This window comes from Podarcis pityusensis (genome assembly GCF_964106645.2).
Source record: "Podarcis pityusensis genome assembly, chromosome: 2".
Taxonomy (NCBI): Eukaryota; Metazoa; Chordata; class Lepidosauria; order Squamata; family Lacertidae; genus Podarcis; species Podarcis pityusensis.
This window is the reverse complement of record NC_138029.1, coordinates 105,562,203-105,634,291: the sequence shown is the minus strand read 5'-3', so window position 1 is coordinate 105,634,291 and position 72,089 is coordinate 105,562,203. Positions and strand designations below refer to the sequence as shown.

The 72,089-nt window shown below is 46.5% G+C and overlaps 1 protein-coding gene across 1 annotated transcript; it reads right to left on the bottom strand.

The window, feature by feature from the left end:
* Positions 1 to 18,087: 18,087 nt before the first annotated feature.
* On the bottom strand, positions 18,088 to 61,602 carry FAM3D (FAM3 metabolism regulating signaling molecule D). Its single transcript, XM_080995914.1, has 11 exons — positions 61,588 to 61,602; positions 60,366 to 60,476; positions 36,262 to 36,332; positions 33,942 to 34,052; positions 32,607 to 32,627; positions 32,068 to 32,191; positions 31,016 to 31,074; positions 25,031 to 25,081; positions 23,561 to 23,645; positions 22,765 to 22,891; positions 18,088 to 20,167 (listed from the first exon to the last, which is right to left on the bottom strand). Exons 3-11 carry the CDS (start codon positions 36,272 to 36,274, stop codon positions 20,078 to 20,080), a joined length of 681 nt encoding a protein of 226 aa, XP_080852040.1. The 5' UTR covers positions 36,275 to 36,332; positions 60,366 to 60,476; positions 61,588 to 61,602; the 3' UTR covers positions 18,088 to 20,077.
* Positions 61,603 to 72,089: the final 10,487 nt, after the last annotated feature.

The following is a 72,089-nucleotide window of genomic DNA, read 5'->3' as shown; positions in this document are numbered from 1 at the left end:
TTCCATCCTAAGCCTCTACCAGGAGCGCTCTCCTCTCACGGAGGCTTGGGAGGCAAGCTGCACGCCCGCCAGCCATATGGTTGATGGGGCACAGCTGGCGGGCGTGCAGGGAAAGGGGAGGGCGTCGGCAAAGCTGCGCAGCTCCCCCACTTGCTGGGGCATCCCTGAGAGGCCAGCGCCCTGGCGCAACGCGCCAGTAAGCCCAATAGGAAAGACGGCTCTGCTCCTTAGCCCTTTCTTCTTCTGAAGACATCCCACAATGCAGCAGAGGTTTAAGAGCAGAGTTTCCCTTCTCCTAGATGGGCTATCTTCCCAGGGTGATGAGCCCCATCTGCCCCTCACTTCCATCTAAAAACACGTGCAGAAACTGCCTTCTAGGACCCACTCTTGGTCTCGTCTGCTCAGTCCACCTGAAACTGTCTTCGTAAGGAAGGGAAGCCCACTTGTTGTTGTTTAGTCGTTTAGTCGTGTCCGACTCTCCGTGACTCCATGGACCAGAGCATGGCAGGCACTCCTGTCCTCCACTGCCTCCCGCAGTTTGGTCAAACTCATGCTGGTAGCTTCCAGAACACTGTCCAACCATCTCGTCCTCTGTCGTCCCCTTCTCCTTGCACCCTCCATCTTTTCTGGTCTTTTCCAGGGAGTCTTCTCTTCTCATGAGGTGGCCAAAGTATTGGAGCCTCAGCTTCAGGATCTGTCCTTCCAGTTAGCACTCAGGGCTGATTTCCTTAAGAATGGATAGGTTTGATCTTCTTGCAGTCCATGGGACTCTCAAGAGTCTCCTCCAGCACCATAATTCAAAAGCATCAATTCTTCGGCGATCAGCCTTCTTTAAGGTCCAGCTCTCACTTCCATACATTACTACTGGGAAAACATCACTAGGTAAAGGTAAAGGTAAAGGGACCGCTGACCATTAGGTCCAGTCGTGACCGACTCTGGGGTTGTGGCGCTCATCTCGCTTTATTGGCCAAGGGAGCCGGCATACAGCTTCCAGGTCATGTGGCCAGCATGACTAAGCCGCTTCTGGCGAACCAGAGCAGTGCACGGAAATGCCGTTTACCTACCCACCGGAGCAGTACCTATTTATCTACTTGCACTTTTTGGTGTGCTTTCGAACTCCTAGGTTGGCAGGAGGAGGGATCGAGCAATGGGAGCTCACCCCATCATGGGGATTTGAACCGCCGACCTTCTGATTGGCAAGTCCTAAGCTCTGTGGTTTAACCCACAGCGCCACCTGCGTCCCTACTAGTGCACTATTATTGTGTTACAGTATCCACCCATGACCCTTGCCCCTACAAAGCTACCACTCCGGAGCGGTCCTAAGTCCATGCCAGCATACATTAACAGTGCCACACAGAACTTCCAAGTGATACACCATGTGTGCCTCTCTTCTCCTATAACTTTCTAGAGGAAAACACAAAATGGAGCTCTCACTTTGGCTGGCAGCAAGTAGTGGACCAGGCCCCTTTGCAGCCTAAAAACTCTGGGCGCATGCCCACATTGCCCAGCTCCTGGTTCGGCCTCTAACTGTTGCTATGCCACAGCAATAATATCTCCACCGTGCCAAATGCTCCTCAGAAACCAAGCAGGTCTGCACAAGTTGAAAATCAGTTCTGAGCCCACCTTCCTGCCCCACTGGCGGAGCCCTTTCCCCATTGTTTGCCTTTGCTTTCCACATGAGAAATGTATAAAAGTAAGTTAAGAGAATGGCATGTGAATGGCTCAGCCTTTCAAGCGACGGCACCTCTGTCCCTTTCTCTTTAAAGTAGATGCCGTCCCAGGCCCTGGAACTCTGGCACAAACACATGGCCTGAGTAGCTGGCATTACATGCTAATCCCCTGGAAACATTGAGGGTTCTCCTTCGCCTGCTCCTCTGAATGAAAAGAGGCCTTTCCCTTTCATGCTCTAAAGCTGCCCTCTGTTTGGCAGGCCACAAACACTGATCTCTTGTCTGCTTTTCCTACCCCTACTTTTACCCATTACAAATTGAGGAACATGCATTCTTGTAGTTGGGTTGAAAAATGTTCAACTAGGGTTGCCATATTTCAAAAAGGACTCCCCGAAAGTGGTTGAGCAAAAACAAAAACATTTCCGTCTTTTGGAAATTCCTCTCAGAATCATTTTGGGTGATAAATTCCCCCCTCCCACAATTAAATATGATGTTCAAAGATGATAAAGGGGAATAGCAGATCCTCCAAGTGAAGTGTCTCTATTTTCCAGTGAAAGTCCCAGATTTACAGAAGCTGTCCTGGTTTCTGATTTGATCCCAGAATGTCCCCCTTTTCCTAAGGACATCCCTATTTTCATCAGCGAAATATTAGTGGATATGGTAAAGCTAAAGGTAAAGGACCCCTGACAGTTAAGTCCAGTCGCGAATGACTCTGGGGTTGCGGCGCTCATCTCGCTTTACAGTGGTACCTCAGATTACATACGCTTCAGGTAACCCAGAAATAGTACCTCGGGTTAGGAACTTTGCTTCAGGATGAGAACAGAAATCATGCTCTGGCAGCGCAGCAGCAGCAGGAGGCCCCATTAGCTAAAGTGGTGCTTCAGGTTAAGTGGTGCTTCAGTTTCAGGTTAAGAACGGACCTCCGGAATGAATTAAGTACTTAACCTGAGGTACCACTGTACTGGCTAAGGGAGCCGACATTTGTTCACAGACTGTTTTTCCGGGTCATTTGGCCAGCATGACTAAGCCGCTCCTGGCGAAACCAGAGCAGCGCACGGAAACGCCGTTTACCTTCCTGCTGGAGTGGTACCTATTTATCTACTTACACTTTGATGTGCTTTCGAACTGCTAGGTTGGCAGGAGCAGGAATCGAACAACAGGAGCTTACCCCGTCACAGGGAATCGAACCGCCGACCTTCTGATCGGCAAGCCCTAGGCTCAGTGGTTTACACCACAGCGCCACCCGCGTCCCTAGTGGATATGGTAGGATGTCCCTATTTTCATTCGATAAACGTTGAAAAGTATCGAGTTATGAGACCCCCAAGCCATATGAAGGCTGTATAGGGAAGTTTTAAAATGTTTAAGGTTTAATCATGTTTTTATATATGTTTTATACATATATATTTTATATATGTATGTATATCTATATGTATATGTATATGTTTTATACATCCCTATTTTCATCAGAGAAATGTTGGAGGGTATGGGATAGGGTGCTATATGACTGAGAATAAGCAGGAGAAATGAAGCACAAATTCCTACCACCTCTGACCATTGGGCTAAACCAGCTGGGGATGATGGGAGTTGTAGTCCGACAACATCTAGGGACCCAAGGGTGAAGAACACTGACTTCAAGAAAGTAACACTGGAGTGAGTGTGGTGAAAGAAGTTAGGGCTGGATGTACTGTCAGGGCTTACTCCCAAGTAGGTGTGCATAGGATTGCATTCTAAGATGCATGAGAGAGTTTAGTGTGCTGTGTTATCTTAAATGTCTAATGCAGCATACAATTTTCTGTTATTGATCCCCAGATCCATACCCTGCTCCACAAACTCCACAAACAGTTCTCTGTGGAAGGGGAGAATGACTACAAAACAGTTTCAGTATGTATGAGGGTGAAACTTGTGGATACTGCTAAATGCACCGCAGTCTCTGAGCAGTGATATGTTTCTGGGGTTCCAGCATCTACCATGGAACTGATTTTATTATAAAGTCACCGGAGACTGAAGTTACTGCACAGTTACAGAAAAGAAGCATCATCTGCTTATTAACAATGATTCCTTGACAACATGCTGATATGTCTAGATTAAGTTGGTAAAATTGATTCAGAAAACAAAATATTAGTTAAATAACAATATTAAAGATGAGAGTTACAAATGGCAATATAAATAAGAACATAATAAACATAAGAAATGACGAATACTGGTGGAGGGAAGTCACGTAAGTGTAACATTTATGTTAGTATTTTTGTATTGTCGGTATTTGAATGGTTGCAGTTGTAATGTTGTGTGTGTATTGTATATAATAATATATTTTTAAAAAACAAAAACCAAACAATGCTTCCTTGATCTCCTGCCCAGTGGCTACATGAACTGCAGAGCATGACGACAGCCTTAGATTTTTATGTATAGGGGAAGAAATGTTGCACACACCCAGCAAGAATATCTCCCTCCCCCTTCCCTTCAGCAGCAGTGTTCAACACCTTGCAAGCCTCTTCTTCAGGGGTTGAAGGCCTACACATTCCATTTCACTTGTGCAAGAGTGAACATCTGCCCCCCTTAAGGCAAACAAACCAAAAAGGAGTCAGCAGCAGTGCAAATATCACCCGAGTCTCTTCTCCATAGTCTTCCCTCTATCCCAGTCAGCTTATATATCAATTGTAATTGAAAAAAGAATTTGCAGGGGCTTCGCACAAGGGCTAAGGCACTTGATGCACTGAGAGAACATGAAGGTCCTTGACAGGTAAACAGTATTAAGAAAGAAAGAAGACACCAGACAATGGGATTAGGTCAGATCGGGATGGCAGGCCGTCCTAATAGGCTTTTGTTTAAAATAACTCTCTCCTTCAAAGTGAAAAAAAAAGGAGGGAAGCTGAATAAAGATAAGGGACTAGTAGGAGATTTTTAACACACAGAAATCAAAGGCATTCTCAATCCATGTGGAGCTGCACCCAGAATACCTCACTATTCAGGGAAGGTAAAGGTAAAGGGACCCCTGACCATTAGGTCCAGTCATGGCCGACTCTGGGGTTGTGGTGCTCATCTCGCTTTATTGGCCGAGGGAGCCGGCATACAGCTTCCGGGTCATGTGGCCAGCATGACTAAGCCACTTCTGGCGAACCAGAGCAGCGCATGGAAACGCTGTTTACCTTCCCGCCGGAGCGGTACCTATTTATCTACTTGCACTTTGACGTGCTTTCGAACTGCTAGGTGGGCAGGAGCAGGGACCAAGCAACGGGAGCTCACCCCGTTGCGGGGATTCGAACCGCCGACCTTCTGATTGGCAAGTCCTAGGCTCTGTGGTTTAACCCACAGTGCCACCCGGAAGTGGTAAGCAAATAGCAATACAGTACTCATTGGCGGACGAAGGTTGGGGCAGGGGGAGTGGTCCGCCTTGGGTGCCATGCCTTGGTGGGTTTTTTGACAAAATCCCCCCGGGCAGATCGGCGTAGCGGCATTTGTACCCCTGGCGCTGACTGCTGGGGATGCACCCCCCCAGCGGGCGGCGTTCGCACCCACCCGGCGGGTGGTGCTCGCATCACCGACGTCCAGCGCCACACACTGGGCGTATTTGTGCAATCAGCGGGCGGTGCTGGCACCCCCGGGATGATCAGTGCACCCCAATGGGTGGATTGCCCTGCCTCTGTGGGTGGATTGCCCTGCCCCCAGGTGCGCGTCATATTTGCCGCTCCGGGTGCCCCAGCAGCTTCCTCCACCACTGAGAGTACTTAAAAAGAGAGAGGAAATATCAATGTCCTGACATTGGCTTGACCAGGGCTAAGTTGCTTGTTGCTCCACTGTAATGTCTCCATTAGCAGCTATTTCATCAGGCTGGGCAGAGAGAGTAGTGAGACTGGAAAAAACCTCTCTTCCTGTGCTTGTGCAGTACCAATGGCCAATTGGCTCTTCCTCTGCTGAAGTGCCTCCATCAGTGGCTAGGGAACCTGGATTTCCCTTATTTCCCTCCTTCCTTCCCATCACTTTTCCTCTTTTATCTTGCGTAACAGACACTATTCCTTCTTTCTTTTTAAAAATCAATTTGTCATAAAGATACATACAAACTAACGGATAGCCATGTAAACATTAGCAGAGCCATACACAGAGCATATTAAGTATAGCTAATGTAGGCATTAATGTAGGGATGCGGGTGGCGCTGTGGGTAAAACCTCAGCGCCTAGGACTTGCCGATCGCATGGTCGGCGGTTCGAATCCCCGTGGCGGGGTGCGCTCCCGTTGCTCGGTCCCAGCGCCTGCCAACCTAGCAGTTCAAAAGCACCCCCGGGTGCAAGTAGATAAATAGGGACCGCTTTATAGCGGGAAGGTAAACGGTGTTCCGTGTGCTGCTCTGGTGCTGGTTCACCAGAGCAGCTTCGTCATGCTGACCACGTGACCCGGAAGTGTCTGCGGACAGCGCTAGCTCCCGGCCTCTAGAGTGAGATGAGCGCACAACCCTAGAGTCTGTCAAGACTGGCCCGTACGGGCAAGGGTACCTTTACCTTTAATGTAGGCACTATTTTAAACTACGAGTGCATTAGCAGAAAAAGTAGCAATAATAAAATAATAAATGCAAATAATAATTGTAAGTCAGGGATGAGAGACCTGTGGCCTTCCAGCTGTGGTTGACTCCAACTCCCATCAGCCCCGTCAGCCAATGTTCAGGGATGATGGGAGTTGTAGTTCAACAGTGTCTGGCAAGCGCAATGAAAGTAAATACACATTTCTATTCAAGGCAGTTGAATTCAGAATTCCCCCCCCACCCACCCTCCTGAAACTAATTCCAATTTGATTAAACTTAACCAAAAAGAATCCCATGAGACTAAAATTAATGGGAAACCATTTGTGAGTATGTTATTTAGGTGTTGTTGTTTGTGTTTAAATGTGTTGCTGTTGTTGTTTGGATGAAAGTATTCATGGGAATACCCCCTGGGACCATCTTTTCATTTTAGATCTGGTCCTAACCAATGTTGATGACCTGGTTAGTGGGGTAGAAGTGGAAGGATCATTAGGCGCGAGTGATCATGCTCTTCTGAAGTTTACTATACAGCGGAAAGGAGCAGCCAAGCATACTAGGACTCAATTTCTTGACTTTAAGAAAGCCGACTTCATAAAACTTAGGGAAGTGCTGGGTGAGATCCCATGGACAATAATACTAAAAGGAAAGGGAGTTCATGATGGCTGGGAGTTTGTTAAGAGGGAGATAGTAAAAGCACAACTTCAGGCAATACCAATGAGACGGAAACATGGAAGGTGCCTAAAGAAGCCAGGGTGGCTATCTAAAGAACTTTTAACTGAGTTAAGATTAAAAAAGGATGTGTACAAAAAATGGAAAAGGGGGGAAACCACCAAAGAGGAATTCAAACAAATAGCCAGCACGTGTAGACACAAAGTCAGAAAAGCTAAAGCACAGAATGAACTCAGGCTTGCTAGAGAGGTTAAAAGCAACAAAAAAGGCTTTTATGGGTATGTTTGTAGCAAAAGGAAGAACAAAGAAACAGTGGGGTCACTCAGAGGAGAGGATGGTGAAATGCAAACAGGGGACACAGAAAGGGCTGAACTCCTCAATGCCTTCTTTGCCTCAGTCTTCTCCGATAAAGAAAACAATGCCCGACCTGAAGAATTTGGAGCAAATGATTCAGCAGAGGAAACACAGCCCAGAATAACTAAGGAGATAGTACAAGAATACTTGGCTAGTTTAGATGTATTCAAGTCTCCAGGGCCAGATGAACTGCATCCAAGAGTATTAAAAGAACTGGCAGATGTGATCTCAGAACCACTGGCAGTCATCTTTGAGAATTCCTGGAGAACAGGCGAAGTCCCGGCGGACTGGAGGAGGGCAAATGTTGTCCCTATTTTCAAAAAGGGGAAAAGAGAGGACCCAAATAATTACCACCCAGTCAGTCTGACATCAATACCAGGGAAGATTCTGGAGCAGATCATTAAGCAAACAGTCTGTGAGCACCTAGAGAGGAATGCTGTGATCACCAATAGTCAGCATGGATTTCTGAAAAATAAGTCATGTCAGACTAACCTGAGGCCTCACAAGGACTGCTGCGCTCTGCTGCCCAGGAGGACTCTCCTGTGTGAGTGTCTGAGGGCCCTGCTCCTTCCTGCCACTCACCATCTGGCCTGGGGCGGGGCCTGAGGCCTCATAAGGACTGCTGCGTTCTGCTGCCCAGGAGGACTCTCCTGTGTGAGTGTCTGAGGGCCCTGCTCCTTCCTGCCACTCACCATCTGGCCCGGGGCGGGGCCTGAAGGACTCACAGGGACTGCTGCGTTCTGCTGCCCAGGAGGACTCTCCTGTGTGAGTGTCTGAGGGCCCTGCTCCTTCCTGCCACTCACCATCTGGCCTGGGGCGGGGCCTGAGGCCTCACAAGGACTGCTGCGCTCTGCTGCCCAGGAGGACTCTCCTGTGTGGGTGTCTGAGGGCCCTGCTCCTTCCTGCCACTCACCACCTGGCCCAGGGCGGGGCCTGACAGGCCTCACAGGGACGGTTGTTGTCACTGCTGCTGCGACCCAGAGGGATCCGGAGGGGCGCAGAGTTTGTTTTAAAATGTTCCTTTTCCTTTCATTTTTTTGTATATGCGGGGACGGGGATGGGGGTGGGATGGATGTTTAGTTGGGAATTTGTTTGATTTTAATGGATTTGTAATTTTTATAGTTTTTCATTTGTATTGTTTTTTGTTTTCTGGGGTTTTTTATTGTTTTAAGGTCTTATTTTGTTCTTAAGGGGAAGGGTCAGGGCTGCCGGGGAGTGGGTCCCAGCCAACAAAATGGCTGGGGTATGTTCCACGGAGGGGGATGCGCTGGGACAACCGATCTCAGTGATCACGGGTAGGAGGAGGAGTTACGCTAAGACCAGACCATGTCATTACAGAGGAGGCAGGTTTAGTCGTTGTCTGAGGACTATCCCTGCCTCCGGGTCTGGTCCTGTCCGGACGGATACTAGAATCAGCAAGGGATACCCACATAGCCTGAAGGTGCTGCTGTGCAATGCCAGGTCAATGATTCATAAGACCACTGCCATCCATGACGTGATCATGGATGGAGGATTTGACCTGGCTTGTGTAACAGAGACTTGGTTGGATGAAGCAGGTGGGCCTGTTCTTGCCGCTGCTTGTCCACCAGGTTTCTCTTACGCACAGCAACCCAGGCCCTGTGGGCGGGGAGGGGGGGTTGCAGTGATTTTTAGGAAGTCATTAGTTTGCACCAGGCATCCTATTGGGAAGACCCAGTTCTCTGAGTGCATGTTCTGAAAGTTGGGCAATAGGGGCAGTACAGGATTCCTTTTGGTGTACCGACCTCCCCGCTGCACCAAGGATTCCCTGCCCGAGCTGCTTCAGGTCGTGGCGGATGTTCTCCTGGAGACACCTAGTTTGGTTGTCCTAGGGGATTTTAACATCCATGCCGACACGACCTTACAAGGGGCCGCTCGGGACTTCGTGGAAAGCATGGCCTCCATGGGGCTGTCCCTGAATAAGTTTGGCCCAACCCATAGCCACGGACATGCCTTGGACCTGGTGTTTACCTCCATGGATGTTGGTGTTCTGACACTAAGTAAAAGCGAAACAAAAGAAGTGCCATGGTCAGACCACTTCCTGGTGCAACTTGACTTCTCCGCGACCCTTCCCCTCTGCAGGGAGGTGGGACCGATTCGGATGGTCCGCCCCCGCCACTTAATGGATCCAAATGGTTTCCAGAGAGCGGTAGGGGATGCTTTATCCCATGTTGATGGCCTTTCAGCTGATTCCCTGGTGGCCCGCTGGAATGTGGAGTTAACCAGGGCTATTGACTGTTTGGCTCCGAAGCGCCCTCTCCGATTGCATGGAGCCCGGATGGCCCCGTGGTTTTCCACGAATCTGAGGGCAATGAAACAATCGTTGAGACGGCTAGAGCGCCGGTGGCGGATGACCCATTCTGAAGCTGACCGGACACAGGTTAGAGCTCAGTGTCGAGCCTACCAAGTGGCGGTAGCGACGGCGAAGAAGGCTTTCTTCGCCGCCTCTATTGCATCTGCAGAAAACAGCAGCAGGAGACTTTTTCAGGTGGTCCGCAATTTAGCGGAACCACCTGCTACATCGGGGCCCAATACGGGCCACATGATCTCCTGCAATGATTTTGCAAAGTTTTTTGCAGATAAAGTCGCTCAGATTCGGGAAGAGGTAGACGCCACCGTGGGAGCAGGGCCGGGGCGGGGGAGTGCTAGAGTCCTGTCTAGTCAAATTGTGTGGGATCAATTCCAATCTGTTACCTCCGAGGATGTGGACAGGCTGCTTGGACGAGTGAAACCAACCACCTGTCTCCTTGATCCTTGCCCATCCTGGCTTATAAAAGCTAGCCGGGAAGGGCTGGGCGATGGGCTTCGTGGGGTGGTGAATGCTTCCCTCCGTGAGGGAGCCTTCCCAGACCCGCTGAAAGAGGCGGTTATTAAACCGCTTCTTAAAAAACCATCTTTAGATGCGGCCACGATGGCCAACTATCGCCCAGTCTCAAATCTTCCATTCTTGGGCAAGGTGATTGAGCGAGTGGTTGCTGAACAACTCCAGGCACGCCTGGAAGAAGCGGACCATTTGGATCCCTTCCAATCGGGATTCAGGCCTCATCACGGGACTGAAACTGCCTTGGTCGCACTGGTTGATGATCTCCGGCGGGCTAGGGACAAAGGTGAGAGCTGTTTCCTAGTTCTGCTGGATCTCTCAGCGGCGTTTGATACCATCGACCATAACATCCTTCTGGACCGTCTTGAGGGGCTGGGAGCTGGGGGCACTGTCATACAGTGGTTCCGCTCCTTCCTCCTGGGCCGTGTTCAGAAAGTGGTGGTGGGGGATGAGTGTTCAGACCCTTGGGCTCTCACTTGTGGGGTGCCTCAGGGTTCTGTCCTCTCCCCCATGCTTTTTAATATCTATATGAAGCCGCTGGGAGAGATCATCAGGGGGTTTGGACTGGGTGTTCATCAGTATGCAGATGACACCCAGCTCTACCTCTCCTTTAAATCAGAACCAGTGAAGGCGGTGAAGGTCCTGTGTGAGTGTCTGGAGGCGGTTGGAGGATGGATGGCGGCAAACAGATTGAGGTTGAATCCTGACAAGACAGAAGTACTGTTTCTGGGGGACAGGAGGCGGGCAGGTGTGGGGGATTCCCTGGTCCTGAATGGGGTAACCGTGCCCCTGAAGGACCAGGTGCGCAGCCTGGGAGTCATTTTGGACTCACAGCTGTCCATGGAGGCACAGGTTAAATCCGTGTCCAGGGCAGCTGTGTACCAGCTCCATCTGGTACGTAGGTTGAGACCCTATCTGCCCGCGGACTGCCTCGCCAGAGTGGTGCATGCTCTGGTTATCTCCCGCTTGGACTACTGCAATGCGCTCTACGTGGGGCTACCTTTGAAGGTGACCCGGAAACTACAACTAATCCAGAATGCAGCAGCCAGACTGGTGACTGGGAACAGCCGCCGAGACCATATAACACCGGTCTTGAAAGACCTACATTGGCTCCCAGTACGTTTCCGAGCACAATTCAAAGTGTTGGTGCTGACCTTTAAAGCCCTAAACGGCCTCGGTCCAGTATACCTGAAGGAGCGTCTCCACCTCCATCGTTCTACCCGGACACTGAGGTCCAGCACTGAGGGCCTTCTGGCGGTTCCCTCACTGCGAGAAGCCAAGTTACAGGGAACCAGGCAGAGGGCCTTCTCGGTAGTGGCGCCCTCCCTGTGGAACGCCCTCCCACCAGATGTCAAAGAGAACAACAACTACCAGACTTTTAGAAGACATCTGAAGGCAGCCCTGTTTAGGGAAGCTTTTAATGTTTGATGTATCATAGTATTTTAATATTCTTTTGGAAGCCGCCCAGAGTGGCTGGGGAAACCCAGCCAGATGGGCGGGGTATAAATAATAAATTATTATTATTATTATTATTACTGATCTCGTTTTTTGACAGAATTACAAGCCTGGTAGATGAAGGGAACGCAGTGGATGTAGCCTACCTTGATTTCAGCAAGGCATTTGACAAGGTGCCCCATGATATTCTTGTAAAGAAGTTGGTAAAATGCGGTCTTGACTATGCTACCACTCAGTGGATTTGTAACTGGCTGACTGACCGAACCCAAAGGGTGCTCATCAATGGTTCCTCTTCATCCTGGAGAAGAGTGACTAGTGGGGTGCCACAGGGTTCTGTCTTGGGCCCGGTCTTATTCAACATCTTTATCAACGACTTGGATGATGGACTCAAGGGCATTCTGATCAAATTTGCAGATGACACCAAACTGGGAGGGGTGGCTAACACCCCAGAGGACAGGATCACACTTCAAAACGACTTTGACAGATTAGAGAACTGGGCCAAAACAAACAAGATGAATTTTAACAGGGAGAAATGTAAAGTATTGCACTTGGGCAAAAAAAATGAGAGGCACAAATACAAGATGGGGGACACCTGGCTTGAGAGCAGTACATGTGAAAAGGATCTAGGAGTCTTGGTTGACCACAAACTTGACATGAGCCAACAGTGTGAGGCGGCAGCTAAAAAAGCCAATGCAGTTCTGGGCCTCATCAATAGGAGTATAGCATCTAGATCAAGGGAAGTAATAGTGCCACTGTATTCTGCTCTGGTCAGACCTGACCTGGAGTACTGTGTCCAGTTCTGGGCACCACAGTTCAAGAAGGACACTGACAAACTGGAACGTGTCCAGAGGAGGGCAACCAAAATGGTCAAAGGCCTGGAAGCGATGCCTTATGAGGAACGGCTAAGGGAGCTGGGCATGTTTAGCCTGGAGAAGAGGAGGTTAAGGGGTGATATGATAGCCATGTTCCAATATATAAAAGGATGTCACATAGAGGAGGGAGAAAGGTTGTTTTCTGCTGCTCCAGAGAAGCGGACACGGAGCAATGGATCCAAACTACAAGAAAGAAGATTCCACCTAAACATTAGGAAGAACTTCCTGACAGTAAGAGCGGTTTGACAGTGGAATTTGCTGCCAAGGAGTGTGGTGGAGTCTCCTTCTTTGGAGGTCTTTAAGCAGAGGCTTGACAACCATATGTCAGGAGTGCTCTGATGGTGTTTCCTGCTTGGCCGGGGGGTTGGACTCGATGGCCCTTGTGGTCTCTTCCAACTCTATGATTCTATGATTCTATGATTTTCAATATGACCCCAATACTTGCAGCATTCCAGATTGGCCAGTGGAGTCCTGCTATCTTCGTTGGCTTTGTGAATCATAGAATCATAACCCCCTACAATGCAGGAACTTTTGCCCAATGTGGGGTTTGAACCCATGGCCGTGAGATTAAGAGTCTCATGCTCTACTGACTGAACTATCACAGCTACTCCCCACCCCCCTGAAAGATGGATCTGATTAATTGCAAGGGGTTGCCCATGTATTTTGGAACAGGTTATGGATGCAGAATATAAATTATTGGTGGATTCATACTTGATCATCCACACATCATTTTCTGTGATGCTTCCCCAATGTTGTACCACTATTGCCATCTGGAGGGCACACTGTAGCGTAGCAATCATGGGACAATAAATAAACTGGAACATAAACTGTGGTATGCAAAGTTACAGAACTTCAGAAGGAAGTTATAGAACATGCACCAACTGAAAGCAAAGCAGTATATCTTCCCCAAATCTTTTGATGGCACAAGCAGCATTGAAAGCAGGATCACGTACAACTGCCCCGATCCCATCATGAGCACAAATAATCATGGATGTACAATAAAAAGGATGTCCGGAGGGGTCCTAGGTGGGACCAGATTCCACAGAGTGGCTGCTTCTTAAAGCCACGCTACATGTTACACTTATGGTCTGGATAGCTCAATTGGTTAGAGCATGGCACTGACAATGCCAAGGTTTCAGGTTCGATCCCCATGTGGGACAGCTGTGTATTCCTGCATTGCAGGGGGTTGGACTAGATGACCGCTGGGTCCCCTTCCCACTCTATGATTCTATTATTTGTGCCTTTTCTTTAAGTACATGTGTGGAGGTGGGTGGTGCTATCAGGACAGGACTGCAGCACCCAGGGAGGGGAGCCTTATCCTGCCCCCCTCCAACCATGATCCAAACAAAATCCCCCCTCCAGGACCAGGCGTCTTGGGGGAAGGAATGCTCTCTTTGGTACAAATGGGAGCTTTCACCCTAAGCTTCATAGTTGTGCTGTGTGGGGCAGGTGCAGGGAGGGATATTCATCTGGGTCACTCTTGCGGAGGAGAGGGAAGGGACAAACCTCTCCTCTTCGTGAACCTGATGACAGCCACCTCCTTTGCACCTGCAATTATTATTATTATTATTATTATTATTATTATTATTCCCTTTCTTCTGTGCAATCAAAGTAACATCCAGTTTGGCACGTAAGCTACCCCAATACATCCATCTCAGCTGGTCAATTCCAGTAATGGCTAGCTAGGCAGAGCCTTCTCATCCAAAGCAGAAACACATAGTGAAAAAGCATTACCTTTTTCCCATGAGCAGCTCCCATGATTTTAAGGAGTTCAGTGCCGTTCCCTGCAGTGGTTTCGATTTAACTCTCCTGGCTTTGGCAATGCGTGTCAGAGAAAAGGCACAACACCGGCCCCCTTTAGAGAAACGGATCTTTCTTATTCTGCCCCGCTGTGCCTGCCACTATGTGCGGACAGACGCCTTCTGCACCCTGCGCTGGAGAAAGGGCTGGTGGCGCGCAGCTCCTTGCACTCCCATTCTACTCTCCGAGTAAGAGGGGCAGAGGAGCATCAGGGACAGCAGGCTCTTCAAGGTGATGAGCAGAAAAGTTTTCCCTTGATGCCTTCCCCTGGCATGTCAAGAATTCATTCCCCCCTTCCCTCTCCCCCTTATATACCTAACGACTGCCAGGGGCTACACACAAAGGCCGCTTTCATGCTGTCAGTGCCCAGCTTCTAAGCAGAGTCCCTTCTTGTGGTGGTGGTGGGGAAAGCCTGTAGAAGATTAGAGTAATCAGACTTGACACAGCAAGATGTCACAGAACGCAGAGCCAAGCTGAGAAGGAATTCAACCTGCGCAGCACAGCTGGGCCTCAGCAGTCTGAGATCCTTCCTTGCCTAGAGGTTTTGTGTCACCTGGTCTTCTTCTCTTCCTCTATCCGTATCCCCACGGCCTTCTTACCTCAATGAAGCTTTGGTGAGAGAGCTTTGGGAAAGGAGCACACGGAGACCCGCTTCTGGAGGAACAAGGTGGCGGGTTCCTGCTGGGATCAAGCCTTCTGCGCCACTGAGATCAGGAACAGCCAGCCGGTCCCTGAACTCTCTTCCCACCCCGCACCCCCCAAATTCTTGCTGCTGCCCACAGAGAAGAAGCTTAAACCATGACGTTGCATAATGTGAAGGCAGCAAGCCATAACCAGGGAGCAAATCAGCCCTGAGCGGACAGGCACACCCCTCTACTTAAATGTGGTTCTGTGCTGTTTCAATGGGACAGTCCTATGTATTGTCTTCGGTACAGCTAACACAGTGGTTTGACTTGACCCCAGAAGGCGCACTCCATTGTCCCTCAAGACAGATAGAGGCCAACAGCGCCTATCATCCCCAGCTGCTGTGGCTAATGGTCAGAAAGTATGGGAGGCACCTCCTTGGCTACCCCTAATCTATTTTTTGAATGCTAGTTTTAAAAACATGTATATCTGAACTTCATGGTACAGAAGGAGCAGCAAAGGTGGATTAATTGCAGTTTTGCAGAAACAACGATGCCAAAATCAGGGAGCCAAGAACAGCACCGAAAGAAACATTATTGGTTACATACAATGAAAGCCTGTCAGAATAAAATAGTCTTTAGCAACCAAGGGAATAGGCTGGTGGTAATTCATGGGGCAAAGGGATTTCATAATTCAGGTGCAGCCACTGGGAAGTGCTTTTCTCTTCTCCCAATCAAAACAAGAGGCAAAGCGGGTAAATTATTTGAATTATTTCAAAAATAGTTAAAGAGGTGGATTGTGAGTTAAGATAATTAAAGGCAATAGGAATTTAAGAAATGCAGAAGAAATGATAAAAATGGTGGATCATCAGAGGTGCTGATGGAAGTCCAAAAAGATTGTATAAGATGTGAAGTTCTGTGGAATGTATAATAATTGATACGTTGAAATTAATTATATATATATATATATGAGGCAGTGGGCTGCGTGTTATGGAAGGAGGCAGTGAAACTAAAACCTCTAGCACAACCACACCATAGAGGATCCAAAGAAACTTGGAGACTGTAGTTTACTCCTCACAGGGCTTCAATTCCTCAAACCCTTTTGAATGAGCTTCTGTTCTTTAACCTATGCTGTCTTGGGCAAGAAGGCTAGTGACTTTTTTTTAAAGAGAAATTTCTATTCACCAACGACAAGGCCTAACATTTTTTTCTGCTCCTATTCCTTTATAAAGGGAAGATTTCCACCTGCTGGTTAGAAGATAAAACTGTGTCGTCGTTGAACGATTGCCACCATAGCGTAGTAGAATTCTTTTTATCTTCGGTGCAGAGGATAGGAATATTTGTCACAGAGCATTCAATCGAGTTCCAAGTTGCTTTAGTTATTTCCACAGAAGCAGTCTATGGCCGTGAGGTAGAAGTAGGTGTACAGCCAGAGCTTTGTTTGATGCTGCTGTCTCAAGGAAAACTCGCAGAAACGAACACCTGCAATAGCTCAAACCTTTGCCAAAATATATTTAAGGCACACCCACGTCAACAAACCCAAGGAACAGGTCTACCTTGTCAGCAAAAGGAACTGGAGTGGGGTATATGCGTGAGGATTGCACAATGGGGCTTCCCCCCTTCTTTTCCTCCCGTATGCCCATGTGCCCCCAAAACAGTCCTGAGGTTTCCGTCAATATCCCAGAGCAAATGTAGAAGGCTGCCAGTGGGGGGTTGGGGGAGGGAAATTCCTGTTGCACAAGAAGACCTCATTTTGTGCTCATAGCAACTTAGTGTAATCCCACCCCTGGTTTCAAACGTATTCCCGCTGTCTTTGCTGGATCCAATTTTCAAAGGTCTTTGGGGGCAAGATGCTCCCATTTCTCCCCTGCCTCCCGTTGGAGTGCCAGCACCTCTTCCTCTTCCTTATTTTTTGCTTTATTTATTTCATAAAATGTATTTACCACTTGATATATTTTTTTAGGTCTTCAAAGTGGTTGCTATGATGGCCACTGCCTATTTGCTCGACTCAGCATCACTTCCAGAGGCAGAAGCCAAAGGATGCACAGGCTATTCTTCCTTGTCCTTGCCTATGCAGAGGGGTAGTCCGAGTAAACAGGCAACAAGGATGAGTAGGAGAAGGACCAGGAGGCTTCAGGGATTGGAAGTGGCCCCCTTGCAGCGGTGTGGGCCTGTCAGGCGCAGGTCAGCAATAAAACAATAAATCACCTGAGGCTCATCAACCCCCTTGCTGAGATGGCACCATGGCCGGCCCAAGACATTTGGATACCTGAGGTGAACCACAAAATGGCAGCCCCCCCCACACCAGGGAAGAAGGGGAGAGAGGAGCCCAGCAGCAGCTGTAAAGGTGGCATTGTGGGGAGCTGCTGAGGAGGAGGCAGATCCGGCCTTCAAACAGCGCCTCAAAACCATCACAGCATATTTTGTTGGAAGCTACCCAGAGTGTCTGGGGCAACCTAGTCAGATAGGAAGGGTATCATTATCATCATCATCACTGCCATCTTTTAGAATTCCTGCTCCATGATTGCAGTCATGGGATTTTTGTCTTTCACATGACGGTGTATGTTTTGACTCCATAGAGTGGGAAGTGACGGAGACAGGATGTTTGTGTTACTGTGTTCTGTGAAGTGGGACTATTGTCCTTTGTTCTTTTTCTCTTTGCTGTCTGATGCTAGAGAGAGAGGGAGCCATGTTGCAGGGCTCCATGTGTTTATAAGTAAATAAAAGTAGATTAGCCAAAATGCTGAGTTGCTGAGGTCTGTCATGCAAGATGCACAAACTCTGTGGATCCCTAAGTGTGCCGATGTCTGTTGGCATCGGTCACTGTGATGTTCGGGCAGAAGAAAGCTTTTGAAGCTCCCGAACGAACGACCAGGAGGGAGGGAACATGCCAGTCGGGCATGTGTCTCTACCAGGGTCCTACTCGTGTATAGACCAAGCTCCTGACACCATCATGGTAGTGGTGGAGGCACAGCTCCTATGAATCTTGCCGCCGGAGGCGGTTGCCTCATGAGTAGGCCGGCCCTGGCCACCACAGAAAGAGGATGGGCTCCTCTTGGCTTGGTCAGGCCCAGCTGCTGCAGGCTTGTGCTACTACCGCAAGGGGCAGGGCTACCTATGGCCCTCTAGCTGTTGCCGGGCAACAACTCCTCTTACCTGCTCATCACTGACCCAAGTGCCAGGAACTGATGGGAATGGGAGTCTAATAACAGCTAGAGGGCCTCAAGTCCCCCCCCCCTTCTGCTAATGTAAACGAACGCATGGAAGAAGCAGAAATTACCAGCAATACCACTAGTTGTAAATCTAGACAAACAAATGAAGGATTTTATGAAAGGAGGGTATAACAGAACAAACATTTCATAGCAACGCTAAACACAAGAAAAACTAAAATTATAAAAAGGACTTACTCTTGTTGTTAAGCAACAACCCCAAAATTGGAGTGATTTAACCGTATAATGAACGAACTACATGAAGACTGAAGACACACATACCATAGAGAGCTCAGTCTTCTCAGATCCCCATTTTTATATAATATCTGGCAATGTGGCCTATCAGGGAACCAAATGCTGATAAGACAGCCTTCTCCCTTCCCTGCTCACTTACCCACACAGTATTGTATCTAATACAAGTCCTACCTTCAGAGTAGATTCACTGAGATTAATAGACTATATTAATTTCTATTAATGTACATTAATTTCATTGGGCCTGCTTTGAGTGGGACTCACATTGGACACAACCCAGTATCACTGAGGCCTTGTTGGTTGTGCTGCCATTGAAGGCTGCCTGGTTGGCGCTGACCCATGGCAGGGCCCTTATGGTGGTGGCTTCCCGGATGTGGAATGCCCTCGCTAGTGAGGTACACCTGTTTTCATCACTATTAACTTGAATTTGAAACTCCTGTTTGCTCAGGAGTTGGGTGTCTGAAGAACAGTCTTCCTGGCAACTTGGGTGGAAGTATGTCTTTAATCACAACTGCTTTTAGAATGTTTTAAAACTGTAATTTGTGTGTGTTTTAATATTGTTTCAAAACATTTTCCTTTAAAAAATAATAATTGTGTATCTGTTGCTGCCCTGGGCTCATTGCGGAGAAACAGCGGGATATTCAATAAATAATAAATAAATAAATCACTGCTTTGAAACAAAGGAACCTATGCCCAGGGGGCTGTGGTGGAAGCTGTGCGACCATGCCGTTGTGTGTGGGGTGTGTGTGCTTTGTTTCTGAGCCAAAGAAATGGCAGCAGCAGCAGCAGCAACAGCGACTGGCAGGGCAAAAGCTCCATGTTTGAGGGAGCCCTCAGCCAAGTGCCTTTTAAGGCTCACCTGGCTGCGGGCTGTGGCAGCAGCAGTCGCACTCGGCTCCTCGGGTGGCAGCTGTCAATTCCATATCCCACACTGCCCCTGGTGTTGTGCTGCTTTGGGGCACTATGGGAAAACAAAATAGCCACCACCTGACACTGACTGGATTACCAGTTTTAAAAGGGGGCTAGGGACAGGCATTAGTGAGAAGCCCTGCCAGTGAGCCAAGGGCCCTGACAGCTGCCCATGGGTGCTGTTTTCTGGCGCCATGCATTGACAGACCTATCCAACTTTTGATTTGCTGCTATGGTAGAGGTAGATAGGGCTGACATATGTCCAAGTTATGAATTTGCAAAACGTCTGGGGAAAGCCGGATGTATGGCAAGCAGGGTGGTTCTTTTTTAATGCTTTAAAGATCCAAAAAAAGCCCCAAAACCTTATTTTTGGGGGGATATGTTCCCCCCCCAAAGCTCAACTGTTGCGCCCCCCCCCCAATAAAAATGCTCAACAACTTTGCCAGGATTTTCACTTTTAGGAATATGGCAACCCTAGAGGTAGAACTTAATATAAAAACAGGCCTCACTGCATATCGACAGTGCAGAGGACTCTCTCTCTATAAATATACATACTTGTGTGTAAATATTATGTGTGTCTTCAGTTCAAACAACTCTTCTCAAGCTGTTTGCTGTTGCTGTTTGAGGGTCCTGGCTTCCCACCTGATTCCAAAGACATTACATAAACTGATTGCTGAATACCTTTCACAGATCCACTTCTTCACCTCTGTAGAATCTATTATTAATGCAACACAACAGTGCACTGAAATCCTGCTGGCCCTGCGCTGAAATGAAGGATGGCAGAGAGCACTCTGTGTTCAAAACCCCACAGGGCAGAGGGTTGAGTCTGTTCGAATTGGTTCCACCATATCTGAGGCAAAGTGAAAAGTCAGTCAGCTGGGGGCCACCGGTATCTGTTCTGAATTTAGCTCATTGTCATTCCATCTTCTTAGGTACACAGCCCTCCATTTCCAGAAGCTCAGGCCAGCCGTCATACTTGTTTTTCTCCTTATCATTTTTTAGGTGCTGTGGAAAGTAAAATGGAGAGAGTCCGTCAACTATACGCAATGAGCTTGGTACATAAGAATTCCCCTTTACGCTTTTTGCATATGATTGTCAACTGCTGGAGAGCTACACATATGGCTATGCCTTATACTGAATCGAACCATTGGTCTGTCAACCTCCATACAGTGGTACCTTGGTTTATGAACTTAATTCGTTCCGGAAGTCTGTTCTTAAACCAAAGCGTTCTTAAACCAAAGCATGCTTTCCCATAGCAGCGGGGGACTCAATTTACAAATGGAACACACTCAACAGGAAGCGGAACATGTTCTTCTTCCATGGCAAAGTTCACAAACCAAAACACCTACTTCCGGGTTTGCAGCGTTCTTAATCCAATTTGTTCGCAAACTAAGCTGTTCTTAAACCAAGGTACTATTGTGTTTCGTTTCTATTCTCACTGGCAGAGCAGGTCTTCCTCGTTCCTGCTTCCCAAAAAGATCCTTTAACTGGAGATGTTGAGGGTTAAACCTGGGACTTTCTGCATGCAAGTAAGTCCTCCCCCCTCCAACCCTTTCAGGGCACTTCCATGCTGTTGTTTGTCAAATTTAGCATTAATCTAGGAATATGGGAATAGAAACTGCCAAAGAGAGGTGCGAAGTTGTGTAGGCTCTGCTCTGTGCAACAGACTTGTGTTCTCGACTGTCACTTGCAGTGACCCAGCCCCATCCTCCCCAGCCTGCTCCAAACTACTGCCTGAGGCAGTCTTCCCAACTGCCCAAGTGTTCATAACGTCAAGGAAGCTTATCCTAATGTATTGCCAAAACCCGTATCCCTGTAATTTCCACCCTAACTTAAGAGAAAGGGAGTAGCATTTGGCCACCATTCTCCCTGTAGGCTCCGTCCTTCATGTCCACTATATTTTTCCTTGCATCACAAGTTGACTTGTGACTAAGTATAGGCAAATCAGCCAGTTTGGGTTTCTCTCAGTTTCTTGTTTCTCCAAACTTAAATTCAGTCCTTCACATCTCTGCATCAATTTGTGATTAGTATTATGATTTAAAAGAAATCCTCATGAAATTTCACCAGCATTTAGTGCTAAGTTCTCCTAATAAACGCTTTTTTTGATATGTAGTCTCTCTCTCTCTCTCTCTCTCTCTCTCTCTCTCTCTCTCTCTGATTGCCCAGAATATGATGCATCTTTATATGTTATTTCCACAAACATTTTTATGCACCCTTTCCCTGAAATAAATGCATTTCTGTAGGTTTTTTTTAAATAAAAAAATATACTGGAGAGCTGCATTGCAAAATTCGGAGAAGGGTGAATTTTGAAGGATAGCCGTGATTCAGTTTACATATAGGTTCGAGAAGTGTGAATTAGTTAGTTTCTCATAAAAATGCAAACAAACTAAAATTTCTGCCCTATCCCTACTCACCATATCCTAGAACAGTTTTTAACAGTGCCAGGTTATAGTGAGGTTGACATATGGCAGAATAGGAATGAAGACTGAATACTTGTATAATTAGCAGTGTGTGTACATGCAAAATGATTTGTCCATTTGGAATATGAAGGAGGATGGTCAGAACACCCTCTGCTTCAGAATAAATGGCTGCCGTGCTACCTGTCCAAAATGCAGCACCTCAGAGGGGCATCAATGAGAAGGTGCCAAATGGCCGCATCTCTCTCACCAGGTTTTCTCTCAAGCAGCTGCTGACCCAATCTGCTCTACAAATAGCTCATGTTCAAATTGGTGCAGTGGATGTGCAGGAGGTTATAATGACCACTACAGTGGTACCTTGATTCTCAAGCGCCTTGGTACTCAAACAACTTGGAACCCAAACATTGCAAACCTGGAAGTAAATGTTCTGGTTTGCAAACTTTTTTCGGAAGCCAAACGTGCTCCGTTTTGAGTGTTACGCTTCCAATTTGAGTGTTATGCTGAGGTCTGTTTGTTTTTGCTATTTATTTTGCATTTTTGTTTTTTGTGGCTCTTTCTGTTTTGTTTTTGTGACTGTGTGGAAGAACCCAGTTCAGCTACTGATTGCTTGCTTGCTTGACTGCAGTACATTGTTTATTGCTTTCATTTTATGAATCAATGGTCTGGTTAGATAGTAAAATTCATGTTAAATGGCTGTTTTGGGGTTTATTTCTAAAAGTCTAGAACGGATTAATCCATTTTGCATTACTTTCTATGGGAAAGCGCACCTTGGTTTTGGAACGCTTTGGTTTTGGAACAGAATTCTGGAACAGATTAAGTTTGAGAGCCAAATGGGGCATTTTTGGAGGAACTCAAGAATTGGACGAGCCAGGGAAAGACAGCCCCAGATTGGGTTCAATGGGCCAGAGTGATCTGTTGCTGTCAGGGGGCGGGGCATCAGGCAGGAAGGAGAGGCAGGCATCCTATGGGAAAACACGTGACCATCAGGAGAAGGAAGGAGCTCACTTCCTGTACTGTGCAGGTTGCTTCCCTGCAGAGAAGCCACTTGCAAAGGAGCAGGATTGTCGCGAGAGAAGGAAGGTTCACAAATGTCTGCTTAATAAACCAATCCCTAAAAGATAAACATACAAGCAGTATAGTCACAGGTGCCTATTCGGATTGCAGCCGCTGTTCACAAGAAGGTACCTGCTCAAAGGGGCTTTTGTTTTTGAGCCCCTTCCCTCCAAGAAACACCCAGTTGTCTCGAAACCCCAGCTTGTTAGCGTGGCTGCTTCCCAGTTCAGCAAACAACTTCCGTGCTTCATCGTTCAGCCTGGAGAGACGGGGAATATTTATTCATTTGTTATACCTTGCATTCCCTTTAAAATTCCAAAGAGGTGTAAAGGTAAAGGGATCCTTGACCATTAGGTCCAGTCGTGACCGACTGTGGGGTTGCGGCACTCATCTTGCTTTATTGGCCGAGGGAGCTGGCGTACATGTGGCTAGCATGACTAAGCCGCTTCTGGAGAACCAGAGCAGCGCATGGAAACGCCGTTTACCTTCACGCCGGAGTGGTACCTATTTATCTACTTGCACTTTGACGTGCTTTCGAACTGCTAGGTTGGCAGGAGCAGGGACAGAGCAACGGGAGCTCACCCCGTCATGGGGATTCGAACCGCCAACCTTCTGATCGGCAAGTCCTAGGCTCTGTGGTTTAACCCACAGCGCCACCCGCGTCGCTATCCAAAGAGGTGTACAAAGCTTAAAACACCTAAGACTTTTTTTTGGACAAAATAAGAATGGTGGGAGGAAAACAGCAGCAAAATGACTGATCCAGATGAGATGAAGAGCAACAGGCCAGTGATTTTCTGAGGCCATCAAATGGATTTGCAGGGAGATTTGGAAATCGGGATCTCTCAGTTGAAGAGCTCAGCTGGCAGTATAGCAGTTATACACCCAAGACCCCAGAAATCCAAGCCACACACATCGGTAGTTCACTCACTTTGTTGCTGGGTCATCGTAGGAAGCTACGAGCACGATGGTACCTGCACTAATTGCTTTCAGGAAATCCAAGAGATGCTTGACATCTAACAGGGAAATCAAAGAGAAATTGTGAGGCTTGCTATTTTCTTATCCTGCCATCTAGTGGTCTCTCAAGATACATGCAGAATAAGGAGACATTGAATATGTAACACCAACAAGGACTGCACACATATATGGTGCTTTCTGAGGTGATTCAGTACACACACACACACAACACACACACACACACACTCCAGAACCTACTGCAGATTAAGAAAGAGAGAACACTATTTTTCAGAGGTTCTTAAAGAAAAGGAAGTCCCACATAGAATCATTATCATTACCACATTTATACCCCACATTACGCCCAAGGAGCTCAAACTGGGCTCCATGGTTTTCCTTGCTGCCCCATTTAATGACTCCAACAACCCTGTAAGGTTGGTTGGGATGAGAGACCTGCAACTAGCCCATGGCTGAGTGGAGATATGAACTTGTGTCTCCTCAGCCCTAGTCCTACATTCTAACCACTATACCATGCTGCCTCCCAAACTTTAACAATTATATATATATATATGTGTGTGTGTGTGTGTGTGTGTGTGTGTTATATACCATATGTCATGCAAAAAGGGTCCTTATGCTATGCTTTGGGTCACATCAGCTGCCTGAAAGGAAAAGAAAACCTGAAAAAACGGTACAGTGGTACCTCGGGTTACAGACGCTTCAGGTTACAGACGCTTCAGGTTACAGACTCCACTAACCCAGAAATAGTACCTCAGGTTAAGAACTTTGCTTCAGGATGAGAACAGAAATCGTGTGGTAGTGGTGTGGTGGTAGTGGGAGGCCCCATTAGCTAAAGTGGTACCTTAGGTTAAGAACAGTTTCAGGTTAAGAATGGACCTCCAGAACAAATTAAGTTCTTAACCCGAGGTACCACTGTATCTCCATCTTAAAGAATCCTCTCTGCTTGATGGCAACAGATATAAAGGCCTTAAGTTGGCCAGGAATGCCACGTTCCAGTGAGACCCAGGTGTCTTTAAGTTCGGTAGTTTCAGTGCAGAGAAGGCTAGGTTTTGCTTCCATGGATTCATCAGTCAATATGCACATTTTTTGTATGTTATTTTCACGAGCACCTGCTCTTTACACCCTAGTATATGTGCACTGCACATTGCTTGGCTGAAGGACCACATTGCAGAATCCTCAGCAGTGCAAATTTGGAAGAACGGCTGTGTTTCATTGCGCATATTATTCCAAAAAGTGCAAATGAGGAAGCTTCACCTCTGAACGCAAACGGAACCCAATTTCTTCCCTTTTCCTATGAGAAAGACACAAATTATTTCCTTCAGCTCTTACACCCACATTTGCCACTCAAAGATGGTCCATTCATTCTGCCGGTTGGCACTCTGCAGTCAATATAGTCAACTCTGTGGTTGGCACTCTGTGGTTGACCTACCTCCAGAATACATGTCAAAGGCAGCCGTCTTGAGAAGCTGTCCACTGCTTCCTAGATATTGGAATGGAAAAAACAGCTTTGAAGGTAGCATGCTTATATACAGACATGTTGTTCTTCAGATATATTAGAGCAGTGGAATAAATAATAAAATGTTCCCTGGTTTCAATTAACTATTGCACTTTAAAAAGAGAAAGAGATTTCTGAAACACAAACTTTTAATCTGGATTATCCTAGTATGCAGAAAACATCTAATGCAACCTGCTTCTTGATGCAAGAAAGCTACAGCAACTGTGTGTCTCACATTGATGTTGGACTACATCATCCCTGACCTCTGGCCCCTCTAGCTAGGGCTGATGGGAGTTGTAGTCCAACAACATCTGGGGACCCAAGGTTGGGAAGGGCTGAAGTAGAGCATCGCCAGCGGATGGCTGTCCAGCCTCTGACGGAAGACTTCCACATCTTGAACTCAGAAGCGGCTCACCTGACAGAGCAGAGCCCTAATACTAGCTTCCTGGCAGGTGTGTCACTACTGTTTACCAGAAAGGAGAGGGGTGAGGAGGCAGAGTAATCGGTACAGTGCAGATGCACCAGCTGAGGCAATCCAGAACGTCCACCAGTGGAACCGCCCTGCATTGGCCTCACTGCTTCACCCTCTCCCTCCCGGTAAGCAGTTGAGACACATCTGCCAGGAAGCAAGCGTCGTAGTTCTTATGCTCCACCAGGTGAGCCTTTTCTGACCTCGACAGCTCAGAGCTCCCACTGCTCAAAGGTAACACGCACCACTGTTTGAACTGCTCTTAGCATTAGACGTTCCTCTTAACGTTCACTTTACCACTTCGGCTGTCACAGCTTCGCCCAAAGAATCCAGGAAACAATGGTTTGCTAAGAGTGCTGGGAACCGTAGCTCTGGGTAAACGAAGTGCTCCCAGGATTCTTTGGGGGACGCCGTGTGTTTTAAATGCATGGTTCACACGCAGCCAATGTCAGCGTGGCAATCTTCAAAGACACTGCTTTACTGTGCTCTCATCCTCCCCTGTTCCCTGTGATATTTTGCAACCTCAAAGCACCAAACAAAGGACCTTCTGTCTCCATTCCAATCTTCAAGAGCAAGTAGTGTTTTATTTTTTAAGTTTACAGGCTGCTTGACAGGAGGCTTTGACCTTTCTTAGACTGACTACTTGGTGTTCCGTCTTTGTTGCTGTTGTTGCATTGCTTTAATATACTTTTTGTTTGATGCGATATTGACACACTGTTGTGTTGCTTTATTAAACTGTCAAGAGGACTTGTTGACCTATAATGCATTAAACGGTTCAGGACCGCAATACCTCAAGGACCGCCTCTTTCCATATGAACCTACCCGAACCCTGAGATCATCTTCTGAGGCCCTCATTCATGTGCTTCCTCCTCAGGAGGTCCAGAGAGTGGCAGCACAAGAACGGGCCTTCTCTGCAGTGGCTCCCCGTCTGTGGAATGCTCTCCCTAGGGATGTTCACCTGGCACCTTCATTATATACCGTTAGGCGCCGGGCAAAAACATTTCTCTTCAACCAGGCCTTTGGTTGATTTGATTGACATCCTATGCCCTTCTAAAATGTGTTTAGTAAAAGGTAAAGGGACCCCTGACCATTAGGTCCAGTCGTGACCGACTCTGGGGTTGCGGCGCTCATCTCGCTTTATTGGCCGAGGGAGCCGGCGTACAGCTTCCGGGTCATGTGGCCAGCATCACTAAGCTGCTTCTGGCGAACCAGAGCAGTGCACGGAAACGCCGTTTACCTTCCTGCCAGAGCGGTACCTATTTATCTACTTGCACTTTGACGTGCTTTCGAACTGCTAGGTTGGCAGGGGCAGGGACTGAGCAACGGGAGCTCACCCCGTCATGGGGATTCGAACTGCCAACCTTCTGATCGGCAAGTCCTAGGCTCTGTGGTTTAACCCACAGAGCCTCCCGCGTCCCGCCAAAATGTGTTTAGGGGGGAGTTATTGGGTTGTTGTTTTTATTTTGATCATGTGCTTTGTGGTTTTATATTCTATGATCCACCCTCAGACCTGCGGGTATAGGGCGGTATATACTGGTAAATTCAATTAATCACCACCACCACCATCATCAATGCTGCATATCAATAAATAAATGAAACTCATGCATGAGATGACTCTCCTGTTAGCCTCTATAACAGGGTTGGGGAAACCTCTGGCCCACGGCCAGACTTAGAATAATAGAATCATAGAAGCACAGAGTTTGAAGGGACTCCAAGAGTAATCTAGTCCAACCGGGGGGGGGGGCAATGCAGGGGGTCTGTATGTGGATCAAACTCATGACCTTGGCGCAATCAGCACCATGCTCTACCCAACTGAGCTAGGCAGCTTGGCCCACCAGGCCTCCCCATTTGGCCCAGCAGGTCTTTCTCCCTAAATCATACCCACCCACCCCACAACTGATATCGTATGTGGGGTTCAGGCCTGGGGCAGGTACAAATATGACTATGAAGGAATAGTCAGGAGCTTGACGTCCTGCAAGTCTCCCCACTGTTTTGGCAACGGTTTCGGGTAGCACTGTGGGTTAAAGCACAGAGCCTAGGACATGCTGATCAGAAGGTTGGCGGTTTGAATCTCCGCGATGGGGTGAGCTCCCGTTGCTCGGTCCCTGCTCCTGCCAACCTAGCAGTTCGAAAGCATGTCAAAGTGCAAGTAGATAAATAGGTACCACTCTGGCGGGAAGGTAAATGGTGTTTCTGTGCGCTGCTCTGGTTCGCCAGAAGCAGCTTAGTCATGCTGGCCACATGATCCAGAAGCTGTATGCCGGCCCTCTCAACCAATAAAGTGAGATGAGAGTTGCAACCCCAGAGTTGGCCACGACTGGACCTAATGGTCAGGGGTCCCTTTACCTTTACCTTCAGTGCAAACTGCTTGGTGCTCCAGGAGCAGGAAAGCCTCTTGCGCTGCGGTTCTCAAGCGCCTGGAAAGTGTTGCGCAATGAATTTTGACATGTGGGCGAGGCAATCCACTAGTCCGGTGATTGACAGATGGGTTGTGCCACCCACCTCTCAAGGTTGCCAAAGGGCCCGCAGGATGCAGGATAGTATATACCCGCTTGACCACTTCGATCTGCAGAACTGGTATCGTTAAACGCATCACCTACTGCCCCTTCTGCATTTGTAAGAAATCCATCTCTGAGTGCACATCACCCACACTTTAGAACTCCCTGCCTGGGGACACCGGGCAAGTGCCATTGCTGTATTCTTTCTGGTGCCTGTTTAAAACATTTTTGTTCGGGCAAGTGTCATGTGTTTTATTTCTTTTTAGCGACTGTTGGTTTTAGCCATCTTTTGAACGCTTTAAATACCTGTTTTTAAACTGGACTTTCATTGATAATTTCCCCATGTTTTATTTTATATTGTTGTAAACCATTCAGAGGGCTCACCACCAACACCGTCAAGCAGTATGCACGTTTTGTCGAATAAATAAATACAATAAGGATCTGGCCCACAGGGCAGGGCAGGGTTCCCCTGATCTATCCTCTCAGCAGGAGGACTGCCCTGGGGGGTCTTGACTTCCCAGAAGCAGCCATTGTTCGCCAGGTTCAAGGGGAGCTGCCTGCTGAGACTCAATACAGTGGTACCTCGGGTTACATACGCTTCAGGTTACATACGCTTCAGGTTACAGACTCCCCTAACCCAGAAATATTACCTCGGGTTAAGAACTTTGCTTCAGGATGAGAACAGAAATCGTGCTCCGGCGGCATGGCAGCAGCGGGAGGCCCCATTAGCTAAAGTGGTACCTCAGGTTAAGAACAGTTTCAGGTTAAGAACAGACCTCCAGAACCAATTAAGTTCTTAACCAGAGGTACCACTGTAAATGGATGAACAGGAAAGAAGTCATTACAAACCAGGGCAACCCAAGGTCCATAAAGGATGGTCTAAAAGACATTCTCCTTTACATTAACAGCATTTGCAGTTGCCTCTCGTGGCCTGCCTGCTGCTTCCTTTGTGCAAAGTACACAATGCCAAGTAACACACAGAAGGGTGTTTGTGTTAGCTGCAGCTCACTGGACACGTTTTCCTTCAGACCTGAATGGTGCCCACTTCCCATTGCGCCTGCCAGATGCCATGCCATTTTCTCAAGGTCAAAGCACTTATCTTTAAATTTTATGAGAAGAAGGGATCGGCTCAGTTTTATTGCACAAGAAAGGAGAGGCATGCTTCCATCCGTGTTCCAGTGCTCAACTTCCACATCAGCCTAGATTGGAAAAGGGTGTGTGGAGTGGAGCGTCATTGTGGACCACCCGGATGGAACGCAAACCATTCGCTCCAGAGTGAGAAGGGAGAAGGGACAATGAAATAGTTTGGAATGATTTATTTTATTTATTTTTTGCTCCAGGAACTGAGAACTGCAAACAAGAAGAGTTGGCTAGACTGGAGCTTCTTGAAAACCGGTTTCGCACTGAGCTGCCAGACACCAAAAACATTGTTCACCTTCTGGATACCAAACCCCACCCTATCCCAGCATCAGTCAACTGTCTGGCAGCTGAGGCTGCAGAGATCCCCAGGTACAGTTATGGACTTTCCCCTACTGCATGTGCCTGCAGATCAAGCTAAAGTAACATTCAATATATTCAGCTTTTAAAATATGTGTTCTACCCCTCCCCTAAAAAAAAAAAAAAAAAAAAAGTGTAAAGGAGGGTTCTTCTGAGAAGATGCAAAATGTCATTCAAATTAATAATATTGGCATGCTTTGGGCTAGAGGACAGGGTTTCCATATCAGAAGGCCAGTGGCATAGCATGGATTGTCAGCACCCGTGGCAGGCAAGCTGCTGCCGCAGTGCCCCCCCTCCCGGAGCCAAGCAGGGCTGTACTGTGCTGCCTGCCTACACAGGGGGGAGCCCAGCCAGCCACTGTGGCCCTTGATGGGCAAATCCCCCCAGTACCTACTGAGAGGAGCAGTGGGCCGGGCTACACTGGGGTTAGACATTGCTCACCTTGCTCTGTTTGGGCCCACTCATCGTGGGCCTGTGCTGCTCTGCTGCCTTCGCTGGGCCAGGCCAGGGATCTCTGCGGAAGCTGGAGCCTATGTGAGGGAGCCGAGTTGCATCCCCTCAGAATTTTGTGCCCGGGGCCCCTGCCCCTCCTGGTCCCTGCTACACTATGCCACTGCATGCCATTTAGATGGGCTGAATCCCTGGGAAATGTCCTGTTTCCTAATTAAGCCTGGACCACCACAGTTGGTGGATGACCAGTCATTAGTAAACACCCTTGCTTTACAGCAGGAATAAAGTGCCGGTGGCCCTTTAGATAACACCGGACTAGAACTCCCACCATCCCTGATTGTTGGCTGTGCTGGTTGGGACCAATGGGAGTTGGAATCTGGCAGAGCCAGGATGGGGACACCTAAAGGGTTAGAACCTGCTGCTTTTTGCGGACAGGAAACGGACATGGTCCTCTTATTGGTCCTCTAAGAGAGCCAATGTCAATGTCAAGGTTTCCAGCTACATGGTGGCTCTGATGTGGAGGCACATTCAAGCAGGCAATCTCCCCCATGGTTTGAGAGGTGGTACAGCCCTACAAGGGCAGTGCTGTGTGCCATTGCTAAACAGGTCCAGTCTGTAGGATCTGAACGTGCTTTGCACCACTTATGGATTCCATCAAAGAATCTGGAGAATTGCAATTGCGTGGAGTGCTTAGCATCCTCTGCTAAAGACCCCCTACCACTCCCCTCCCTGCAAAACTACGATTTCCACTTCTGAAGTTAACAGGTATCCCAAAGAGACACCTGAGTTCCTGACACAGTAGGAAGTGTCAGGTCACATCGACACCAGGAAGTTGAAGCACACTTCTGCCACTTTAACAGTCCTGGTTTCCCCCCCAAAGAACCCTGGGAAGGGTCGTTTGTTAAGGGTGCTGAAAATTGTTAGGCGACCCGCCTCACAGAGCTACATATCCCAGACCCTTAACAAACTACAATTTCCAGGAATTGTAAAAAAACAACAACTCACCATTGACAAGCGCAATGTTTATACCCCGACCAACGTTATTTTTTATGCTGCTTAACACCCTGTAAAAGAAGAAGAAGAGGAAGAAAGGGAGGGGGAATTAGGCATATAGGGCTATACAGAAAGTCCTGCTGGACTGTGTACTCAAGGGGGCAGTAGATGGTTGATGGAGAGCCCTGGGTGGGAGGCGGGGAAATGTCAGTCATCTAGGATGAGAGGCTGGGAGGAGAAAGGAAATATCCCAGGTGAACTCCTCCTTTCCGTGGGTGGCAAGGCCTAAGAACAACCTTTAAGAGAGGACTCCACCTTCTGTTTGTTCTACCTGTATTTTTTGTAGCTCTTATCTTTTTGCAGTATGGGAAACTTTAATAAAAATCTTATTACTGGAAGAAAAGCTCTGCTGGGCCAGGTAGGTTTGCCATGTTTCAAAAAGTGAAAATGCGGAGACAAAAGTTCTTGCGCTTTGTGGGGGGGGGGGCAAAGTTGTTGAGCTTACAAAGAAGAGGAAGAAGAGTTTGGATTTGATATCCCGCTTTATCACTACCCGAAGAAGTCTCCAAGCGGCTAACATTCTCCTTTCCCTTCCTCCCCCACAACAAACACTCTGTGAGGTGAGTGAGGCTGAGAGACTTCAGAGAAGTGTGACTGGCCCAAGGTCACCCAGCAGCTGCATGTGGAGGAGCGGAGACGCGAACCCGGTTCCCCAGATTATGAGTCTATCGCTCTTAACCACTACACCACACTGGCTCTCTCTTGTATTCCAGCTATGCCCAGGAAATTCCAGGCGTATGGCAATCCGAGGTCAGGCCAAAGGCCCATCTGGCTCACTATCCTGTTCTCACAGTGTCTGGTGCCCATTAAAAAACCACCTGGGATTTCCATCAACTGGCATTCAGACTGGCATGCTGCCTCTCACGGTGAGGGCAGAAGACAGCCTTCTCTTCCATGAATTTGCCCCACCCTCTTTTAAAGCCACCCAGGCCAGCACAGGCTACTGCATGAAGCATGGACACATGGTGGTGCATAATGTGCTTGCACCACTGCACAGAACTTACTTAACATCGTCAAAGCACATGGAAGGTCCGACCACATTGGCTGCGCCGCTAGTGATTCTGAAGGCGAAACTGTGGCTGGGGCAGGGTCTTTGGTTGCCGCATTTATGCCGGACAATGTGCTTTTCTGACAAGGAAAAAGAAAATCCAACCTGCAGTTTGCATCACAGCACTAATATCATTTTTTTAAAAAATATTTTTTAATGTGCATATTTAGCAGAGGAAAGGAAGGGGTGAGAGGATTATTAGAAAAAAATAAAAAGGAAAAAGACTAATAGTCAGGTGGAACACACCATTAGTTCCCATTGCAGACAGAGTAACTATGAGTAAATGCATCTGAAGTTAAACATATACATAAATTAATGTAAGTCCTCAATGTCCAGCTAGGCATCCACATGAAGTTGACATCTATATGGTTATGTACTCTGCTCTACATAGTCTTGAGACAGTTGTATATATTCATCCTTCACCCTGAGTTCCAGAGAACTGTTAATAAATATCAGGTTATACAACGGAGTTGAACACAAAGGCAATGTACTCACTGGTTGGCTTCACTCCGCTACCTGCAGAGATGGCAAGGAAACAAAAGCAGAATGAAAAGTCTTGGTTGTTTCATGCAGATATTTATACAAGGTAGCAACAAATGTGTGACGAGAAAAGAAAAGCCCCCACTCTCCCGGTCTTCCTCGCTGGTTTCCTTGAACACTCAAGTGTACTCATCATGAATTTGGCACAATAATGTTCGCCGTTGCTGGCTTAGCCTTGTTCTAGGCCAGGTGTGGGGAAATTTTGGCACTCGAGGTGTTCTGAACTACAACTCCCATCAGCCCCTGCAAGCATGGCCAATGGCCAGGGATCATGGGAAGTGTAGTTCAGTAATATCCGGAGGCTCAAATGTCCCCCTTGTCTGTTCTCGGCCCTTACACACAATCCTCTGGGGAATTATCTTATTGAAGACACACTGAAATGAATGGGACCAGGGGAACAGCCGCAACCGGCCCCATTCATTTTAGCTGGGACCTGGTAGGACCAGGGTGGCGCATCCCGTTTCGCCACCTGAGGTGAGATGGGAAGGTGCTGCCCCACTGCCATCCCCCTTACCGGGGTTGTATGGTGGCGCTTGCAAAAGCAATGAGGACGACAGCGGGTTCTGGCGAGATCTCGCAGAGTGCGTGAGATCTTGTGAGATTTCAGTGAGAGCTCCCAAGAGCTCAGCAGAAACGGCAGCTGCCCCAGCCTTGCCTCATGGACAAGCCTGCTTTGTGTAGGACAGGGAAATATACTCGGAGTCGAGAATGGATTTCATGCTCTTTATTCAGCTCATAGTGGTGAGGAGGAATGGAAGTTCCCCCAGAATGTCTGCTTTATATACATTATTTACACAATGGGCCCCACGTGATTGGCTAATTCCGGGATTCTCCTGTAGGCCAATCAGGTTGCGGATTCACTTTCACCTGGAGCTGGATTGGGTGGCTCCTGTGGACCAATCAGACTGCTGCCTTCTGGATCCTATTGTTCTAGGACCAATCAGACTGCTGCATTTTGGATCCTATTCAACTCAGTACATAACAGACAGCTTCCAACAACCCAGTACTCTGGCTGGGGCTGCTGGGAAGTGGTGATGCCCCCAAAGACAAAAATCCCACCTGAATTCTGCTTTGTGGCTCTCAAAGGAAACAACACACGTGCTTCCTTCGGGTTGTGACCTGGCAACCCCACGGAACTATCAGGTGAAGATCTTGGGCCTGTTTTCAATTTTGGAGGTGTGGGAAGCTGCAAGAGAGATCTTTGCCCTCTGGCTGCTCTCTCAGGTGTAAAGGAGGGAAAGCTCAGCAGGAGGGGGAAAAGTGCTCTGGTTACAATCACAACTTACTCACCCAGCCAGCTCCTCAGGCTGATGGATTTCATGCCAGTGTGGTTGAAATAGGTGTTGACAAAAAGCCAAGTTGTGGCCAAGGTGAACACCACAGCCAGGATTCGCAGCAAACCTGAGTCAGAAGGGAGACGGGGGGTCAGGTGGAAGGTAGGAGCAGAGCAGGTGGACAGACTGCCGGCGGCAAGGCAGAAGGATGAGGCCAGGTGCGTTCCTGAGCAAACAAGCAAAGAGCCCAACCCAAGTCTGCAAATCAGTCCAGCTTAAAAGCTGGATGACAGTGCAAGTCTTCATAAAATGGTAGTCATTCAGAAGTCATCGGCTGCTGGACCAGCTAGTTCCCACTCTCTGGGTGGGTCTCAAAAGTTGAGACAATGAACTAAATCAAGGAGCCACCACTCACAATGAGGAGCTTGCTGGGGCACATTCCTGTTGCAGAGGAGGTTTGATTTAACGAAGGATTTATATTTGCCCATTGTGAAATCGTAAAGGGCCCTAACTAGGGAAGAAGTCACACTTCATCTGCAGCTACAGAGGCAAGAATGTTATTTGCTCAAAAATGGAAAGAAGAAGAAATCCCGACAAAAGAAGGAATGGTTACAAAAACCTTTGGAATACGCAGAAATGGCAAAACTTACCAGAAAAATAAGAAATCAAGATAACATTTTAAAAAATAATAATAATAGAAGAATGGAAATGGTTTATTCAATATTTACAAACAAATTGTAAACAGATAAGAACGTTGGCAGGATTACTGTAATAACCTGCAGGTTTATAAGCGTATACATCTAAAGATGAAGAAATGATTAAGTTAAGATAATTTGGAATATGCAGAAAACATATTAAAAAAAAATAAATTTAAGGAACCGCAGAAAGAGGGGGAAGGAAGCCGAGTTTTGAAATCTTAAAATGATTGTAAAATTATTGAAATGTATAAAATTGAAAATCGTAAATTTTTTTTAAAAAAAGAAGAAGTGATACTTTGTCCACAAGGGCAGCATTATTATTATTATTATTATTATTATTATTATTATTATTATTATTTATTCCCCACCCATCTGACTGGGTTGCCCCAGCCACTCTGGGCTTCCAACATAATATAAAAACTAAACGCTATGGACAACGGGCATTTAGATCCACCACAACGCCCAGACGATGCTTTGATGGAGATTTGAAGTTTGTAGTAATGGATGGAGCGCTGATCTCTTTGGAGAACGAAATGGTGCCTTGGCTATAAAGGCTGCATTGTCTAGAGGGTGGCGGGTTTTGTTTTTGTTCCTGGCCATCTGCGCATGTCCCCATAGTTAGATGTAGCTGGCTTTCAACATAATAAGAACATAATAAGAATTCTGCTGGATCAGGCTAAATGCCCGTCTAGTCCAGCATCTTATTCTCAAAGTGGCCAACCCAATGCCCATGGAAAGCATGCAAGCAGGCCATGAGTGGAACAGTGTTTTCCCCACTTGTGAGTCCCAGCAACTGGTTTTATGATGGTGTTTCAGAGCCTAATACAAGAGCACACCTCCCTCCTGTGGTTTCCAGCAACTGATGTTTGGAAGCATTACTGCCTCTTGACTATGGCATTGCCTTCCTGGTTATTCTTATGTGCCATAATAATAATAATAATAATAATAATAATAATAATAATAATTTATTATTTATACCCTGCCCATCTGGCTGGGTTTCCCCAGCCACTCTGAGTGGCTTCCAACAAAACACTAAAATACAATAACTTATTAAACATTAAAAGCTTCCCTAAACAGGGCTGCCTTCAGGGCGGGTGCCACTACCGAGAAGGCCCTCTGCCTGGTTCCCTGTAACTTGGCTTCTCGCAGCGAGGGAACCATCAGATGGCCCTCAGCGCTGGACCTCAGTGTCCGGGCTGAACGATGGAGGTGGAGACGCTCCTTCAGGTATAATGGGCCGAGAAGAATCATAGAAGCTTAGAGTTGGAAGGGACCCAACTCTAGTCCAACCTTCTGCAATGCAGGAATCTCTGCTAATTTGTCCAATTCTCCTTTAAAGCCATGAAGGTTATTGACCATCACTACCTCTTGCAGGAGCAGATTCTATAGTTTATCTATGCACTGTGTGAAGAGATACTTTCTTTTGTCTGCTTGTCTGTCCTAAATCTTCCAACATTTGTAGGGTTGCCCCGGGGATGGTGTTACCTGCCCCCACCCCATTTTCCTTGCTGAACTTTCTGCTATGTTGTACCTGACAACGGGTGAGAAACTGACACCAAGGTGAGGTATGTGAGAATATAAAGAAAATGTCCTGAGGCATTTTTGCCTCAGGAAAAAAAAAAGGGCCTCTTTTCTTACCTGTCACTCTCATCTTTTCGTTCCAACGTAACGAAAAATGTCCAGAAGCTTGTCAAATGTCGCGAGCCGACCTGTTGAAAGCAAAAAAAGGCCAGTGGTCTTGATTTAACAAGGCATCTAATTGAACGATAAAAATAGCAGCTGTAGAGCAGGGAGAGGGAAAGATTAAGCCACTTTGCACTTTAAAACATATTCACGCAGTTTATACTTCCTCAACCTGTGTGAACCAAAGACACACCTAACCCTTTGAAATTCACACTTGTCCAAATTTGGCAGTGTAGTTCTGCAACAAACACATGTGCCCTGAAATAACTGCTCGCCGAATGCATATTTTAGGCAAAATCACGCATAACACTTGCATGTAGTAGGAGAAATTTGCATGAAACTACATATGAATTTTCATGCAGACTTTGAAAAAGAACAAATAATGAAATGATGCACAAATGGGATGAGATTGGGAAGATGAAAAATTGAGAGCTATAGAGCTAAGTACTATAAATAAGAGGATTTTCGGTTGCTGTTTATCTTTGCGAGACAGAGACAGAGAGAAGGACATTATTTTGCTGTGTGAATGACTCTTGAGTGGCAAACAATGGGGAAGTGAGTTTATTATGATTGTATTGATTTCCCACCCTTTCTCTTAGAAGCTCAAGGTGACAGCTATAATTATCTATTCCACTGTAATCTTCAAACAATCCAGAATGATACATTAAGCTGAGAACAAGTGAGTAGTCCCAGGTTACCCAGTGAACTTCATGGCTGAGCAGGGATTCAAACCTGGGTCTCCTGAGTCCTAGCCTGACATTCTAAGCACCACACCTTTGTCTCTACAGTGCCATACTTCTCAAAACAGGGTGCCTACCAAGATGGATCTCTGCTCACAGCCGGTCAGTACCGTCCCTTGTTGCTTAGTCGTTTAGTCGTGTCCGACTCTTCGTGACCCCATGGACCAGAGTACGCCACGCACTCCTGTCTTCCACTGCCTCCCGCAGTTTGGTCAAACTCATACTGGTAGCTTCGAGAACACTGTCCAACCATCTCGTCCTCTGTCGTCCCCTTCTCCTTGTGCCCTCCATCTTTCCCAACATCAGGGTCTTTTCCAGGGAGTCTTCTCTTCTCATGAGGTGGCCAAAGTATTGGAGCCTCAGCTTCAGGGTCTGTCCTTCCAGTGAGCACTCAGGGCTGATTTCCTTCAGAATGGAGAGGTTTGATCTTCTTGCAGTCCATGGGACTCTCAAGAGTCTCCTCCAGCACCAGAATTCAAAAGCATCAATTCTTCGGCGATCAGCCTTCTTTGTGGTCCAGCTCTCACTTCCATACATTAGACAAAGGTGACTGCCTCAGGCAGCCAGTTTTGAGGGGTCATGAAAGGGACGGCAAAAGGTTTTTTTTTTAAATTTATTATTGCTGAACTTTTACTCCCAAGGAGTGACACTTGTGGGATTTTCTATCTCAGGTTGCGAAATAATGTGGTCACGCTGGGTGTGGTGTGTGTGTTATATATTTATTGTTCTTTTTAATAATTCAGATTGCACATAATCCCATGGTTTCTCATTTATTGATTTATTTAAACGTCTTATTAAATGCAAAACAGCCGAGGGCTAAATTCCTCTCTCTGCAGGTATATAAATGTTATATAAAGATTAAAATACATTCAACATTAGTTGTGAAATACATTCTCCCCTCCTGCCATCTCCAGAAGCAGAGCATTCCTCCGCTATCATACCATTCCAAAACAGGAGCACTTGGCTGTCCTTAATTATTTTTTTTTAAAATTTTAAATAATCTGTCTTTAAAATGCATCAGAAAGGGTATCCTGCATTGCCTTGCTGCTTTGTAACCTGTCTGGTCTTCCTCCCTTTCCCTTTGAAAGCTGTGTGTTCCTCCCTTCTTCTTCTTCTTCGATCACTCGTGGCTGAGTAAAATTGTCTTCCATGAACACAGTTTTAACAGTAAGTCCATAAGGTACTGTGGAGGCCAATTCTGGATCCACACGTCCTTCCACAGTGGGGACATAAGCCTTACTCTTAGCACATTTCTCCCTTTCGTACATAGTTCTCCAATTGGAGTACTCCCAGGCCAGTATTTCCCAGTTGTCAGTGTTTATACTACATTTTCAAAGCTTTGCCTTGAGAGAGTCTTTAAACCTCTTTGTGTTCCTCCCAAAAATAGTAGAAGAGCCCTGCTGGATCACTCCAAAGGTCGATCTAATCCAGATCCTATTCTTCTCTACAGGACCCAAACAGCACTTAATCCTCCCCAGCACTAAACCACATCACTGCCCTCTTTCTCTTGCCAAGGCGCAAACGGTAATGTGGTTTTCCGCTCGCACAGCGAGGCCCATCTTCGTCCCGTCCGTTGCCAACGGGCTTAGTACAGTGTTGTCACGGCTAAGCTGAGAATCCGGAAGCCCTCAATTCAAGAAAGCTCACCTCTATCAGAAACTTAGGAGGTGGTCTTAACAGATGCCACTGTTTTCTCAGCTTCACAATCTCCCGCAAACAATTTTACAGTCAGCAAGGGGGTGAGGAGAAGAGGGAGGTGGCAGAGCAGTCGTCAGCCACCTCATAATGAAAGCACAGGCAACTACCAATTACGTTCCAAGTCACCACACTGTTAAGTGAAATGGCATATACAGTGGTACCTCGGGTTACATACGCTTCAGGTTACATACCCTTCAGGTTACGGACTCCGCTAACCCACAAATATTACCTCAGGTTAAGAACTTTGCTTCAGGATGAGAACAGAAATCGTGCTCCGGCAGCGCAGCAGCAGCAGGAGGCCCCATTAGCTAAAGTGGTGCTTCAGGTTAAGAACAGTTTCAGGTTAAGAACGGACCTCCAGAACGAATTAAGTACTTAACCCGAGGTACCACTGTATTTTAAACACCATTGAAAAAGCCTGCAAACGCCCCATTCTGCCCCTGCCCCACCCTTTTCTGTGACATTGTTGGGCCACTTCCGGGTTCAGCGCAACGTGCATGTGTGCGGTTGCGCACCCATCAGATGTGCCTGAAATGGTCACTGCCTGTAAAAGTTGTTCTCCTTCTTTTACAGCACCGGAACTTGTAGACATCTAATGTGAATGGTGTAAGATTCAGGACACAGACACCCTTTATGCAGAACATAGTTAATCTATGGAACTCCCTCCTGCAGGGATAGCCACTTACTTGGATGGCTTCAAAAGAGGATTAGGCAAGGATAAATAATAATAATAATAAATAATAATAAATTTTATTTATATCCCGCCCTCCCCAGCCGAAGCCGGGCTCAGGGCGGCTAACAACAATAAAACAGTACAAAAGTACAGCATAAACAACAGTCTAAAATCATTCGTTATAAAATTAATTAATTCAAGCCACTGGCAACTATTGGGCCAGAGCTCCGCGAAGATTGCCGAGGGAGGGAGTCAGGCTGTGCCCTGGCCAAAGGCCTGGTGGAACAGCTCTGTCTTGCAGGCCCTGCGGAAAGATGTCAAGTCCCGCAGGGCCCTGGTCTCTTGTGACAGAGTGTTCCACCAGATCGGAGCCACAGCCGAAAAAGCCCTGGCTCTAGTTGAGGCCAGCCTAACTTCTCTGTGGCCTGGGACCTTCAAGATGTTTTTATTCGAAGACCGTAAGTTTCTCTGTGGGGCATACCAGGAGAGGCGGTCCCGTAGGTACGAGGGTCCTAGGCCGTATAGGGCTTTAAAGGTTAAAACCAGCACCTTAAACCTGATCCTGTACTCCACCGGGAGCCAGTGCAGCTGGTATAGCACCGGATGAATGTGGTCTCGCAGCGAAGACCCCGTAAGGAGTCTCGCTGCAGCATTCTGCACCCGCTGGAGTTTCTGGGTCAGTCTCAAGGGCAGCCCCACGTAGAGCGAGTTACAATAATCCAGTCTGGAGGTGACCGTCGCATGGATCACAGTGGCTAGGTCAGGGCGAGAGAGGTAAGGAGCCAACTGCTTAGCTTGGCGGAGATGGGAAAATGCCGCCTTTGTTATAGCTGCAATCTGCGCCTCCATGGAAAGGGAGGTGTCGAAGATTACACCCAAACTCTTAACGGACGGTGCTGGCACTAATTGCGCCCCCGCAAGAGATGGGAGTTGTCCCCCCAATCCCATATCGCCCCGTCCCAGCCACAGGACCTCTGTCTTCGAAGGATTTAGCTTCAACCGGCTCCCACGTAACCATCCAGCCACAGCTTCCAAACATCTGGTCAGTGTGTCTGGGGCCGAGTCAGGATGGCCATCCATCAACAGATAGAGTTGGGTGTCATCGGCATACTGATGGCAACCCAGCCCAAAACTCCGAACAAGCTGGGCGAGGGGGCGCATAAAGATGTTGAAAAGCATCGGGGAGAGTATTGCACCCTGAGGTACTCCACACACCAAGGAGTGGCGCGATGACAATTCCCCTCCAAGCGCCACCCTCTGTCCCCGACCAGAGAGAAACGAGCGCAGCCATTGAAGGACTGTGCCCTGGATCCCCACGTCGGCAAGGCGGTGGTCCAGAAGTTCATGATCGACCATGTCGAAAGCTGCTGACAGATCTAGAAGAATCAGCAGCCCCGACCCGCCTCGATCCAGCTGTCTACGAAGATCATCTGTTAGGGCAACCAGAGCCGTCTCGGTCCCATGACCAGCGCGGAAGCCGGACTGGAATGGATCCAGAGCCGATGTTTCATCCAGAAACCCACCAAGCTGTTCAGCAACCGCTCTCTCAATCACCTTACCCAGGAACGGAAGATTCGAAACCGGGCGGTAATTGGATAGATCTAAAGGATCTAATGATGTTTTCTTTAAGAGCGGGCGCACCACTGCCTCCTTCAGTTCCCCTGGGAATGTCCCCGTGCCAAGGGACAAATTGATGATATCCCCCAGGAGGGCCCGCACCTCGTCTGGACATGCTCTAATCAGCCAAGACGGGCACGGGTCGAGAGGACAGGTGGTGGGCTTTCCAGCTCGGAGGAGTCTGTCCACATCGGCTGGGGATATCCGGTCGAAGTGGTCCAATACTGGACCCGAGGACAGTCGAGGGGCCTCCAGTTCCTTTATTGTATTCAAATTGGCCGGGAGGTCATGGCGGAGCAACAAGACTTTCTCCGCAAAAAAGCTTGCAAATGCCTCACAGCTGTGTGTCAAATTGTTATTTAAATTTGGCTGTCCCTCAAGGGACGTTAAAGACCTGATTATACTAAATAATTGTGCTGGGCGAGAGCTAGCGGATGCAATGGAGGCCGAAAAGTATGACTTCTTAGCAGCCTTCACTGCCATCTCGTAGGTTAAAGCTATCAATAGCTACTAGCCATGGCACCTGTGCTCTGCCTCCTCCTCCTCCTCCTAATAATAATAATAATAATAATAATAATTTATTCATACCCCGCCCATCTGGCTGGGTTTCCCCAGCCACTCTGGGCAGCTCCCAACTGAAAACGATAAAGCATCAAACATTAAAAACTTCCCTAAACAGGGCTCCCTTCAGATGTCTTTTAAAAGTCAAATAGTTGTTTATTTCCTTGACATCTGATGGGAGGGCGTTCCACAGGGAAGGCGCCACTACTGGGAAGGCCCTCCAGTTGGAGGCAACAATGATTGTGAAGACAGTGGTACCTCTAGTTACAAACTTAATTCATTCCAGAGGTCCGTTCTTAACCTGAAACTAGAGGCGTGCTTTTGCTAATGGGGCCTCTGGCTGCCGCTGTGCCGCCGGCACACAATTTCCATTCTCATCCTGGGGCAAAGTTCTCAACTCGAGGTAACTCTTCCAGGTTAGCAGAGTTTGTAACATGAAGCGTTTGTAACCTGAGGCGTTTGTAACTCGAGGGACCACTGTACTGGTTTCTGGAAACCACAGGGAGGGAGAGTGCTCTTACGCGTGAATCTTGCTGGTGGGGAGGTGATAGTTTTGGGGGGTAACTGCACCTATTATTTTGGTCCTAAAGGTATCTCTGTAAAGGTAAAGGGACCCCTGACTATATGGTCTAGTCGCAGACGACTTTGGGGTTGTGTGCTCATCTCGCTCTATAGACCGAGGGAGCTGGTGTACAGCTTCCGGGTCATGTGGCCAGCATGACTAAGCCGCTTCTGGCGAACCAGAGCAGCACACAGAAACGCCGTTTAACTCCCGCCGGAGCAGTACCTATTTATCTACTTGCACTTTGACGTGCTTTCGAACTGCTAGGTTGGCAGGAGCAGGGACTGACCATGCCTACCCTAACTGATGAGGAACAGGAATTCATGGACAGCCCTATCACCCCAGAGGAAATAGATGCGGTCCTCAAAAACCTGAAACCACACAAAGCCCCAGGCCCAGACGGCTTCACAGCAGAATTCTATAAGAAATTCAAAGAACCCTTGATGCCCTACATGACCCGCCTATTCAACGACATCATAAAAGGGGGCCCCATCCCCCAAACCTGGACCCACTCCAAAATAGTCTCCATCCCAAAACCACTAAAAGACAGCCTCAAAGTAGAATCATACCGCCCAATCTCATTAATAAACCAAGACTACAAGATATCCACATCAATCTTGGCCAACCGCCTAAAAATCTTCCTACACAAGTTAATAGCCCCAGACCAGACTGGCTTTGTCCCTGGCCGCAATATAACAGGCCCCATCAGGAAACTACTGAACCTGATCGAACACAGCAAGGCAACCAAACTCCCATTGACAATTATGTCCCTAGACATCCTCAAAGCCTTTGATTGCTTGGAGTGGAAATACATACTAGCAGTACTAACTAACATGAAATTCGGCCCCAACTTCCTACAAATCCTCAAACAAATATACTCCCAAGCCTCAGCAAAATGCAGAACTAACAATATGGATTCTAACACTATAGCTATCCAAAGAGGCACGAAACAAGGATGCCCACTTCTTATTTATCCTGGCTCTGGAACCCCTAGCAATCCGCATCCGAGCAGCCACAGACATCAAGGGAGTGGAAATAAAAGGCAGAACCTATAAATTAGGGCTCTTTGCAGATGACCTAATGGTCACAACACCAGACCCCATAAGCACAGCAACCTCCCTAATCAGAGAACTCAACACATTTGCAATGGTGTCGGGCCTACAGGTAAATTTTACAAAGTCAGAAGCTATGTGCTTCAACACCCCTCCTCACACCCAAAAAGAACTCACGAAGGTCACCAAAATAAAACTTTGCCACACCACGTTGAGATACCTAGGGGTACAAATAACCAGAAACCTCAATAAATTGTACCTCCACAACTACAAGCCCCTGTGGCGACAAATTAACAAAGACCTAAAGAGATGGAATAACATGAACTTCACTCTCTCAGACAAAATAGCCATGATCAAAATGATCACACTCCCAAAACTAACCTACCTATTCCAAACCCTCCCAATCTGGATCCCCTCAACCCAACTTCGCAGTTGGCAGAGAAAACTACACTCTTTCATCTTCTCACATAAAAAACCAAGAATAAGCCCCAAATACCTGCACCTCCCCACCTCAGAAGGAGGATGGGGAATCCCCAACATAGAAGCATATTACAATGCCAACCAAATATGCCATATAATCCCATATATACTAGAAGATGAGACAAAACAATGGGTACACCTAGAGAGGGACACAGTTGAAAACACCTGCACCACAACATACCCACTCCTCCCAAACAAACTAAAGAAAATTCCCACAACACTTAACAGGTACACACAGACCATGCTCAAAGCATGGAAAACACAAATAGGCAAACTATCCCCAACCCCATCCCCACTAATCCCCCTGGCGTACCACCCATTATTCCACCATGCAGCACAAAACCTCAAGATAAAAACCTGGCGAACCAAAGGCTTATATCGCCTAATAGACTTTTATAAAAATAACAAACCCTTGTCAACACAAGAAATACAAGACAAGAAGACACCCAAATGCCCTGGTTAACACAACACCAACTACATGCCCTCTTAAACAACCCAACAGTAAAATCAGCAGCAACTAGGCCCCTGACAACCTTCGAAAACCTCCTCCTAACAACAAAGGGAAACGGTAAAGGGACGGTATCCGCAATATACAAAATACTACTCCATAATCCCGCAAATCCCCTAGACGCAATCAAAAAACAATGGGAGAATGACATAGGCTATGAGATTAACCCCACTCAATGGACCAGAATGTGGTCTAAACCCCCCTTTAAATCCATATCAACGAAAAGAAAAGAACTCACACTGAAACTCACCTACAGGTGGTACCTAACACCAAGGAAACTAGCGCTAATACACCCAGGAACCTCATCAAAATGCTGGAGAGGGTGCACCTCCACAGGCACATACCTCCACATGTGGTGGGAGTGTCCCAAAATCCAACTATTCTGGACAACAGCCATACAAGAAATATGTGAAATAACTAAGCAAGTAATAGACATCACCCCAGAATTGGCCCTACTAAACATCTTCCAAGACAACAATGCCCATTTACACCACAAAGAACTCATAACCCACCTGCTCTCAGCAGCCAGAAACACCATAACCAGACACTGGAGAGACCTGTCAGGAGTAAGCATGGACCAATGGTACCAAATAGTATGGGAAACAGCCCTACTAGAAAAATTAACTAATAAACTGAAACTGACACGGGGACAAACAGAAGAAGACGCCTTCACCCCGGTATGGCTCCCCTTTATCACATACACAGCCCAACAGGACAATGACAATAATCCACCAACAGCATACAAATCAATATGGCTAACCTGATCCAAAACACCCACCCACCTCACTCACACACGAAAACAAAGATCACCACAGCCAATCACAAGCAAACAATCACACCCTAGGCCAACCCCAACCTCTCTCACCACCAAAGGAACACAAGTGAACAACACAAGCGACGCTGACACCAAACTCTACATACATTAAACATAATAGAAACACCGCCACCCGACCCCACCCCTATCCATCTTCCCTCTCTCCACCCCCCCTTTCTTTTTTCTTTCTTTTTTCTTCTCCCCCTAATGCCTCAACAAATGAAACGGATTTGTAAAAATGTTACATGAAAAAATAAAAAAAAACACGAGGCAGGAGCAGGGACTGAGCAACGGGAGCTCACCCCATCGCAGGGGTTCGAACCACCGACCTTTGGATAGTCAAGCCCTAGGCTCAGTAGTTTAGACCACAGCGCCACCTGTGTCCCATAATGGTATCTCTGTAGCTGCCCCATATTCTTCTGCAAAGGTACAAACAGTAGTACAGTGGTACCTCAGGTTACGTACGCTTCAGGTTGCAGACTCTGCTAACCCAGTAATAGTACCTCGGGTTAAGAACTTTGCTGCAGGATGAGAACAGAAATCGTGCTGTTAAGAACACTTTCAGGTTAAGAACGGACCTCCAGAACGAATTAAGTTCTTAACCCGAGGTACCACCGTACAATGCTTCTTTCGCACAGCTGGGTGGTCTTCATTGCATCCATTCCATACAAGCTTAGTGTTGCAGAGACTAACAGGCAAAAACCAGCCTTTCCCAATCTGGTGCTGCGCTGATGTTTTGGACCACAACATCCCATTAGCCCAAAGCATCATGAACAATAGCCAGAGATGGCAGAAATACACTCCAAAACATTTGCAGAGCACCCAGGATTGTTTGGGGGAATCCATGTGTGTTTGAGGTGGCATGATACTGCTTTAAATGTACATAGCAGACCGAATACTGATACACATTTATTATCTGATTATTAGCATTTTTAAAAAATTAAGAAACTAGTTTAATACTGTAGAAGTCAGATCCTGATTACAGTTTCCAGTTCTACCTAAGATAGAATTCAGTTTTGAAAAAAAGAATTACCTATGCGGGTATATTCTTCTTTTTCCTCCCAGGCAGTTCATACCACATGCAAATCCCTTGAACAAACAAAGCACTGAAAACGTTGTCATGGAACGCTTGGGTTTGGCATTCACACAATAGGTAGAAGAGTCTTTCTGTTTCCTTGCTTCCTGCTTAGGAATGTGCAAAGATCCAAAGTCCATGGCTTGGGGCCATATCAAACATGATGCTGGAGACCTGCGACTTGTCTCCGCACCGCTGTGGAAATTAAAATTTAGCTTTGAGGGGCTGCACATTTGATCAGAGGAGTGGCGCACACTCCCCACCCACTGCCCCGATCAAAATCCAACAGTGGTGGCAAATGGCTGCTGATGATCTCATCTCATCCTCATCCTCATCTCTAGCCCTCTTTTTAAAGCCGTCCAAGTTGGCAGCCATCACTAGAGGAGCACTTTTCCATCATTGAACTATGCGCGGCGCCTTGAATCTTCCAACACACAGCTACATTGGATGTCAACGGGTTCTAGTGTTATGAATCATAGAATCGTAGAGGGAATCTTGACTAAATCATCCATGGCAGATGCCTATCCAACTTCTTTTATATATATATATATATATATATATAGAGAGAGAGAGAGAGAGAGAGAGAGAGAGAGATGATAGATAGATAGATGATAGATAGATAGATAGATAGATAGATAGATAGATAGATAGATAGATGGATAGATGATAGATAGATAGATAGATAGATGATAGATAGATAGATAGAAAAAAGAAAAAAGAGAAAGAGAAAGAAATGAAGAAATAAGTGATAAAGTTCCATCCACATGTCTTGCACATTCATGTATTGAGATTGCTCTGAACCTCCTGACTTCCCCTCATCCCATTGATGGGTCCTCTTACTACTGTTTTCATCTGCCTTTCAGTACTTCCCCAAAATTTTCATCTTCCTAAGTTATCTGTAATCTCTAGTACATTACAAGTGCATTTAAAATCCTGCTAATGTTTACAATAATTTTGTATATACATTACAGTGGTACCTCAGGTTAAGTACTTAATTTGTTCCAGAGGTCCGTACTTAACCTGAAACTGTTCTTAACCTGAAGCACCACTTTAGCTAATGGGGCCTCCTGCTGCCACCGCCCCACCGGAGCACGATTTCTGTTCTCATCCTGAAGCAAAGTTCTTAACCCAAGGTAATATTTCTGGGTTAGCGGAGTCTGTAACCTGAAGCGTATGTAACCTGAAGCATATGTAACCTGAAGCATATGTAACCCAAGGTACCACTGTATAAACATTTCCAGTTCTTTCTTTTTTAAAAATTTCTTGTCTTCTTGGTTCCTGAGCTTGCCAGTTAATTTTGCCATTTCAGCATAGTCCATCAACCTGATTTGCCATTCTGGCTATCCAACCTCTTTCCATCCAAGGAGAGAGGGAGAAAAACTTATCTCTATCCACTTTCTCTATGCCATGCATAACTTTATAAACTTCTATCATGTAGCCTCTCGCTCCTGTCCCCCCCCTCACTAGTCCTAAACACCCCAACCTTTCTTCATAGGAGAGCCACCCCATCCCTTCAATAATTTTTTTTTTGTCCTTTCCTGAGCCCCTTTGAACTCTGCAATATCCTTTTTGAGGTGAAGCGGCCAGAAATGCACTCAATGTTCCAAATTTGGTCGCGTAAAGAACCTGACGAGGGAGACAGGCAGCGTCTTGAAGTTGTCAATCGACAGCGACAACCTGAGCAGCAGACTGAGTAGGCAAAGAGGGTCTCCTGGTCACAGTCTTCCCAGCTATGGCAAGATGAGCTTCGCTTCTATTTAAATTATAGTAATTATTTCTAAAAGTGCACCTCGACATAGATATCGGCACATGCTAATTCTCTGCAAACTTGCACCTTCTTGTTTAGTGATGCATAAGTATAATTTGGCAACGTGCAGGCCTGAATGGTTCTCCATGATACAGTGGTACCTCGGGTTAAGTACTTAATTCGTTCCAGAGGTCCATTCATAACCTGAAACTGTTCTTAACCTGAAGACCACTTTAGCTAATGGGGCCTCCTGCTGCTGCTGCACTGCCGGAGCCCGATTTCTGTTCTCATCCTGAAGCAAAGTTCTTAACCTGAAGCACTATTTCTAGGTTAATGGAGTCTGTAACCTAAAGCGTATATAACCTGAAGTGTATGTAACCTGAGGTACCACTGTATATACAAGGCTCCCCCCGCCCGGAACTCAGTTCTGGCACCTCTCAGGTGGGCGCCATTGCCATTTGAAGAAAACAAGGAACATGTTCACGGTGAGTTCTGGCATCTATTTTTCTAGAAACATAGCACTGATTCTTTCTCTCTCTCTCTCTCTCTCTCTCTCTCTCTCTCTCTCTCTCCACACACACACACACACACACACACACACGTAAAATGAGCGCATCAGGGAGAAATCACAATTTTTTAAAGCCGGTGTTAATTTTCCTTGCGGAGGAGTTTAGTGTTAGGGAGAGGCATAGGAAACACTAAGCACGTGAAACTGCAGTCTGAAATGGTACAACTCAGACATACCTTTATTGTTTTTTTGTTTTATTTTATCTTTTCATTTTTGAAATGTCTGCCCTGCCTTTTGACAGCTCCGAGGCAGGTCAGAACAATTTAAAACAATTTGTGCAGTAAGATATGATGATAAATAGTTAGTGGTTAAAGGCAGACATTTAAAATTATGCATTGCACAAGAGCAGTGGGAAAGCAGTAATTAAAACAAGCCAAAAGCCTGGGGACAGAGTAATGTCTTCAGTGCTCCCCTGAAGGCAAAAAACCAGGGAGTCAGCCAAGCTTCCTGAGGGAAGGAATTCCACAAGTTTACACCTTGCCTCATATATCTCTGCCTGGCAACTGCACTTCTTTTCTTAGTGGTTACAGACGCACTGTTTAATTATCTGTTCTAGGACCTTTCCTGGTATTTATGTCAAGCTCACTGGTTGGTAGCTACCTGGATCTCCCACTGCCCTTTTTGAAGATGGGGATTACCCGCCTCCAGTCTTCAGGAAAGGGACGCGGGTGGTGCTGTGGGTTAAACCACAGAGCCTAGGACTTGCCGATCAGAAGGTTGGTGGTTCGAATCCCCGTGACAGGGTGAGCTCCCGTTGCTCAGTCCCTGCTCCTGCCAACCTAGCAGTTTGAAAGCACATCAAAGTGCAAGTAGATAAATAGGTACCACTCCGTCGGGAAGGTAAACGGTGTTTCCGTGCATTATTTTCCTGTCTTGGGCTACAGCTCCCTCTTTACACCATTTATTCTGTCATCACCAGGTTGGGCATTGTCTTCCTTTTCGGTGAAGACAGAAGCAAAGTAGGTGTTGAGCAGTTCTGCCTCCTCTCTGTTACCCGATAGCATTTCTCCATCTTTTCCACACAGAGGACCTTCCACTTGCTTGTTCTTGTTCTTGCTCTTGCTTCGAAAGTAGCCAAATAAACCTTTCTTAAAATTAATTTTAACCTCTCTTGCAAGCCTGAGCCCACTCTGAGCTCTGGCTTGCCTGACATTCACCCTGCAACTGTTGGCTACTGGTGTATATTCCTTCTTTGTGATTTCCCCTTTCTTCCATTTCTTACACATGTCCTTCTTAAATTATAGCTCAACTGTAAGCTCCTTATGCAACCATATTGGTTTCTTTAGATGCCTTCCACTTTTCTGTCTTGAATAAATTGTCTGCAATTGTGCCTTTAATATTTCATCTGTAAGAAACTTCCGTCCATCTTGGACTTCCTTCTTATTGAGTATTTCTGACGGTGGGATCTCCCCCAGTAGTTCCTTAAATGTTTTGAAATCAGCCTTCATAAAGTCCATAGTGCATTTCTAACTACATCCAGCTTTCCCTTGCTTCTGTACCATGAAACCCAGGAGGACATGATCACTTCCTCCCAAGTTTCCCAGTGCTTCTAATTTGTCAATGAGTTCCTCCCTGTTGGTGAGGACCAGGCCCAAGTTGATGATCTCCTTGTGGCTTCTTCCACCTTCTGAGAAATGAAAATGTCAGCGAGGCAGTGGAGGAATTTGTTGGAACTTACATTCTTACATATAAAGCTCTTCATGGCTTGGGACCAGTTTGGCTACTTTCAACTGTGGACCTTGCACTTTTACAGGTGCCACATAATGTTCATTCTGCATTTGTGTCTTTTAGTGAGCTATGAATCTCTCTGCCTACTAACATTAGGCAGGTGCTCTCACAAGATGCCTGCTGAAAACCTTATATTAGCGAAGATAACATTAAAAAACCCACATTGTACTAGGGGGAATTGTTTTGCAGGAACGCATTATATTAAGCAAAACTGCACACACAAATGTATATAGTAGGAAAAATTCACACGAAAACGCGGATGAATTTTCACGAGGACTTTTTTTAAAAAAATGTTGAAATCTTGAAAGCTGAACTTAACGTTAGGAAAATGAGAAAGTGAAATTGACATACATACTGAACACATTACAATACAAGCCCATGCATTTTCATTCAGAAGTAAAAATGCACATAGACTGTTCAGTGGGGCTTACTTCCAGGTAAATGTGCACATGATAGGATTTCAACTGCAGTGTAGAAGCACAGCAGAACTACCTTAAACTCAAAAAGGAAACACACACAGAGCATTGCATTATGCTTTACTCTGTTTTTTTTTATGATGCTTTCGGTTTTTTACTTAATTTATCTCATGGCGTATAAATGAGTTTTTTTTCATATTAGTGTGCCCTTTCCCAGAGTCTTGAGCATGCCTGATTTGGAATAACAGAATTACGCCCTAAGATATATCTTAATATATATGTGCACACAATGGATAAGCACATACCTAAATGCAAGTATCAATTCATCTTATTCCAATTATGTACATCCAGAAATAAAATTAATGGGCCATATCTCTAATGTGCAAGCCAATGCAACTATGTACATTTCCTGGGGATGAATGTTTGGCTCGCTGCCTTTTTGCTGAATAGGAAAATATATGTTTGCTTGAAAACTATTATAGCTGTTGTGCTCAGGATGGAGATTAAAAATGCAATGTCGGCTGCTGGCTTCAAAAACAGCCACCTATTAATAGGAATGAATAGGAAAATTATCCTGTGCTCCATTGTTGGAATGACAGGCTGAAACAGGATGGATTCTCTACTATCTACTTCCCATTAAGCAAAAGAAACACTGCATAAAGATGAGCTGGAGCCAATTTTTTCTCTTTTTTTAGCATTTAAAGAAGGTAATTTGATAGAGACATCGTTCCTTGATGCATCCACCCTTTTGTTTGTTCTGCTATTATGTTCTGGAGAAACAGGTTTTGCTTGTACTTCTCTGTCTTCCTTCTAAAAGAAAAAAAAACCTGAATCTTGATTACATGGGTGGGGGACTTTGGGACAAGGGGTCAGATGTGGTCCCCTTTAAGACGTTGTCTGACTCTCAGAACATTCCCCAGGACACACACCCTTCTCGGCCACACCCCCTTTTAACCACGCCTCTCACCAGCACTGCTTCAGATCCCCCTTGAGTCCTTTGGCCTGGCTGGAATGCATCCCTGAGCTCTGTTATTAGAGTTATTAGAACTCTGTTCAATAATAGGGAGCATAAGGTAAAGGTAAAGGGACCCCTGACCATTAGGTCCAGTCGTGGCCGACTCTGGGGTTGCGGTGCTCATCTCGCTTTATTGGCTGAGGGAGCCGGCGTACAGCTTCTGGGTCATGTGGCCAGCATGTCTGAGCCACTTCTGGTGAACCAGAGCAGTGCATGGAAATGCTGTTTACCTTCCCGCCAGAGTGGTACCTATTTATCTACTTGCACTTTGACGTGCTTTCAAACTGCTAGGTTGGCAGGAGCAGGGACTGAGCAACAGGAGCTCACCCCATTGTGGGGATTCGAACTGCCGACCTTCTGATCGGCAAGTCCTAGGCTCTGTTTAACGAACATCACCACCTGTGTCCCTAATAGGGAGCATAGGGACTTGTTAAATGTTAACACAGTTAATAAATGCTTTTAAATAAAAATAAATTAGAGAAGGATGTGTTTGTGTTGTGTGTGCAGAAAGTAGGCAAAATTTACATCCCCCGCTTCACACACTCGTGCCTCTGGCTCTGTCTGCCCCTGGCATGTGGCCCTTAGTAGGCTGCCCAGATGCGGATACAGCCCTCAGCCTGTAATAGTTTCCCCACTCCTGCTCTAGAAAGAGAGGATTTCGGGATCTTAGATATAAGACCTAAGTATCCCATGGAATTAATTTGGAAGACAACACTTAATTTCTACCTAGCAGCCCTTTATTTTCCTGCAACCCTTCGTTGCCATTATGGGATGGGAAGCCTGTGGCGCTCCGGACGTTGTTGGGTTGCGACTGCTGCTCTCATCACCCCTGGGTATTGGCCATGCTGGCTGGGGCTGATGGGAGTTGGAGTCCAGCAACATCTGGAGGGCCACCAGTTTCTCTGTTCCCAATATTGAGACCTTCCATCCTCACCAAATCGTGCTAAGCTGCAAATTACCATGCCGTGTTAGTTTGAGCATGAGCTTCAAGAGTCAATGGCTGCAACACCCGGTGAAGACGTCAGAGGAGCATTGGGTTGTCTCCAACTAAGTTAGCCTAAAAGCAAAAGTAGAGCCTGAGGCCAGTGGCCTGTCTTGTCCAATGTTTTGTTGTCACAGTAGCCACCCAGATGCCTGTGGGAAACCTCATGCAGGACCTAAGCACAAGCGCACTCTCCTTTCGTGTGGTTCCCAGCAACTGAGCTACAGAAACATTAGTGCCTCCAACCATGGAAGGCAGAACATAGCTTCCATCTTGGCTAGTAACCATTGACCACCATAGTGTCCATGAGTCTGACTACTCCTGTTTTAAAGCCATCCAAGTTGGTGGCAACCACTGCCTTCTATGAGAGCCTGTCCCACAATTTAATTACCTGTTGCATGGACTACTCTGCAGTTTACTCAGAGTTCTCTACCCACTGAAAAAATGAACGTAAGTTAGTCATGCCCCATAACTTCAATGAATCTGCTCTGAGCTAGATTAGCGTTGAATTCAACCCATTGCCTTTGAAACCCGCTCTAAGGAATTGCTGGCACTTTTTTCTAGCCTAGATTTGGTGTGTGGTTAACCTTAGTCTCTCCTAGCCCTCTAGCTGCCGAACAGCTCTGTCGGTAGAGTATGAGGACTCTGAATTTCATGGTTGTGGGTTGGGCAAAAGATTCCTACATTGCAGGGCTTAGACCCTGGTGATCCCTCCCAACTCTGCAATTCTAGGATTCCTCTTTGATTCTACGATTCCCTCCTACCCGAGACCATTTAACTAGATCTGCCAGAGAAAGAATCTGGGATCTAACACAGCTAAAGCACACACTCTTCCTCTCTTCCACTGAGCCCTCTACAGCATATATTTAGTTCCTTCCTGCTGTAAGAGAGCGTTAGAGGTGTTCGCAGGCTTCCACCAAGAACAGGTGCTGCTGCTGCTACTTACTAAGAAGAATGTAAGAAAAGGCCAGCTGGATCAGGCCATTGGACTATCTGTTCCAGCACCCTGTACTTACAGTGGCCAACCAGATGTCTATGAGAAGTCCTAAATCAGACCTGAAAGCAACAGCTTCTCCCCTCACTTGTGATTCCCAGCAACCTGGTATCCAAAGGAATACTGCCCATGACAGCAGAGGTAGAACACAGCCTCTGCTTGACATTTTATGTTTTTATATGTCCCCCACAAATCAATACCAATGGACTGTAACTATTTTAACATACCACACAACTGAGACCTAGAGCTTCTAACAACACTCAGTCGACTTACCAATAACCCAAGCAACAACCAGAGTGCAATATTCAATGGCAGACCCATGCCTTGATCCAAACCAGGATTCCAGAATGCTCCAGGTTTAAGCATAGACCAGTACACTAGACCAGTGGTTCCCAGTTGGCTAAGTACTGTGGGCCCCCTGTTTTTCAAATGCCAAGCCATGGATCCCTCACCTTTTGAACATTTTGATATCTCTGGGGTAGGTTTTGTTATCTGAATGGTGCCCCAGATTTCCTGGGTGGGTTACGCAGAATTCCTCGGGGTCCACGGACCCCCAATTAGGGACAACTGCACTAGACGGGTAGGGCAGGGGATTCCAGAAGAAGGAACACCACCAGTCTGCATGCGGCTGTAAGCAAGGAAGGAACGCTAATCGTTTTTTCTTTTGGTGCTGATTCTGGAAGGCAGGTGCCCCCTGTGTTGCAGGCACTTTCCCCACACGCACACCTTTTCCTTTGTCCATTCCAGGGGCCCTGCCACTCAGGAAGCTGATAACAATCTCCCGAGAGTACAGTGCAGTGAGTGGTTTCCCAGGATGTCCGGCTGAATTACGACAAATTCATGGTTATCTTTGGTAAACAGGCACTCAAGGAACTGGGGCCAAAATTAAATGCAGCCTTACTGACCACAAGTCCGGGGCACTTACCTTGTCCAAACAAGGATGCTGGAATGTTAGGAACCAGTGAATAATGGTGCTTTAATTTAACAGCGTTCAGTCAAATAATTTATTATCCATCTGCACTATTTAGCTAAAGCAACACCATGCAACTTTAGGCAGTCATGGCTTTCTCCAACGAACTTGGGAACTTTTGTTTGTTAAGGGTGGTTAGGAGACCCCACTACATAACATATGCTTAGATCAGGAGTGGAAAACTTGTGGCCCTTCATATGTGGTGAAACTACAACAGCCATTATCCTTGTACATCAGCAATGATGGCTGAGGCTGATGGGAGTTGTAGTCCAACAGCCTCTGAAGGACCACAGGTTCCACATCCCTGCCTTGGACTATATCCTAGGAGTTGTGTCCCTCCCACCTTGACTAAAACCATCTAGGAGATTCATGGATGAGACATGAGTCAAAGCTGGTATATCCCAGCGCACAAATCATTTCTCTTAGGTATCATATCGCAGCCGCCTAGTTATTTGGAACAGATACAAACAGAGATAAGAGGCAAGAATAAGTAACAGGCACCTAAACCTGCACCACACTGTCAGAATCTAAGAGTATTTAGATACTAGCTGCTGTGAAAAGGACAAATTCCAATATCATGATTGGTATGTATGGCACAGCCAGTTTTGGAGTACAGTGGTACCTCTAGTTACGTTCACCTCTGGTTACGTATCCTTCGGGATACGTACGCGGCAAACCTGGAAGTATTTTCCCCGGGTTTTGCCCCACGCACATGCGCAGAAGCACTCTACGCATGTGCAGAAGCAGTCCCACTGGTTGCGGAAACCTCGGGATCCGACTGGAGCTCTGGAACGGATCCTGTCCGCAACCGGAGGTACCACTGTATTGTGTACAGTCCTGGTTGCCTCACCTAACAAAGGGCTAGAAATGTTCCCATAAACAGCAATCAAAATGGTCAAGGAGCTGGAGCAACTCAAAATGAGGAAAGATTTATGTTCTTCATCTGCTGGTCTATTAAGCTCACAGTCTTTCCTCCATCACAGACACAGCACATAAATGGTCCATATAGACAGCAGGCCCCCAAACAAGAAGACAAAGTTTTCCTTTATTTTAAACTCCATTGATGATATTATTATTATTATTATTACTACTACTATAACTATTACTATTATTATTATTTAAAAAATAGTATGAGGGATTGGATGGTGCAAGTGTCATCCACTAACAGCTACTTATCTCAAGTGCCCAGTTTAAATTGGAGATTTAATTTTTTCAGGATGCAAGATGTAAGCCAATTTCCTACAGAAATCCAACCTCCATCAGGATTTTAATGGGATGCCTTTGGCTTTCACATCAGTTGTGGTTCCCCTCACCCAAAGCCCAAGGACAGTCAATTAAGCTAACGGGGCTCTTCAAACAAGGAACAGCTATCCTGGAATCTCTTTGAAGCTGGCTGAACAGCCATTAATTAGGAGAGGTGCTTGCAGAACAGTGGAGCCAAGGCATGGCCATACCAACTTAGCAAAGCTAAACCTCAAATGAGTAATAAAGGAAGGGGGAAATGTCCAGTTCCTGTGGTTTAAATCCAAGCTCACCAGCAGCAAATGCTTAGGTACCATGTTGATGGGAAAGACCCGTACCAGGAACCCAGCGAAGCGGAATGAAGAAGAAGAAGAGTTTGGATTTGATATCCCGCCTTTCACTCCCTTTAAGGAGTCTCAAAGCGGCTAACATTCTCCTTTCCCTTCCTCCCCCACAACAAACACTCTGTAAGGTGAGTGGGGCTGAGAGACTTCAAAGAAGTGTGACTGGCCCAAGGTCACCCAGCAGCTGCATGTGGAGGAGTGGAGACGCGAACCTGGTTCCCCAGATCACGAGATTACCGCTCTTAACCACTACACCACACCTCATGGTAGAAGATTCAGAGCAGGCAAGAGGAATACCTCTTTGTGCAATGCAAAGTCTCACTGTGGAATTTTCTGCTATAAAAGGTGCTGATGGGCAACAATTCAAACAGCTTTAAAGAAGGATCAGACAAATTCACAGACGATAAGGCTATGCCTCCTAGTCATCACAATGTCTACACATTACCACCCAGGATCTTCTGAAATCATGTCCCTGGTGAAGAACAGCAGCAGAGAGCTTTTGCACCCAAGCTGTAGTTGGGAGCTTCCCGTAAGAATCTAGCTGGCCACAGGATGTTGGACTGTTTGCCCCAATCTAGCAGGTCTCTTATTATGTCCTTGGGGGCAGTCAGAATAGACAAGCCTACCTCAACCTGGTGCTTACTAGAGGTTGTCGGATTACAACTTCCATCTGCCCCAGTCAGCATAACCAATGATGTGGGGGATTATGGGAATTGTAGTGGGAAACATCTGGAAGACACAGGGCTGGGGAAGACAATATTTGGCTAGATGGATCAATGGTCTGACTCAGCATGAGAGATCATGTTCCTTTAGAGCAGCAGTTTTCAACCTGTGGGTCCCCAGATGTTGTTTGATGGGTCCCCAGATGTTGTCAGATGTTGTTTGATGGTGATGGGAGTTGTAGTTCAACAACATCTGGGGTCCCACAGGTTGAGAAAGGCTGCTTTAGAGGCTTCCTTCCTATTGCAGCTGTATGGAAGATTTGATATGGAGTAAGCTTTGGTAAGTAAGTTATGGTAAGTAAGATATGCAGGGACGCGGGTGGCGCTGTGGGTTAAACCACAGAGCCTAGGACTTGCCAATCAGAAGGTCGGTGGTTTGAATCCCCACAACGGGGTGAGCTCCCGTTGCTTGGTCCCTGCTCCTGCCAATCTAGCAGTTCGAAAGCACATCAAAGTGCAAGTAGATAAATAGGTACCGCTCCGGTGGGAAGGTAAACGGCGTTTCCGTGCGCTGCTCTGGTTCGCCAGAAGCGGCTTAGTCATGCTGGCCACATGACCCAGAAGTTGTACGCTGGCTCCCTCGGTCAATAAAGCGAGATGAGCGCCGCAACCCCAGAGTCAGTCACGACTGGACCTAATGGTCAGCGGTCCCTTTACCTTTACCTTTAAGCTTTGTATATCTTCTTATAGCACTGGACCATCATGCTTCCTGTCAAACGCATTGTCTGTTGATTTCTCATCGCTTTGTCAAAGGCTTAGGAGCCTCTGTCCACCTCAAGGAGGCCTGGCAACAATCTTAGCTGTGTTGCAAACACCAGTGGAGTTGTGTATACAGCATGGCTCTGTTCCGCTGGGTCCTGGGGCTTCTCCTATGGCAGAGGGACCCTTTCACAGTGGAATGGATTTAACGCCCATTGTTCATTATGAAAGAATCCAATAAAAAGAGAACCCTCCTGGCCTGCTGCAGTTATTGTCCTTTTACAGATGTATTTCGTAGCACACGAGGGATATGCCTGCTTCAGCAAATGGAATGTTTTCTAATAATGCAATACTTTACAGTAACAGGAAAAAAAGGAGTGGCTTACAGATCGCATAAAACACACACACACATGCACGCACACACACACACACACACACACACACACCATTTTTAAACAACCTGTTATGTGCAAATGCATTCACAGAGGGAGGAAGTGGGGTGGGGAGGAGAGAACAGGAATTTTCACTTGAGGAGCAACTCAACTATAGCCCAGAAAAGCTACAGCCTCCTCCTTATTGATAATAAGGTTGCTCTGTAGCTAAGAAATAAAGCAGAAGCCCCAGGGCAGGGCCAGCCCATGACATTTTGCCGCTTGAGGCAAAACAGAAAAAGGTGTCCCCCGCCCTTCCACCTCCTTATCCACTGTGACCTGTGGCGACTGGAGGTAACCTGGGGAGGTCCTGGCGTGCTGACGGTGTCAGAGAGAAGAAAGAAGGCTGGAGAGGAGCTGGCGGTGATGGGGGTCAGTGCTGGGGGTGGCGGCAGCAGAGGAGGCGGCGGGTGCAGGTGCGAAGAAGAAGAAGAAGAAGAAGAAGAAGGAGGAGGAGGAGGAGGAGGAGGAGGAGGAGGAGGAGGAGGAGTTTGGATTTGATATCCCACTTTATCACTACCCTAAGGAGTCTCAAAGCGGCTAACATTCTCCTTTCCCTTCCTCCCCCACAACAAACACTCTGTGAGGTGAGTGAGGCTGAGAGACTTCAGAGAAGTGTGACTAGCCCAAGGTCACCCAGCAGCTGCATGTGGAGGAGCGGAGACGCGAAACCGGTTCACCAAATTACGAGACTACCGCTCTTAACCACTACACCACACTGGCACACCAAGCGCAGGATGTGGCAGGTGGCCCTCTCCTCCTCCCTGCTGTCCCCGGCCTGCCACCTGAGGCAATTGTCTCACTAAGCCTTATAAGCCAGCCGGCAGGCCTTGCCTCAGGGACACCAAAAGGCTGTGGGAAAGGAAGGCACTAATAATGTTTAACAGCAGCAATCCTTACATCTGAGAGACTAAGCGATCTTCAAAACATGAAGATTATTCACAGTAGTTTAGGGGGGAAATGGAGCAAAGGACATCTATCATTTACAGTTACACAAGTTTAAATAAATCTCTTCTGGCTTTTGCTCAAAGTAGCACAGCTGTTCTGCTTCTGAGGGGAGCGTTCCTTGCTTTTGACTTTTAAAGGTAAAAAGGTAAAGGTAAAGGACCCCTGACCGTTAGGTCCAGTCGCAGGTGACTCTGGGGTTGCGGTGCTCATCTCGCTTTACAGACCGAGGGAGCTGGCGTTTGTCCGTAGACAGTTTTTCTGGGTCATGTGGCCAGCTTGACTAAGTTGCGTCTGGCGCAATGGAACACCGAAACCAAAGCAGCTCACAGAAATGCCATTTACCTTCCCACTGGAGCGGTACCTATTTATCTACTTGCACTTTTTGGCGTGCTTTCGAACTGCTAGGTTGGCAGGAGCTGGGACTGAGCAACGGGAGCTCACCCCGTCACGGGGATTCGAACTGCCAACCTTCTGATTGGCAAGCTCAAGAGGCTCAGTGGTTTAGACCACAGCACCACCTGTGTCCCTTCTTTTGACTTTTACAGGACTTTCATTCAGACAAAAACAAGTTCTGAAGCCTCAGCAACAGAGGTTGGACCTGTAAAAAATGCAGGAGTCCAGGAATGGGCAATCTTGTCCCCTCCTCCCCCCCCCGCCTTCAAGGTCTGAATGCCCTTGGGGGCACATGCCGGTGTTGGAGGTGGGGTGAAAGCCATTCCACACATTCTCTCAAAGTCTCTCTTAAGATAAAAACATCATTCTGCGCTGGGTTCTCCCTTTGCTCCCTTTTAAAGATCTCAAATAGAGGGTAGGGGGGGGAGAGAGAGATGGAAAAGGGGGTGATGATCTTAATTTTCCTCCTCAGGGCTACCTGTATGGAAAAGTCCCATGAAATTAGGCTCATGGGTCACAGGTTGTCCACCGCTGCTGTAGCCTAAAGGCTCCTAAGCTGTTAGCTTGATCTGTGGACATCAGCCGGTGACAATGTTTGCCAAGTTGCTATAAAAGGCATAGAAGCAGGCAGGGTTCTTTTTCCAGATCATGTGGCAACTCTCTTGAGCCCTCCGTGAATTGAGTTCAAACCGGTCCCTGTGCAGCCCTGCTCTTAATAGCAGCTTGTTAGGCAGGAGTCAGCAGGTGAACATATCCTCAGCACATAGATAAATGTTATCCCTCCGCTGCAAATCGTGGCGCAGCAACACAGGCCGGTTGAAAGGTTGGCAAACCCTTTGCCGTGCTCAGCGCCCGCAGCCACAGACCATACCTTGCATGTGAGAAACAGCCAATCGCGGATCAGACATCGAAATGGAGAACTGATATTGCCTCAAAAGCAAAATGCTGTCAAATATCACATGCATGTGGGGATCAATGCCCTTAGATTAAAGCAGAGAGCACCCAGGGGAAATCAGTAAGTTTGAACTGGCATAGAGCCATGTGCCAAACATTATTTTGCCCAACCACCCAGAATTCTACCTGCTTTTCTGGGTCCTTGCTGTTCCGTCCCCTCAGTCTGGAGTCTCCTATGCAAAGGCCCTGCAGGTGTCTTTCTTCCTTGGCAGTTGTTGCCAAACGGAGCACAGTTATCTGAGAGTGGGAGAGTAAAGCGAGGGAGAAGGGAGGGGCTGGACAACTTTATGACTAAGCCACAAATCCAGTGAAATAGAAGGTTAAATCCATTGCCAAACCCAGCCTCTCTGTCTCTCTGAGTCACAGGCCAAACAAACACCTCCCAGCCCCACAGCTTGTGCGGCTGCCCTTGCAAATGTTAAACAAACCGAGTTGTGCTTATATTAGAATGAGGAAGCATTATTGCAGCTGCCCAGAAGGAAGCCCAGCTCAGCTCTCAACAAGGGCCTTCGCATCAGTAGCAAATGCTCAAATCAACTTCAGAAATATCCAAAGCTGCCTTATATATCGAGTCAGTCCATTGGCTCAATATGGTCAGCATTGATTGAAAGTGGCTTTCCGGGGTTTCAGACAGGGACCTCTTTTGCAGGCATAGGATCATTGAGTTGGAAAGGTGATCTCAACTAAAGCATCCACGAGACATCCAACCTCTGCTTAAAAACCTCCCATGAAGGAGAGTCCACCACCTCTCGTGGGAGTTTGTTCCACGAGCAGCTCTTACTGCCAGGAATCCATTGTTTCAAGTCCTACTATAATAATAATAATAATAATAATAATAATAATAATTTATTATTTGTACCCTGCCCATGTGGCCGGGCCTCTCCAGCCACTGTGGGCGGCTTCCAACAAAGATTAAAAATACATTAAAATGTCACACATTAAAAACTTCCCTTCAGATGTCTTCTAAATGTCAGGTAGTTGTTTATCTCTTTGACATCTGGTGGGAGGGCGTTCCACAGGGCAGGCACCACTACCGAGAAGGCCCTCTGCCTGGTTCCCTGTAGCTTTGCTTCTCGCAGTGAGGGAACCACCAGAAGGCCCTCGGCGCTGGACCTCAGCATCCGGGCTGAATGATGGGGTGGAGACACTCCTTCAGGTATACTGGGCCAAGGCCGTTTAGAGCTTTAAATGTCAACACCAACATTTTGAATTGTGCTCAGAAATGTACTACCCTCCAAAGCAGAAGAAAACAAGCTTGCTCCATCTTCCATGTGACAGCCCTTAAGATATTTGAAGATGGCTATAATTCTTCCTCTCAGTCTTCTCCTCTTTTCCAGGCTAAACTTACCCAGCTCCTTCAACCGTTCCTCATAAGGCTTGGTTTCCAGACCTTTGATCATCTTGGTTGTCCTCCTCTGCACACATTCCAGCTTGTCAACATCCTTCTTAAATTGTGGTACCCAGAACTGGACCCAGTATTCCAGGTGTGGCCTGACCAAGGCAGAACAGAGTAGTATAGAATCCTAACTGGAAATGCTGGAAACCAAAGCTGGGAGAACCTTCTGCATTCAATTCAGATGTTCTGCCACTGGACTAAAGCATTTTATTTCTCACACATCAGCCATTCTCCATTCTATGTGTGATCTATTCTCTGTTTTGCTTCCTTCCCTCGCTTTTTTCTCTTTTTTTGGCCAGGAGTATGTGTTGATTTTCTTGGCGTTTCAACCACCTGTTCCCTCTTTGCTTTCAAAAAAAGACTTGACACTGTAGCACAAGGTAGGTACACAATGCGTAAGTACTGCAAAGTAAACCAATTCAGCTTCCTTTTGGTAAAGAACACTGGCGTATGGTAAACAGTGACAAGTGAGCTATTGTGAGCTCTTAGAGATAAAGTGACATTTGAAGTCCCGCAAGCACAGGTGCCAACAGGATTTCCTGGGATTAACAGTATATTAATAAATAGTAGACCAGCGATGACAAAACTGTAGCATGTGGGACGTGGAAAATGGGTATGTGTCACTGCAATATCACTTTCCCCCTCTGCAGAAGTAAAAAGGAAACCTCATTTGTTTCGAGAGAATTTGTTGTTGTTGTTTAGTCATTTAGTCGTGTCTGACTCTTCGTGACCCCATGGACCAGAGCACGCCAGGCACTCCTGTCTTCCACTGCCTCCCGCAGTTTGGTCAGACTCACGTTGGTAGCTTCGGAGAACACTGTCCAACCATCTCGTCCTCTGTCGTCCCCTTCTCCTTGTGCCCTCAATCTTTCCCAACATCAGGGTCTTCTCTTCTCATGAGGTGACCAAAGTATTGGAGCCTCAGCTTCAGGATCTGTCCTTCCAGTGAGCACTCAGGGCTGATTTCCTTCAGAATGGATAGGTTTGATCTTCTTGCAGTCCATGGGACTCTCAAGAGTCTCCTCCGGACCATAATTCAAAAGCATCTATTCTTCGGCGATCAGCCTTCTTTATGGTCCAGCTCTCACTTCCATACATCACTACTGGGAAAACCATAGCTTTAACTATACGGACCTTTGTTGGCAAGGTGATGTCCTTTGTTGGTTACTTCCAGTGCTTTATTCTGTAAAGGCAACACATTTGGGGAGTGAATGAAATCATGTGGACATAAGGGAAATGCTGTAAGAAATGTCCCCCAGTATCCTCCTCCATCCAGCTTTTCCTGTTTTTTTTTTAATACTGCTCTCGGAGGCCTGCCTTCCAAGTCCAAAGGTGGGGATGCTAAAGTTCCTTCCTCTCATTGCTTAACAACAGTGATTAAGTGATTTCCAAGTTTGTCATCTTTCCAATCTTGAGTTCACTACTCCACATATATACACCGGTTTGCAATCTTTTTTAAAAAAAACAACAAAAAAACCCCGAAAGAATTTGTCAAAATTCTTCAGCATGTTAGTGCGTGTTTCTCCAAGGCAGACATCATTTTATATGCACTTTCGCCAAATATACGCATTTTCAATGCAATTCCGCCTAATATAATGCATTTTCACTGTGTTCTTTTAAATAACACAATATGTGATTTTTATGCACTCTTTAACCTCGTGTACAATGTTTAATTTGTTTTGTTTCGTACACATGGCTGGAGAACTGCGTTGCAGAATTCAGAGAGGTGTAAATTTCAAAGGATCCACGTGTTTCAGTTTGTGTATTATTCCAGAATTCTGTTGGGGCAGAATTTGGTTTTTTGCTCACTTTGCTTCAGCAAGTGCAAATTGGGTAGGCTCGCACGAAAATGTGGACCACTGGATTCCTCCCTCTGCCATCCCTTGTGGATGTTAGCTCAGAAGAGTAATGAGAGGCAGTGTGGTCTAATGGTCAGAGGGTTGGACGAGGACCTGAGAGACCACTCAGCCATTCAGGGGCAGTGAATGTCTCTCAGCTAATCTACCTGCATGTTTGTTTTTGTGGCTCCTTTTTTGTTTGTTTTTGTGACTGTGTGGAACCCAGTTCAGCTACTGATTAATTGATTGTGTGACAGCAGTACATTGTTTATTGCTTTCATTTGATGGATCAATGTTCTCATTAGATAGTAAAATTCATGTTAAGTTGCTGTTTTAGGGGTTGTTTTTAAAAGTCTGGAACGGATTCATCCATTCTGCATTACTTTCTATGGGAAAGCGCGCCTTGGTTTTGGAACGCTTTGGTTTTGGAACGGACTTCTGGAACTTCTGGAACGGATTTAGTTTGAAAACCAAGGGACCAGTGTAATGGGAATTTCACTAAGAGGTAGCTGGAATGCTGCTGCTATAAAGAAGTAAAATATGCAGGAAAACCTTTCTGTAAAAGGAACTCTGCTGCAGAAAGAAATGAAAACCCAAGAGTAGATTCTCACTCACCAACATGACAAAACAGCGACACTCCCCCCAAACCCTTGAAATGGGGAATATCTCTTTAATGTCACTACTTTGAACTGAGTACCATCTGGAAGAACCTCCTTGACTGTTTCTGTTTGTTTTCCCCACTGGTTGTTCCGAAAGCAAAAGGCAAAATAACTTTTAAGTTTTGATATTTTTTTGGGTACCCCGGGTCGAAAATTTAGCTGCAGTGAGGAAGATCTCAGTTTGAATAAGGACCAGAGGCTTGCATGTCTCTGGGGAAATATCCTTGCTATTAGTTTGCTTAGCTGCTGGTAAAAATGGGCTCAGCTCAATAACAAAAAGCCTCAGTGCTTCAGGGCTGCGTTGCTGTCCATGGAGGCAGAGATGCTTGCTGGTTTGGGGAACAGTAATTACCGCTTCCTAGCTCAGCTTAGCCCAGGTTGCCTTTGCTTGAGCCTAGAGCTCTTCTCCATCTCAGCAATAACATATTGCACTGCTTTGATATGAGTCTCGTTGGTTTCAGGGGCACTTGCTTCAGCCATAGGAGCCCTGTGCTTCTTGCTACGAACGCAAGCAGGCTCTTCCGGGCTTGATTAGAACCTTTTGGCAGTGTTTCCATTTAGGTCCGAAAAGAAGAGACAGTGGCCACAAGCATGATGACAAAATTGGGGGAGAGGGAACTGGGACGATAGGGGAACCGAACTGCTGGACCCACAACCTGGAGGTCTCTGATTCTTTTGGACCACATCAACCCATTGGACCGATGGGACTTGCAATCCAAAACACCTGGAAGGTTGTTGCCGACGTCCACTAGAGCTCATCAACATTTCTGTTAAGAGAAAAACCCTGAAAACTTTTCAAAGTTGCTTTTGGTTAAGGTAAGCAAAGGGGAGCTGGGAATCCTCTGCTAGGGACGAGAGACCGGCTGTGCTGCTTTTTTGTGGGTTTGCTATCTGCTGCTTAATGAGCGGTATTCGACTGACATGTCGCAACTATTTCTGCTTGTGCAAAGGAACTTTCCTCTCCTCCATCACCCATGCGTGAGCAGGGCCCTCTGCAAATCTGCTTCAGAGAGGGTTTTTTTGGGGGAAACCTTTATAACTTAGGGGCCATGCAGGAAAGGGTGGAACATCCCATTGCACGAAGAGAAATCCTTGCACTGGTGGAACGAGATACTTAGTGTTGTGTTGAAACCCATCCAGTGTTTTTTTTTCTGGGTGTGTTCAAGGGTATGCAGTACCAGCACCTCCCCCCATTGTTAAAAGTGTGGCAATTACTATAACAACTTCATGGTGAGTACCGGTAACACACACACACACACACACACACACACACACACAAAATCTCTGGGCTCTGAGAGAATCCAAGGATTCCAGGTGTTTACACAGGTTCAGTTTTCTCAAGATGAAGGTCAATGGGGACCATGGTGTCTTTAGGATAAAAAGGTAAAGGTAAAGGGACCCCTGATCGTCAAGTCCAGTCGCGAACAATTCTGGGGTTGCGGTGCTCATCTCGCTTTACTGGCTGAGGGACAGTTTTTCCAGGTCATGTGGCCAGCAGGACTAAGCCACTTCCGGCGAAACCAGAGCAGCACATGGAAACGCCGTTTTACCTTCCCGCCAGAGCGGTACCTATTTATCTACTTGCACTTTGACATGCTTTCGAACTGCTAGGTGGGCAGGAGCTGGGACTGAGCAATGGGAGCTCACCCCGTTGCGGGGATTCGAACCGCCGACCTTCCGATCGTCTTTAGGATAGATGGCTTTAATTACATATACAGTGGTACCTCGGGTTAAGAACTTAATTCGTTCTGGAGGTCCGTTCTTAACCTGAAACTGTTCTTAACCTGAGGTACCACTTTAGCTAATGGGGCCTCCCGCTGCCACCACACCGCCGCTGCACAATTTCTGTTCTCATCCTGAAGCAAAGTTCTTAACTTGAAGCACTATTTCTGGGTTAGCGGAGTCTGTAACCTGAAGTGTTTGTAACCCAAGGTGTTTGTAACCCGAGGTACCACTGCATATACAACCTGAGAGTCGAATGGAGTGGCTCACATCACTGACACCCCAAAATATCTTGCTTCTCCGTTAGTCACAGCTTTGGATCCAGCACAGAGCAAGCATGTCTCTGTGTCTCCAGCTTCCAGTCTGCTTCCAGCTCAGCTTTGGCATAACGCTCTGGCTATTGTTTACCTAAGTAGCACTTAGGGGGAAGGCCCACCCAATTGTTTCGTGATGTTTATCTAGTCATCCAAAACCATTACCTAGACAAAGGGGCTGGTTTGGCAGGCTTGCTCTCATACACCCTACCCCCACAGAGACAGAATTCCAATAACTGTAAGGGGCATCATGCAGACTGACCCCACTCCCAGCTCAAAACAATATAACTTTATTCTATTGCATTGCTATGGTATGCCTTTCGAGACAGACGGACGCCAACAACAACAAAGTTTACCATTGATTTATTTATTTCATTTGAAAACCCCAAAGTGGTTTACCACCCACCCACCCATAAACGTATCAATAAAAAATATTTCCAACCATAATTTAAAACTTTTTTTTAAAAAAAATCAAAATCAGCAATAAAGTGAAAATGGTTGAAAGCTCACATCCACTCTCTAAATATCTGGATGGGCTTGTCTAAAGAAAAATGTCTTTTTTAAATAATAATTTTTACTAATTTTAACATATAAATTATAATACCACAAAACTTCATCATTTATACAATCTTTTTTGGACTTCCCCTAGCCCCTCTGATGATCCACCGTTTTAACCACTTCTTATGCATTTCTTAAATTCTTATTACCTTTAATTATCATAACTAATCCTCCTCCCCCTTATCTATTTTTGCAATAATTCCAATAATATTCCTCAGAAAACTTCTTGCAAGCCTACAAACGTAGTCTGGTCATCACAAATACTTTTCAGATAATCTGTAAATTTACTCCAGTCTTCTGTGAATTTCTGGTCCCGCCGATTTCAAATCCTTCCTGTTAGTTTGTCCAGTTCTGCATAGTTCATTAATTTCACCTTCCATTCTTCTTTTGTCGGTAATTCTTCTTGCTTCCATTTTTGGGCCACGTCTAAAGAAAAATGTCTTAAGCAGGCACTGAAAAAAAAGTAAAGCGAAGGCGCTTGCACGATGTCAACAGGCAGGGAGTTCCAAAGATGTAGGTTCTTCCATTGCAGAATAGGCTTTACGCAGTAGCTATCCCAGTGCCATTTCCATTGAGTCCATTTCCCAGGTCATAGCATCCCTCTACCTCTGCCACTAGGAGGACAGTCTGATCCTAAGTCTGGACAAAGGTCCTGGGGCTTCCTTCTTATTTTATAATTACAAATCTTCGCTACAATTCTTGCAAGAATATGTGTTGATCATTAGCGTGCATTTCACAGCAGGCAATATTTGTGATAATTTTTTCTACCACTGCCTTTTTTTGTGTGTAATTTGTTGTGTGCCAAACTTTTCCACACAGCTCCCTGAGGGATCGGCTTCCTGCCCTTTCGCCAGTTTATTTGCTATAATAGTTTTAGCACCTGGCGACAGGTTTCCAAGAATTTTCTAGGTTTCTTTTTACAAGTTTTCTTTTATTATTTAACAAGATGACCTGCTACACAGGCATAAATTTATTCCCTGCTATGATTTCCCAAATGACTTTAGTAACAAATTCTAATAGCTTTTTAATAACTTTATGGAGCCTTTAGATATGCAAGAAACTAGTGTCTTTAGCCCGAGCCCTTCCAGCATCTTCTCCTGGTGGTATTGTTATGAGTCTGGCAGTCTCAATTAGCATAAATTACCATGGGTGGAATTCCATGCTTCACTAAGGCAAACGTTCCATCAGCTCAAGCATTTCTGCTCACCAGATGGAATTATCTATCTACTCCTTCGCCCATGCACCGTTCTGGAGGTTCTCCCAACCCCCTAGAACCAATTTGAGGGGGTCAAGGGGGTCAGCGAGGGGGAGAAAGCCCCATTGTGCTAGCAGGACTCATTGTGCTGGCTCCTGCTAGCTGTCCAGCTGAATCATTTCACTCTGGTTTCCCTTACATGTTGCCTGATGCAAATCAGAACAATATAGTTCCCTGGTGGCTGGAACTCTCTTTACTTCCATTGGAATGTGTTAAGTTGTGGGTGAACATATCAGACGACACAGCGATTCTTCAAACAGCTCTTGTTTATTCACAGGCCCAGAACAGAACTGGGCTGAAGGGTTCAGCCAACCTGCTTATATAGAGCTCCACTACAAAGCAACAGTAACAACTTTCTGTAACTATCCAATCACTGAATGTCACTTTCAATTCCTTATTTGCATATGTGGACCTGAGTGAAAACTATCTACAGTATCTCCCTGCTGGTCCAGGGTGAGAACTTCAGTACATAACAGAATGGGATACCCAACAAAGTTTAGAAGAGGGAAACAGCTAGAAAGAGCTGCAGTCTGAATTGAGACAGAGACTGAGGGTGTGGAAGTGAGTGAGCTAAGAGTTTAGCTGGAGTGAAAGCAGTCTAGAAGGCAGGAAAGGTCCATACTATCACTTTAGGATATCTGTTGTAGGCAATGCCCACCACCGGAGTCATTTTGCTTCATTTGTCTCTGTGCTTATATTTGGTATAGAAGACAAACATTTTTTTATTTCAATTTGTATTATTTATAGCCTGCTTAAAAAAAAAAAATCATTTCCCCAAAGTGGCTTACAAACCAAAATCCTGCAAAATCACCAAGCTGTATCCAACATTAAGCCAATGTGAAGCAGATGCAAGTTTTCCTCCCACAGCCAGAACTCACCAGAACTCAGTTCTGGCACCTCTCAGGTGGGCGCCATTATAAGAGAACACGGGAGGTGTTCAAGATGAGATCCAGCACCTCTTTTTCGAGAAAAATAGCACTGCCTGTAGATGCACTGAAATGAATGGATGTCCATTCATTTCAGTGGGTCTACGCTGAGTAGGAGTAAAGCTGGATAGAACCCAAGGAATCCATTTGTGCCAATAAAGTCAGGCAACTTTTTTTGTGGTAGACAGAAATTGTCATGTGCAGAAGGTTCAAAATGGGTGTCACCATGGGCGTAGTCAGGGGAGGCTTTATGTTGTGGGGGGGGGGTAGAACCTAGCTGTTAGTTAAGTATTTTTATTTATTTATTTGATTTAGTGGGGCAGCTGCCCCTCCCTCCCCCCCCCGGCTATGCCCATGGGCGCCACGATGTGCAGATCAGTTATGGGAGACCTTCACTCCCAGCCTTTCTCTTAAATAGAACTAATTGTGGAATAGATCTGTTTGCCTGTGTGTGAGGGTGTGGGGGAAACAAGGTCATCCACATGCTATTTTTAATTTGTGTGTGTGTGTGTGTATTTTCTCCTATACCCTGTACTAACATAGAACAAATCAGTCAATCAATATAAACAAAATTATGTATAATCAGTGCTTTTTTTCTAAAAAAAATATGTTTAGGGGTACTCCCATTTTCCTACTCATATTGAAATACTGCCCCTCAATGAGGCCAAACCTGGATTCACAAAATGTTTAGGGGTATGCGTACCCCTGCACCCCCCCCCCCGGAAAAAAAGCACTGCATATAATACTAGTGAAATTTTCTGTCCAGTAAATGTTCGCCAGCCACTATATTTGAAAGGTTCTACTGTGCCATAGGGATACAGGTGGCGCTGTGGGTTAAACCACAGAGCCTAGGGCTTGCTGATCGCAAGGTCGGCGGTTCAAATCCCCACAATGGGATGAGCTTCCATTGCTTGGTCCCTGCTCCTGCCAACCTAGCAGTTTGAAAGCACATCAAAGTGCAAGTAGATAAATAGGTACAGCTCTGGTGGGAAGGTAAACGGCATTTCTGTGCACTGCTCTGGTTCGCCAGAAGTGGCTTAGTCATGCTGGCCACATGACCCGGAAGCTGTACGCCGGCTCCCTCGGCCAATAAAGCGAGATGAGCACCACAACCCCAGAGTCATCCGCGACTGGACCTAATGGTCAGGGGTCCCTTTACTTTTACCTTACTGTGCCATAGGAACGCTGGAAGTTGCCTTGTACCAAGTCCAAAGGAAGTTTTAGGGTAGCATGGATGGTTCATCCGCACCGGGCGCCACGCCACAGGGGGTACCACAAAAGTTGTAGAATGGAGCACGCAATAGGCCACCAAATATTAGTGTCGCACAGGGCACCACTGAAATTTTAGAGCCCTAAGTCTGCCACTGCGGTACACTGTGGTACAAAGGGTTCAGCCAGGTCAGTACTGTCTAATTGGCTAGCAGTTGCTCTACAGGGTTTTAGACAAGGAGTCTCTCCTATCCCTATCTGGAGATACCGAGGATTGAACCGGCGACCTTCCTCATGCAAGGCAGATGCTCTAGCCACTGAGCTATGGCCCTGCCCATCCGTGAGCCTGAGCTGCCTGCTCAACCACTTAGGCGTGTCTTCTTCCATTTCCCCTGCTCTGGTTTCCATAGCCCAAGCCCTGCTCTCAATCACAACAAACCGTTGTGCCGAATGCTATTAAAATGACACAAGACGTTGCTCGACGATAAATTAATGCATCAAAACTCTGAAACAGATAATTAACTCGATCACAACGGAGTAAGCAATAAACTATTAGTGGTGCAATAATATCACATCCATCACAACTTGTCATCTCTCCAATTGCAGGGTGTAATTTCCATCAGCTTCACTGGGATAAGGGCCCCCCGCCTCCACGTGCAAAATTACCTTCGATATTGAAAAGGCCCGAGGCAGGTGAATAATATGCAATTAAAAAAAGCTAAAAGCTGCTCTTCGTGCATTCTCATTAGAGGTCCCATCCTGTTCCCTTTGGAGACAGAAGCTCTGCTCAAGTCATAGAATCAGAGGGTTGTCGAGTTGGAAGGAATCACCGCTAAAGAATCCCTGACAGATGTCCACCCAGCCTTTGCTTCAAAACCGCCAGTGGAGGAGAGTCCACCACTTTCTGAGGGAGTCCATTCCACAGTCAAACAGCTCTTACCATCAGAATGCTCCAACTAATGTTTAATGGAGCAGCAAAAAACATGCTTGCTCCATCTTCCATGTGACAGCGCTTCAAATATTTGAGGATGGCTATATCTTCTCTCAGCCCAGAGCTGGCCCACCCATGAGGCAAGGTGAGGTGTCTGCCTCAGGCAGCAACATCCACCGGGACAGCAGATCCCAATATTGATCTTTCTTCCCCTCTTGCTCCTGATGTAGATCTTCCCTCATTCCTTCTTCCCTGGCAGGAAGTGGGGTGTCATTGTGGGGTCCACTTCAGGTGCTAAAATGTCTTGGACCAGCCCTGTCTTGGTCTCCTCTTTTCCAGACACTGAGGTCCAGCACCGAGGGGCTTCTGGTGGTTCCCTCGCTGCGAGAAGCCCAAGTTACAGGGAACCAGGCAGAAGGCCTTCTCGGTATTGGCACCCGCCCTGTGGAATGGCCTCCCACCAGATGTCAAAGAGAAAAGCAACTACCAAACTTTTAGAAGACATCTGAAGGCAGCCCTGTTTAGGGAAGCTTTTAATGTTTAATAGGTTATTGTATTTTAGTGTTCCGTTGGAAGCCACCCAGAGTGGCTGGGGAAACCAGATGGGAGGCGTATAAATAATAAATTATTATTATTATATTATTATTATTTTTCTAGGCTAAACATACCCAACTTTTACATATATACAGTGGTACTTTGGTTCTCGAACTTAATCCATTCCAGGAGTCCGTTTGACTCCCAAAACCATTCAAAAACCAAGACGTGGCTTCCAATTGGAGATAGGAACTTCTTGCACTCAAGTGGAAGCCACGTCGGACATTCGGCTTCTAAAAAACGTTCGCAAACCGGAACAGTTACTTCCGGGTTTGTGGCATTCAGGAGCCAATTTGTTCGAAAGCCAAGTCGTTTGAGAACCAAAGTACCACTGTAAAGTTAATTCCCTTTAACATTTATTTTTCACTAGTGGCCTCATACCAGGTGTTGTTTGGGAATTCTAAGAAACTAAAAAGATCAGTGCAGTTTTGAAATAAATCTGTGACTG

Coding starts and splice junctions, on each gene's coding strand:
- FAM3D (XM_080995914.1), bottom strand. Junction 31,075..32,067: donor ATGTGCTTTGACGATGTTAA/GTAAGTTCTGTG, acceptor CTTCTTTTACAG/GGTGTTAAGCAGCATAAAAA. Junction 22,892..23,560: donor TACGATGACCCAGCAACAAA/GTGAGTGAACTA, acceptor CCGTCTCTCCAG/GCTGAACGATGAAGCACGGA.